This window comes from Lepeophtheirus salmonis, chromosome 5 (genome assembly GCF_016086655.4).
Source record: "Lepeophtheirus salmonis chromosome 5, UVic_Lsal_1.4, whole genome shotgun sequence".
NCBI classification, from domain to species: Eukaryota; Metazoa; Arthropoda; class Copepoda; order Siphonostomatoida; family Caligidae; genus Lepeophtheirus; species Lepeophtheirus salmonis.
Window position 1 is genome coordinate 4,266,165 of NC_052135.2, and position 72,089 is coordinate 4,338,253.

At 28.9% G+C, this 72,089-nt stretch overlaps 1 protein-coding gene across 2 annotated transcripts; it reads right to left on the reverse strand.

Annotated features, from left to right (window-relative positions):
- Nucleotides 1-5,846: 5,846 nt before the first annotated feature.
- Nucleotides 5,847-46,503, reverse strand: sano (CABIT domain-containing protein serrano). 2 transcript variants are annotated; one of them, XM_040712179.2, is made up of 2 exons: nucleotides 45,762-46,503; nucleotides 5,847-8,635 (listed from the first exon to the last, which is right to left on the reverse strand). In XM_040712179.2, exon 2 carries the CDS (start codon nucleotides 8,620-8,622, stop codon nucleotides 6,520-6,522), a length of 2,103 nt encoding a protein of 700 aa, XP_040568113.1. In that variant the 5' UTR covers nucleotides 8,623-8,635; nucleotides 45,762-46,503; the 3' UTR covers nucleotides 5,847-6,519. The 2 variants fall into 2 exon arrangements, with proteins under 2 accessions (XP_040568113.1, XP_071744226.1); XM_071888125.1 differs by lacking the exon at nucleotides 45,762-46,503 and adding an exon at nucleotides 42,883-42,948.
- Between the last annotated feature and the right edge of the window lie 25,586 nt (nucleotides 46,504-72,089).

Genomic DNA, 72,089 nt, shown 5'->3' on the forward strand with positions numbered 1-72,089 from the left:
GCAATTATTACACTTATTGTTTCAAGAATAATTGTAATCTAATTTTTATTAAACACTTCCTTTTAGTTACAGATGTTTTTAGTTAGCAGCACATATACTCGTGTATTGTGAGTCAATACAAAATTAAATAATTTATAAATCTTTATTTTTTGGAAATTTGAAAATTGACACAATTTTTATTTTTTTCATCGAATTGGAATACATTTTGATACGCCAAAAAATTTCAGATCTGTAACCAAATCCAGCTTTTACTTTTGACTCCTTTTAATGATAAATTTGATCAAAATTGTCTTGAAGAACGTTAATTTTGGATTGTAGTTCGTAAATAACTTATCTAATGTATTTATATAATACATCATTTGATAACTGTTGAGTTATGTAACAAAAAAATATCAGTTTTTTATTCTTTAATAAATGTATATATATATAACAGAACAAGATAAAGTCAATATATCACTTTGAAAAAAAGAAAAAGATCAAATTCATAAGTTTATGGGATTAACAGATATCAAAGATTTAATTAGTTGAAATAATTTAAAAAAATTATAAAAATGTCACATTTTAAAGGTGATATGCTGATAAAATTACTTAAAGCCTGTGATTGGAAAAAAAATCACGTGGAATATTAATGTCCCTGAATGATTATTTAAAAAAAAAACTTTCTTACCCCAAACCGTTGTATTAATTCCAAAAAAAAACACTTTTAACTAAGTAACATTTTAATAACTAATCAATTTATACAAAATGATTTGTAGATTAAAGGTGCTATATAACCAATATGATAAATAAATTAAATCTATTTTTTTGGCAAATAATGGTTTTCTAGAAAAGTAATGCTTACATAATATCTTCAATTTTCAAATTATACGAACTTAATTTTTTAATTGTTAAAATTGTATTTAACTATTTATGGAGTTTAAGCCATTTTAGCAACCAATGGGCTAACTAAACAATTGGTTTTGGACGATAAAAAAATAGTAAAAATACCATTTATGAGATTGAATTTATTTCAAATCACAAAGTTTGCTAACCTTTATTTGCATTATTCCACTAAATTCCATTATATTAAAATCTTATACAGGTTGTACCCTTAATATTGTAAAAAATAATTACAAATAAAACTTATATTACTCATAGAAATTTAAAATTCTCATTGTAAAAAAAAAATTGGGATATATTTATTATTGATTAATTGTCAATAAAGTTTGCATAAAATATTTATTGCCCATTTTTCAAATACGATGGGAAATAAAATAAAGAGATGTAAGAAATTTCTCAGTTTGTTTAAGTCCTCTCCTAACATGTCTTAGTGCAAAAGTTATTTTATACCTTTTAAGAAGTTCTGGCTTAGTGATACTAAAATTTTTCTTTAGTATCACTAAGCAAGAACTTTTTAAAATGTTTTTTTATCAACACCCGATCATTTTGAATCGGGTGTTGGTAAAAAAAACAAGTTATAATTTACCTTCTATCATATATTGGATGAAAAACCAGATTCAAGGATGGTATGGTTATGTGGCCATCAGCCGTTACAGTAAAGTTTATCTTATCTGTGTAGTGTAGGGGTACAAAATTAACTGCCTAGAGTATATGAGTACAATCTTGTAGAAAAGTCTCCAGCCATGCGCAAATTCCCACTTCAGGTAAAATAACTTTCAACAGGATAATACTCACTCTTACACGTCAAAGATATATTAAACAATTTTTCAAGGCTTTTAGAGCAACAACTTTAAGACTTTATCCACTCCGAATTTGATTCTAATGGATTTAAGATTCTGGTTCATTCTGGAGGAAAGTGTCTGTTATAAGAATGATCCTAATTTGGATGCACTGAAAGCCACCCTAATTAAAGAATCGGCAACATTTTCGTGGAGATGTTCCGTGCCTACTGTGATGCCTTCCCTAAAACACTCAAGGCCCTTTAGTTTCTGCTAAAGCAACCATTTTGAATATTATTTTTGTCAATTATTTTTATGATATTCAGTAATATTCATTCAAAATTTAGATTATTAATTATAGAAATATTAAAAGTTATATGCATTTATTCATTTGACAGTATTTAGGGTCACCCTGTATACTGTGTGGTTTATTGTAATGTGAATAATTACTCATTCTATAATTAATGAAGCTTGAGTGATTAAAATTAATTCATATATCCATATATGAGAGCATAAACAATTAGTTACAAAAAAAAAAAAACATACCTGAGCTCTCTAACTTACAGTCAAGTCGAGAAAAGGACACTTCAATGTGATCGATAAATTGCCATTTGCGCACTTTCAGCATCTCCAAGACCACCGTCTACGCCGTCAGCCAGTCCGAAACGTTAAAGAGTATAAAAGGCTTTATCAAAAAGACCAAACTGGAACAAAATCCGCAATGGGTGCAAAGCATTCTGCTGCCTGGAAGCCATTCATGCCGTTAAGGACTGCTACATTAATTATTAAGAGAGCTCAGATTCTACTATCTATTTATTGTATGAATTTTGTTAAAATTCTGTTGAAATTCTGTTGTTGAATAATAAAATATTTGTTAAAGTTTAAAATTCAATGTGTTCAGATTTGATCAGTATATTAGCAAATTAAGCATCTCACATCTCCCAATCCCAGGGACTTACCACTTTAATCTTTTTTTCTAAAGTGAGATTTCCTTGTTTTAAAAAAAGTATTATTAAATCAAAATATATTATAATTGAGATATTTAGAATGAAATAATTGGTGAAGGTCAATCATACGTTTTCTATAACATAATAAACAACATTGTTTTGAAGATTTTGTCATATAACTCGATTGGTATCAAATGATGCACTATATGCATCCTTCAAATGAGTGGTTAATGAACTAAGATCCAACACAGAATGGTCTTCAAAAGGATTTTTGATCAATTTCATATTTTTAAATGGAACTCAGAACTTAAAGGTGGATTGAGTTGCATATCTTAAATTTTATTATTTAGTTTTATAACAATAAGTTTTTCGACATAACGAAACTTTATTAAAATTGGATTAACAAATAAAATAGAGCAAATTTTTTGATGGAATTAAACAAGTAATATATATAATCCAATAATTTCTTGGCATATTTTTGTTAAATTATAGCCTTTGTTTGTTTATATTTCTGGGTGGAGTTGATTTTGGGGGGAAAAAATTGAGTTTGCCTCTGTATTGACGGCCAACATAATAGATTAACATAATGTTGAATTAATTTTTAACTATAACAATATATTATATATTGACAAGAAATATCGTTGTGCATTCTTTGTGAAAAATGTGAATATATTGATGAAACTACAAATTAATTAATTAGTATCAGAGTTACCTTATTTTTCGCCGCTCCTTAGTCTTAGTTATGATTAACTTCTAAGAATTAATATATGTACATACGCATTAGTGATGATTAATCCATTGGTCATGTTATAAGACATAAAAAAATACTCTACTGTTATTTACAAATAGGATTGGCTCGTTGATTTCAAACCTAATAAGTGACTACATTGTAAATACTTTTCTCTAAGCTTTATAGAAATAGATGGAGTCCTAAAAATATTACTTCTTAGTATGTCAAGAAGAAAAATAACACGGACCGTTTGTAGAATCTTTGGGAAGAGAACTGCTTAGGTGCCATGAAGTTTAATTAAATTAGCTATTATTATCAAAATAAGGAAATAAATATACACAAATCCCACTCTTTATCTAGCAAAAATATAAGCTAGAATGACTCCGATGTCGATGTTCAATTCTACTGTGACTCTACAAAGGACTTATATCCATAATACTCCCAGAAATATACATTTATACACTCTGGCATTCATGATCATACATACCAATAATTACATATTACTCAGATGGTCTCTCGTGGGAAAATAATAATTAACGTATAAATTGTCATATTTTATACAACTCTACTTATTACAGTCATTGAATTATTATGTATTTTATGAAAGTTTTTTGTAATTTCAGCCTAAAAAAACTTACTCTTGTACATCCCTAACATATCCTTTGTTATGGAACTCTTAATACCTGGAATAAAGACGGCGTTTTTAATTTTCCCAAATGAATATGTTTTTTTTTATTATATACAATAATATATAAGAGTAAAATAGGGCCTGAATATATTATGTTTTATATTTTTTTAAATGTCAAAGCAAAAATTTCCGCAAGGACTGGTCTTTCTTATGTGTTTTTATTATAGATTTTAAAATTAACAGTTATTTTTGACAAAAGTTTCAATTTTTTTATATCATAAAGTAATTACTTACCGCGGATGTTCCTTAATATGTTTATTTCTATAGAATTACACACGGAAAATTAATCAAAATACAAATTACACACTAATAACTGTAAGTATATACCTAGAAAAAATAGGAAATATGACTGAAGTGGGTAAAAAATGGAAAACAAAATGACGTTGATAAACTTCCTAGTATCTCGAATTCTATGCCTCAGTATTACTTTATTGATGTTCCTTTCATTGGTCAAATAGAATTGCACTCTCTATTTGACCAATGAGTAATATTTGGAAAATAAATATCATATTCAGATTGTAATTGCAAAAAGTCTCACGCACGTAGAAAATCATATTTTGTCCAATTATAGTAATAAATTACCAATCATTATGCATAAAAAATAAGTATATTATTTTTTAAAAAAAAAACCCTGAATATATTATGTAGGTACAACCAAGTTTCTATAACTAATTTTGAGTAATGAAAGTTTACGTAATCCTATGAACATCTGGAATCCCATATATTTAATGCATATCCTCCTCACAGGTTTGCAAATCCTTTCCGAAAGGATTTGTTAATAAATTAGAACCTTTTTATTATATAGATATATTGACCAAAAACTATTCAATTCGATATTTCTTAGAGATATTAGTATTAGTTTATTCTGGTACTCATATATAAAGATTTTAGAAACGTTAAAAATATCAAAAAAGGCATAAAATTTTATTTTTCAGATAAATCAACCACAAACAATAATCTGATTTAAAAAAAGTCCCAACCCCTAGACCAATAAAATTTCTAAAATATTTATAATTAAAATAGATGTAACAATTTTTTCTTTCTTTTCCTTGATTGCATACAAGTCATACTTTAGATTTAAAAACACTCCATGCTAGTATAGCTTACTTTTTGATGTGAGGAAAAATAAATCCTCCCTTACCAATGACCTTCCAAAAATTATCCTAATTCTTTTGCCCGTGTATCATATAAGCATCGCAGTATTTTATATTCATATAACAGGTGTGATGTTCCTTATTCTTCTTTGCAAAAGTTGCAAAGTGTATCATTAAGAGAGATGGTTTTTGTAAGAGAGCGAGGAAGAGGCGATAGTGAGGCATATAGCACAATTAATTTAAGGGCTATCTTAATATTAGCTGTTTGTTTCATGATTGTGTAAGGAGGAAATAAATTATTCGTATAAAGAGAATAACTTTCTACATTTAAAATAGCATTGATGCAGGGAAAATGTTATAATTATATTTCAGTTCAAATATATTTGTTATGCATTTTAAATTTACTTATACCAAAGATAAGGGAGAAATCTTCTTTAAGAGGGATACGTCAACTCACACTCGATTATTAAATAATGAACAAAAAAGAAGAAAGAGCACACACGTGAACCGTTTTTCCTTTTCTAATAGCTATATTGAGTTTTTTTATTTAAACATCCCCCATTTAATTATTTATAATAAAGGCTGACACTTTCAGGGTACCAGTAATCACATGTTAAGAAAACCATTTTTCAAGTCTAGTTACTAATAGATTCTGAAAACTATTGCCCTTCTGTTGATTGTATGTTTCTCCTCTTTAAAACATATAATGACATTAACTTCATATACAAATAGTTTTTCTAATAACTTTATTTCGTTTTATATCATGAGACAAAATACAACAAAAATATTTTTTTTGTTTTGATATTGAAAAAATATATATGTATAATGCAATATATTTTGTATGGTATAATCATAATAACCTATCGTATCCAATGGTTTCAAAACTCTTGATTGAATACAATTAATAATTATCTGGGCATTATAGGAAAAGAAGCATCTATTAAAAACAAAGAATAAAATATAATGTTTTTTTACATAAAGCCAGTTTATGTAAACCATTATGAACTTGCGTAATTTTCTTTTTGTGTGTTTGTAAAGTAAAAAAAAACAAAAAACAAGAACTATAATTTGATTAAAACTGTGAAATATTTTAATAAAAGACGAGAAAAAATAACATTAATTACTACATAACCAAAATCAACAATAACTTTTTGTAATGCTATTATAACAAAATATAATTAACATAACTTTATAAATCTACTCCTATGATACTTAATTTTAACGAATTATCTACTTTTTTTGTGAAGAAAAAAATTTTAAAGTATGTAGTTGCTGTCACACTTACTCGATATATTATTTCTACATATTTTTTATATATTTTTTTGATTTATAATCAAAGAAGTACGATATTACAAGTATGTGCGTTCATCAAATATTTGTAATTAAAATTATGAATATTTTATTATAGATATAATGTTCCAATCCTTTTTCCAATATTTCCAGAAGATCCTAATTTCCGTCCATGAATTGCTGAGGAAGTAGAGAGTTCTTTTGAGAGTCTTCGATGAGCGTAGAGACCTGGAGGAGGATGTTTGTTGGATTTATCGCTCACTATTTTGACACCGTTGTTTAGAGATGGAGTAGGAATTGAGGGGGCATTGCCCCAAACGAGGTTTGTGAGAGATTTTGGACGGCAAAGCTTTCGACTTCTCTTCTCTGGAAGATTTCTTGAGCCTCCAGAATCTCCTCCTCCAGAATTTTTACCACCAGAGTTGCTGGAATTGAGAGTATCATAATCTGGACTATAAGCTACGACTCCTGGATGATTTCCAGCTAAATTTGTTAAACTCTTGTACCTTAGATTGAAAAGAGGAGAGGGCCTGGTTACGGCGGGATGATTATGATATAGTGGAGGGGAGGACTCTTTCTTATTGCTGCGAAAAAATTTATGCTTTTGACCCACTTGTCTGTGATTGGCGGATTTAATGTAGCGAGACCTTTGAGATGGGTCATTTTGAGGATTTTTATTTTCATTAGACTTTGAAGAAGGTTTCAGCTCCTTTGTACTGGGGCGTTTCTTCACTTCGGGCTTAATAATATTACAATTACCAATAAGTTTCATGTTATCGGGTAGTCTTTTGACGTCATTTAAATACTGACTAGAGCCCATCCACGCATAATTACTTCCAATATAATCCATCGAGCTATGATGGTTATTGCCATTTTTATTGAGCCGAGTAGGAAGGGTTTCAAGAGGAGGAGGTTCTGGCACTTCATCCAATGCCCAAGGCTTTGCTCCCTTTGGTAAAGGAGCAAATCCTCGTACATAGTCGTATATTTGTTCAATTTCATCATAATCTTCTATGCTTTTATGTGTAGGGCTCCCAAGGTTAACATTACTGTTGTTCATGTTGGATGTGTTATTGGTATTCGACGTAGTGAGAGGAGGAGATGAGTTAACTCGTGAGCTCTGCTTGTTTCCCTGTTTATCTAATCCATGAAGCCTTAAGTCTCTTCCTATGCTGATATCATGAACAAGCAATTTATTCATGATGTGTCCACCAAGCTCCTTGGCTTTTGAGATAAGTCTTGAGAACTCAGTAGTTTGTTTAAGAACATCGTGATTTGAAGCCCCTTGTACTTTCAATAGCACAGTTGGAGGTAAAGGAATTAGTTGACATGACTCCTTGCCATTAAGGGTAAATGCCATGATTACATCCTCCTGCACAGATGAAAATAGTCTCATTTCTGGTACAAAAGGTTGAGAATTACGTAACCCAACAGGTGAAGGCCCTCCAGATGCAAGTCGCGCCATGAGTGGAAGTCGTTTATTCAATATATTAGAAACTGAATGCACTCCAGAAATTCCGTCTTCTTTAGCAATCACACTAAATTTTCCACGAGCCTCATAAGGCAAAAAAACATTTTCACCTCGTTCATCAAAGCAACGAAGAAAGCGATTTGAATGTGATGAAGAGTGATGGTTCGAGGGTGGTGCAGAGGACGATGAAGAGCCTGATGAGGAGGAAATTAAAGAATTTGATCCATTGGTTGAGGAGTTGGAATTGACTTCACCAATCAATAAAAGTGTTTCCCCCGCAGCGATTATACGTGTTTTATCTTTAATTCTATCTGTTTCATCATTGGTTTTGGATACGAAAGCTCGTACATTTTCTCTCACTAAGACAGAGTCTGGAAATCTCCGACAAAGTTCTTCCACACTTTCCATACTCCGAACACATCGTCCATCCTCACTTAGTATTTCAAAATACCCCTCATATGTAGATGGGATGGCAAGTTTTGGTCCTAGAGCTGATACCTTCCGACTATCTTTAAACTTCACACATTGTGCATGAATCCTTTTTTGTGTTCCAAAGTTAAGTAGGAGAACCACGGAGTTGGAATGTGTAGAGAGAGAGCTGGACGTTCCCAGGCCCTGATAATGCCCTTTAACAATGCGCACAATTTGTGGTAAAGAGTTCTTTGAAATGAACTCTTTGATGTAGGAGCAGTCCTCTTTCCAACAGGCTAGAGAATGCAGTGTACTCGCTTCTGATAAAGTCATTTCCGGCGAACATCTGAAAAGCAAAAAGAATTAAGTTAGTACATTTGAATAGGTATTATAGCATAAATTAAAAAATAGTACAAAACTAAATATTTTAAGTTAATTATATCCAAATTATACATGGCATATAAGAGAAAAAAAGAATACAAAAACATTTTTATACTGAGACGTGAATGAATGTCTGTTGTTGTACAAATTATATGGATATATATTGTTGGAGTATGCTGTTTTGTACATATCTAACATAATTTTACTTTTTATTATTTTTTTTTTTACATAAAAAAACCAACAACCTTACAGACAAACGTTCCCTACATATAAGCATGTATATTTAAGCAAACCCCCTAGTAAGAGCGGATAAAGTACAATATAATGATCTTCTATATTTATAAACACACACTTATGGCTCAAGAAATAACACCAAAGCCTATTTTATCTCTTTAGCCAGGCATCAACATGTATATTATATTCTACAGATGTTGTGTTAAAGCGTGTATCAAAATAGAGGGAAGTTTTTAAGTATATATATATATTTCTATATGAATATAATCATAACTGTATATACAGGGTGGGAATTATAAATCCAGAAAATTTAAGGAATTTGTATATTACAACTTATGTCCCAAATATTAATACAGAAATTCACAAATAATTTTTTTTTTGTAATTAAGTAAATTCTGCTTAAATCACAGGCTCCAACTTGGCACAGGCCTTGATAAGGAACTACTTGTTCATGTTGGCAACTGCCTAGGAATGGAAACCCTAAATGCACACAAATATGTTATGTGCACTTTTATTCAACTTTATCTTCAAGACACTCCCCACATAATAGCCCGAGGACTCAGATCCAATTTTTCTGAAATCCAGAAATTTGCAACTTTGGACTTTATAAAGGCTTGGTTCTTCTTTACTTCTGTACAAAAGAGCTTCTCGTCATGGTTTGACACCTTTGAATAAAGTAATGAGTGTGACTCAGTGCCAAATTCTCTTGAACAAGCTGAAGAAAAACCTCTTGGCCTCCCTACATACGCGACTGCTCCGCCCTGGACTTTTTTAATTTTCGTCACCTCTGAGGAAAGCTTTTGGAAGTCTGAACCATTAAAGGAGCTCAAATTAAGGCTTTTGTGGGTCCGATACACAGCAAGGCACCAACTAAAGGCCAATATTATCATTACATAAGCTAACCTAATGAAGAACTATATGAAGAACTGAGGTGCAGAATCCTGAACCAGGGTGGAACTAGTCATTAAAGCCAAATGAAGCTATATTGATGGAGAATGCAAATAAGATGTATCTTGATTGTATTTATGATTTAAATTTTCAAAATTTTATAATATATTTTTGAATTTAGCAATTTACAAATATTTTGCTCTTACATGACGGGGTTAATAGTGAAGTCAATTACTCAAACCAACCAATTTCAGCTTAAACCACAGCCTCCAACATGTCAAACACCATGAAAAGGAACTAATTGTCCATGTTGGCCACTGCCTTAAGAATAGAAGCCCGTAAGAAGTCGACTGTGTTATATGAACGTTTATTGAATTTTCTTTTCAAGACGCCCCAAACATAATAGATCAAGGGGCTCATATTTGACGAGCTAGGATGACATATTTCCTTTGTCAAAAACATACAGGTCTTAAAAGTGCTGCTTCTTCCGGAATAAATCCTGTTCAAATAACTTGATTTGGACAAACGGCAACATTTTAAAATTATAGCATGAAAGTGAATCAGTTAACATCAGTGTTAGCTCTTTAGTCTTATTATCTGTGGATTTATCTTCGTTTTTGGACTTACACTTGGCACGGGGATATACAATAAAGGGCACACGGTGTTTGTATTCGGAGGAACTCACAAGGATTTTGTATTTGTTCAAAAACAATTTAGTATGTTGAATCTGAGAGTCAAACTTTCATAAACATAGATCTTAGAAATGCCATAATATTGAGGTCTAAACTTTTTCTGGATTTGAAACCCTCACCCTGTATAAATATATTTAGACACCAATGATATCTTTCATCTCTGTAAGATAATCCGTTAAATTATCTCCTACGTATTTAAATATAAAACTACATCTCACATTCAGATACATATGAATAGCAATGAGAACCGTGTAAATGTGTCTAAATCAAATGCCAAAAAGAAGTACCTATGTATATACTATGTTAATGGGGATCATATCATTTAAGAACAAAGCTTCGCTTCCTAGTTTTTGACGTCAATGATCAATTCTAAACAACTAAAGTCATTTGTAAGCTGATTGGTTAGGTTTGATTACATCCATAAGTGTCTATGTAAATTATTTAACACGTTAGAGTTTTATAATTATCTGAAATAAGAATCTTTTGGTATTTTTGAGGTCAAAAATGTTTTTGTCTTTTGTATATCGGACAAAAATGAAGATTTTTGATTTTTTTTCTAGCGAAATTGTTGAGTTTATATATATAATTTTTTTTCTAAATCAAAGAAACTAACTGACTGTCTTTGCTGATGTTATAAAAGAATGAATTATTTTCTCCCTATAGAGTGTGGCTGAAAATAAATATAATAATATTCAAGAATGGTGTCATATACTTATTTTATTATCTCTTATACTTTTAAATTGAAAATTGGTATATTAAGAGTTTAATAATTACTATTTGAGGTATTAAATACATTTTCCCTTAGCTGCAATGATAGCCTCGACACGTTGCCAAAATGAGGACCAAGCTGAAACAACCTGTCCGTGGAAGGGACCTCCCATGCTTCATTAATTATTGACTTGAGTGAGTCAAGACTGTTGTGGTGGGTGCTGTTTGAGTTACTCTCCTTTGTGCTTCAGCAATAATAGTACAGAGGGCCGAAGTCGGGAGATGATGTGGATAGTAGTCCAAGGCCAAAAAATTTGCAAATTTGGTCTAGCAAAAGTTAAAGTTTTGTACATAGTCCTGTGTAAAGTTCCGCACCAGGCTGGAACTGGTCATTAAGGCATACGATAGATGGTTTTATTGATTGAGAATGCAAATAAAGTGTTCCTTAGTAGTATTTATGAATTACCCTTTCCAAAATTTGCTGATATTTTTTCAATAAATCATTTTTTTAAATTTTCAAATGGATTTTAGACTGTACGTAAGGCCATTATATCTCTTTGTGAAAAGATTCTTCATATTTGAGAGATAATATTTGAATATTTACCCAGATAGTATGCATTTAACTATTTATTTTTATGTTTAACCCCTACAAAAGAGAAACTTTTTAATCATCTTTAAAAACTCATATTTATATGTGGAGTAAAAAATATTACAGAGGTGTTATTTACTCTCTTTTAGTTCTTTTCTCTCTATTTTTTTTTTTTTTTTAATTTTTAGTTCTTGGTATTGTTACACATAACTTTCCATGGCATATTTTTCAATATATATATATATATACACTTTCTTGTGTTTTTTTTTGTTCAAGAGTATTAAGTAAAGAAAAAAAACTATAAAGATAAATATTTGATTATATTGTTCACGCACAAATAATTCATTATTTTTTCTCAGTTTGCAACTCTGGAAAAAATACCTTATATATAAAGTATAATATATTTAATTACTGGGGAGAAAATGATATCATTTGTTATTGATCTTCTTTTTATTTTAGTCAAATCAAAATATTTTTTCTTATTTAAATATAATTTCAAGAAACTTCAATATTACTGGTCAATTTTGTTTTTTAGAAAAACTTTCAATTATAAATTTTTTTTTAACATTACTCTAGAAATTTAAACAGATATATTCTTTAATTTATTTGAGAGTGATTATAAGTCTTAATTTTTGCTTACATTTTTTCGAAGAAAAACATTCGAATTTGTTGAATATCATTTGATAATTCGAGTTTTTGAGATCTTCTCAATTTTATTTGAATTATAAATAATCAACTGTAATTATGAATTTTTTTTTTACATGAGCTTTCAATAATTTGATTTATCAATTGTATGAATATAAATTTAAACACAAAAATCTTACTATTTTATTATTTATTTTCAATTTCTATCGAAGCCAACAGAGGAATATATAAAATTATTGTAAAATAAACAAACTTTTGTAAAACACATATACTTAATTATCTAGTGACTAAATTATTTTAATGGTCATAGCAAAAATTGAATATCTTAGCTTCAACATTGGCGAAAATATAGTAAACCAAATATTGAAAGTTATTTTTTTTTTTAGGTGTTATTCGGATAGCTTTTTTGCGTTAGGTCAACATTATGCGTAGAACTTTAAGCATTTTTGCTAATATATGTAATTTATATTTGTTTATTTGCAACAGAGTATACATAGACGCAAAAAAATTCGTGTACGTGTTGAAAACATGATGGAAAAAAATGAAAACGAAAAATAGAAAAGGGAAACACATAATGGTTAAAAACAACGGTAATTTGAAAACTAAAAACAACAACAAAAAAACCAGCATCATTGCATTTACTAGGGCACAAATTTCACTTTTTAATACATACATACATTATTAATCTGTACATTACTTGGAAGACGAAACATAAATAATGAAAAAGAATCAGTTGATGTATGCACAATAAAGCGGTTTGATTTTCAATATTTTTCGAATTTTGATGACGGCTACTGCAGAAACATTGTCATTTAAGATAAAAATTAGCCATATAACAAAAAAACATTGTCCTAGATGATCTTTCTTAGGTCGCACATATCGATCAAATAATGAAAAAAGTTAGAAACTCTTGACTTAGTGACTATAGATACTTAAAGGACATTTTAAGTGATTTTGAAAAAAATAATTTTATTAGATTTTTTTTTTTTGCCTATAAATTGTTTTCAAGGTTTATTTTTGAAACTATACATTGGAATAAAAGAAGTTAAAAAAATATGATGATCTTCGTATAGTGCACATCCTTTTTTACTTTTGTGATAGGAAAAATCAAAATTTTCTAAAGTTATTTGCTATTTTTACTTATAGGGTAGCTTTAGAAAATAAAAGTTCAAAAATTTGTTATATGTTAGAATAATGTCCATCATAATCAATTAATGCACAATAATGATGAAGGGTGTAATTTTATCCGTATGTATGAAATAAACTTTTGTATCCTTTCAAACTTTAAATTAGATGTGCTATTTATAGATAACGTCGTAGGAAAATGAAATTTTGCATGGATTATTTTATTACCAATTGACATTTTTCTAAACTACTTGTAATCGAAATTCGAAAAAAGTTAAAAATAAAACCATCCTAATGTACAAGTAAGATGAAATGTATTGTTTGTAGTCTGTGAAAAGATTTGATTATAAATGATTATATATATATATATTTATAAGTACTTAAATTGAGTTTGTTGTTGTAGTAACGTATCGTAAAATCATAGTCGTGGAGTTAATATTGTTTAAGAAAAAGGTCATTGATCTATGAGGGTACAGTTACTCATCTTTTTTAAGAATATTTTGATTATTTATCTTACTTCTCCCCATAGATGACTGCGTTTGCCATCACAAGTGTATTTAAGGTGTAATCATATTCTATATTTTATATTTAAATAAATATTAAATAGTTATAGGAAGTTAAAAATAAAATTACCAGTAATTTAATATCTACCTTTGGCTATTTATAATGATATATATTCAATAATACAGTTTGGTAGATAAAAGGTATTTGATAAGAATAGTTTGTTAAAATTGAACTATTGATATCATACACTTTTGATATATATATGCAATGGCTCCTAACTGGCGTTCTGAGAAGCCCTTATACTCCTCGCTGTATTGCTAAGACATCTGCACGAGATTTCCTATATATAACATTTGATAGAACATATTTTGTAAAAAAATGGCCTAAATAGAGATAAGAATAGTAAAAAGTGAACATATGCTTCTTTTTTAAGTATTAAAATCAAAGAAATTTATTATACATTGTTTGAAAACTTTTCATTTATTTAATGAAGTGAGCTAAATCAAAGAAAAGTTAAAACAAAAATAAAGAAACGTAGAATGGTCCACTTTATTTTTGGACACATCATAAATACATAAAACCCAATCTTTCATTTCCATATTTCTCTAAATGATAGACTTTATAATCAAATGTTTAGGATAAGTTGAGGAGCCGAAGATTATTAGCTAAGACATAGATTCTTCATTTGACATATGATAATCTTTATTTAGTTCCAATATGACCGTTGCAATAAAAAAATCAATTTATAATTATTCTATTGCGTTTGAATTGACAGACAACCTATCATAATAAATGGCACTTTTTTCTATGATGATTTTCTTAAGTAATAATACTTTAGTTATATAATACAAAACATAAATATGACCTTTTAAATTTGAATTGATTCAAATTATGAATATTTATTTATGAACTCAAAATATTTTCAGATATATATATGTTTAGTGCCGTATTTACAGGAATTTTATTTGGGGGAGGCTGATTGGAATGACTATATAGTGTGGACCCAAAACTTGCAGTAGCAAAAATAAATTACGAAAAACGGGATTTTTATGGAATCCAGAAAGGAAAACGCAAAATAAAATTGTAAATTGCTTAAATATGATATATTTTTTATTCATTATGTTCTCCTCCGCAAGCTATAATAGTCCCAAAACGCCACCAAACGGATTGCCAGCTCTTGACAATGAAGGCCGTGCACATGGCGTGCCACACTCTAACAATGACACCAAAGAATGAATCCAAATTTTGTTGAAACGGGAGGGAGACCATCTTCGCCCCAAACTACAAAGTACAGAGGGTTGAGGTCAAGGCTGCAGAAGGGTCAAATGGTGTCAGGCCATAAGTCATCCATAGTATTGATGTATAAGTTTTAGTTCTTCTTGGTTGTATGAGGTTGAAATGGACGTTTTAATATTGTAGGCACTCCGGAAGGAGATGCCAACAGTCTCTGACGCCTTTTTGGCATTAACATAGTCACGGAGGAGATCACAAAGGCGTTCCTTTTTTTGTTGTTACTCCCACATTTTTACTTATAGAGACATCTGATAAGCACATAACTTGTTTATTTTTGTTTCAACTGTCGTTTCATTGCATAATACAATTTCATACTAAAAATAACGGGGATAAAATTGTTATTATATCATACTGAAATTTTATTTCCCAAATCTGTATATATAATTTAATATAAATGTGGCTGATAAATTCTGCTAGTATTATGTAGACCTTGCACCCCGGCCTTTTTGATTACGGTCTCGTGGTTTTTTTTTACAGAAAAACCTTGAATTTTTAAATACAAGTCAATCCATATCCATGAATGATACAAATTTACACAATTAAAGAATAAGTTTGACCCCCAAACTGTGTATGTAAATACAATGATTTGAATAAAATGAAAATTACAATGCATGTACAATATTAGAAAAAAATTCACTCCACCTATTTTTTCACTTAATGTATACCTCTGACTGCGTTGATAGCCACAATGACAAGGATAAAGTTTTACTTATTTATATAAATTATGTATAATGTAAACTCATCATGAATGTAAAAAAATATTTTGTTAATTGAGGTATTTTTTGATAATTATAATGAATAGACATAAAAAGATGTCGTTAGAAGAATGGTATGTACATATTTACACGTCTATCCATCTATAACCAGCATTCAAATATGAATATTTACTACATTTTTTTCGTATAATATATTTTAACAAAAAAAAAAAAAAAAAAATGTTTTTGGAATTTTGTGATGATAAAATCTCTTTTTCCATACGATTTCAATACAAAAAAAAACAACAAAGTTATGGTTTGCTTGATCCTATATTTTGTAAAATATCCGTGTCTAGCAATATTTTTACTTCTTCTAATTTCATTTATTTTTTGGCTAATTTTTTACTATGAGTCAACAAAGAATGTATTGATTTACAAACTCACAATATTTATCTAATAAAAGAACAAAGGTGGTTATATTGGAAATTATGTTAAAAGAACTGCACAATTGACTGAAAAAAACTTTATATCTCTAAATTTGTTTAGATGCATTTGAAAAAAATAGAAATATTAATAATTTTACTTTCTTAAATTATATGCATGAAAAATATTAAAGTTTTATGTGACGTCTTCAATTTGGTAATTGATCATATTAAATATATTAAATTACACACAAAAAAAATGAATGAAATTGTTAAAATCATTTTTCCAAAAAATACATCAGTTTCGTTGGTTTTTTCTTCATTTATAGTAAAGTTTATATATAAGATGTGGTAAAAATAAATCCATCAAAAATCCATATTTTTCTATTAATATATATCTCCTTAGCAATCAAAACAGTACTTTCATCACGGTCAAACTCCACAATTTGCATTATTTTATTAACATTTTTGACAATTGGCCTTCCAGAGCGTTGTGCATATTTGACTTCAAAATTACCAGAACGAAATAGACAAAACCAAAGTTGATCATGATTGGTTTTTACAGTTCCAGGGTCATAAACACTATTAACATTTTCATCTACCTTGCTTGCATCCATCTTTGACGTGCCCAAAACAAATTGGAGACAAAAAAATCTCAAAACTGTTTAATCAGCTGTTTAGTAGAAAATGTAATCTTTCTAACACCATCTAGTGTAAATTGATCGTACTTATTTAATGCTAGACAAACATTACACCAGGCATCTATATGAAAAATACTGGATTTATTTTTACTACAATTATTATATAAGAAAATAGAAAAATAACTCAGTAATTTATATTCATAACACTATATAGTGGCGTCACAGGGATAGGAAGTGTGGAAAAGTTAGTTTAAGAAATTGAGCTGAATATTAAAGAGGAGTTACTTTAACAAAGGATTATTTGTGGAAGAAATTAATTAAATTAATCTTTATCTTAATAATAATTCCGTACTTCATACCCAAGTCTCGTAATTACCTAATGTTAACAGAGCTTGCAATTACTGTTTCATTTTCTACAGCCTAGACCTCGATTTTAATAGTCATTGGACGAATGTCTCTTCATATTTTTATAATTAATTTGTCGATTTTGGTTGATAAAAACAGGGTGTTACATTGGGATTCTAATGCTGCAAACTGTCACGTCAATAATAACACACTCTATTTATACATGAGACCTTCTCAGGTATGACCATTTTTAAATAAATTATAAAATCAATTCCTTTTAAGAAACCAATTAAAACGAGAGTAACACAAAATATGTATAACGTTCATGTGTAAGATAATTATAATATTTAGATTATATTTCGTAAGGTCATCTCATGTCCTCTCTCTCCCTTTCTATCCTTTTAGTTAACCTATCTGAGGTCATCATTTATTACACATATGTATGTATATATATATTTTAAAACAAGAGATAAAAAAAGTATAACTAAGTATTTAAATTATGTACAGGATTGAGCAACAAAACGTGGACTGTTAAATAATGGTAATTTTATTTTTAATATAAATATTAATTTTTATTTCATACAAAAACTACAACTCAAAGACTATGTTAATAATACACATTAGATTTGTTGTAACGTATTGTAAAAAAAACAATATTGTTATTGAATAAGTAGAAGTAATAACAGAAAAAATTATTTTTTTCCGCAGAGTAGTTTACATATTTATGCCCGGAAATTAAAATATACATACTTATATGGTCCTAATGCATTTGCCTAGTTGTTATACTTCTAATTATATACAACTACTACCTATCATAGTACGTATGTGTACACACCAAAGAGTTAATTAATGAATCTCACATAATTGTGTTATAATTTGATTTTACGAAACTCACTAATTTAATTACTACTTGCAGTACTCAAAAAAATCTCGGGCAAAAAACTTTGTGGCCCAACAACAACAACAAAAAAAAGCTAGAATGATTTTTCTTAAAATTAATTGCAGATTGCATTTGCACCCTCTCACCAATTGTCGTCAATTTTTATAAACAAATTACACTTATTAACCTTTTGGAGGTATCCAAATTGCATTTAATGTAACCAAAAATGATCGTCAAAATAAAAGAACCATAAATTGAGATATTTTATTTGAAAGTGGCCATATTGGGGCCAATATCAGTTGTTTAAATGAAAAAAAAAAGTTTTTAAACATTGCATTAATATGATTGGTTATCTGAAATAATCTCTGAAATTTAAATACAGAGTCTATAATTGACTTAAATATGTTTATGAAATATTGGGTTGTATGTTTATATTAAGTTAAAGGAATACTTGGATTTTCTCCTTTCCTTCATTTTTGTTAAATATTAACTTTACGCTAACAGACCATTATTGTAAATAAATAAAGATATGACTTTGGAAAATGACGAACCCCTCTTTTATAATAAAACATAATTTAGAGAGAACATATACTTATTGGTAAGAATATATTGTACACTTGTATATAAAAACTTTCACTCCTAACAGGAGAAATATTGAAGGGAAATCTTTTTAAGTGTCCTGAGGCAAAATATTTTTTATTTTTTTGTATTTCATGTATACATCTCAATTTTTTTGGTATACATAATGTTTACGAAGGCAGAAAATTATGATTTAATAATTGATTTTTGTAAAACGGGAATTTAAAAAAAAATCAATATCCGGAAAGCATGATATAGAACTGGAATCTGTGGCACTACAGAATACAAAATCATGATTTAGATCTCAAATACCTACAGTCTAACTGTATTTAGGTATTTATTATAGAAGAAATTTGATATAAATAGTATAAAAAAAACTTTAAGGTCCAATATCTAATTCTACGCACTTATTAATACTCTGCGTGCTGATCACGAATCTCTCAAAATTTATTTTACTTCTTGTCAAATCATGTATCCTAGCATTTTGAATATTATTTTATTATTTTGAATGTTGACATTTTTGTGTCAATTTTTGAAAGTGAGAAACAAAATCAGAAATTAACATGAGATTATGAAAAAGTGCATTTAATTTCTAACATGAATTTTAGAAATGTACCTGATCAAACCCAAAGAAGAGCAATGCTAATATTAAAAAATCCTTAATATGAACTTATATCTGTAACATAACATAAACAATTTCACAAGTTTAAAAATAAATAGTATTTAACATAGAGCTACTTTTTAATTTCAAATAATAAAAACAAATCAATATTGTTATTTTATAAAGCTATTGAGAAGCTCACAATCTTTATAAGGTAATAAAAAAATGAACTTTTTATATTTTAGATAAATTTTTTGCACTTTTGATTAAAACCCTAGGATATAAGATTTTTGACATTGGAATTTTTTTTTATTGGATAATCTTCTATAAAATATAATTTAAACTTTTTTAGAATAATTAAGAATTATTAAGAAATGTAAACAATTGGTATGTTGATTTTATACTAAAAATTAATTATAAGTTATAATAAGTCGGGAAGCACTATTTATATTCAAAAGTTCTTATAATAAAAAAAACTTTTTTGAAGTATGAACAAATAAATACCATTGAAGAAACATAAAAAAATTGCCCATACTTATTTGAAGATTCAAATGATTGTAATTACAGTTCATATCATTTTTAAAAGACTAGGGATGTTTAAATGATTTAAAAAGTTCAAATAGTATTTTGCCTACATATTAAAACAACATAAATACAATTGATATTTTATCCTGTGCAAAAAATTATTTGAAGTCCATGACATTTCCTTTTCACGCTTTGCCAATAAAAGTGCAAAAAATAATACTTTGTAGGTACTCCTAAATTAAGATATCACAACTGACGTGAAATTGATTTTTCATAGGAGTTGAGAAGTCACGGATATGTTAAATTACTTTGGGAGAATAGTTTGCAAGATAATAATTTTGCCTCTTGACATTGTATTTCCTTGTCCAGAGTAAGTTCTTAATTACATCAGATTGCATGATAAATACAATGATCATGCTAGTTTCAGACGTAAATATTACAAACAGGGTGGGAATTTGAAATCCAGAAATAGTTTAGAACTCAATATCATGGCAATCCTGAGATCTTTGTTTATGAAGGTGTGCTCAGTTACTGACCAAACTCTAACAGACAAAATACAAAACCCCTGAGATGTCCTCTGAATACTGCCATTATTTTGTTCCTCCAGACAGGTTCTCGCCCATAATGCAAATAAATCCATCGATAATGATGCAATAGACCTTAAATTGATGTTAAAAGATTCGGTGTTATGCTAGAATTTAAAATTTGTGCCGTTTGTCCAAATTTGGAATTGTAACTCTTAGCCCCACCGGATCTGAACCCCTTGGACAACTACCTATTAGATATCTCGGAGATAAGGTCTGATAAATGTGTACATAACACTGTTGACGCCTTGGGGGCTTCTATTTTCGAGGTCGTGGTCAGCATGTACTAGGAGTTTCTCATCTAGGGCTGTGACAGGTTGGAGCCTGAGGTTGAAGCTGGAGGTTCTTAGTTTGAATGATTTGCTTCACTATTACCCCCCTCCCAACTACAAAAATAGGATAATATTTGTGAATTGCAGAATTAATTTTTGGGAATAAATTGAATATACGTTATCCTTAAATTTTCCGGATTAAAATACCACCCTGGATGTACCTATATACATATATTATCGTTGCTAAACTTATGCATAATCTTCATTCTTTTTTTTTTTCAAAATGTATATATTAATTATGTAGATTTGAATGTTTGAATATTATTTGATTAACTCATGATGACATTTAGAACTTGTATTTAAAGTATAATTCACTTTCGAGATATATGATAATATAGTCTTGATATATGTATACATATGTACATGATTGTGTAACGGTATTTATAGTCATGACTGAGGACATGTGTACGTTTATTTATTTCATGGCTTGATTAATATCGATTCTTATTATTATCACTGGTAATCAAACGTTGCAGCCATAAAAAAGTTTTTCCTAAAGTCCTCCATCAGCTTTTAATGTTATTTATGAAATATTAGAGATTTTTTTCTTAAGTAAGGAAGAGTGAAAACATCGAGATAAATTGTTTTCTTCCTTTATTGACCACCATACATAAATCTTTTTGAGTAGTACATGAGCTAAAAGTCCCAGGCTTTATTAAGAAAATAAATTTTTATTGTTTGGAAAATTAATATTTTCAAATTTTCATTTTTTATTAGCTTTATGGAAGAGAGTCCCCATAACCCTTTAATGCCATTGTTTATCTTGAATGGTATTTTTTCCCATAAAAAACAGTGAAAAATTAAAACACCAAATTGTTTTTTATTCATTGTTTTGAAAATATTTAGTAAGTCAAAAAATGAACCATCATAACAATTACGTTATTTAAATTATCACCCATTAGTTCTTCATGAGGTTGTAATTTTTTAGATACCATTATATGCCTTAGTGCTCATATTGACAAAAAGAAGAATCCAATGAATCAAAAATAGTTAATTAAATACATTGAATCTTGAATATAAATTGTTCCATATACAAATAAATCCTAAGCAAGGCTTTATCAAGATAAATAAAGAATTGCATATAGTCAGATTTAATGTTTCAGTAGCATTCTCAAAAGAATAGGGAGTAAATTATAATTCATAGAAATAAGAAGCATTTTTACATACCTTAGGGTGAAACATATCCCGCTTCACTAACAGAGGGTTAAAAACTACAATTGACAAAACGAATTAAGCACTAATGACAGTAATAGTATATATTAGAATAAGGATGTATGAACCAAATGGGGAAAAGAGGTAGGGGTGACGTTCATAGACTTAATCTACTCGTTTCATGTGCTTGAATATATAACTAACTGTTAACGTTTTCCAACAAAATGATAATTAGTTAACACATTCATCAGCAAATGTTTTATCTCTACACACTTTGTAGGTCAGTCACCTTCATATATAAAAAAAAAAGTTAATGTGTTTAAATACTACTACATTCTTTTATATATACAGCTGATGATGAGGACGGAGACAGGAAATAAAGACCATGAATGTATAATATGTAAAACTCATATACATAACAGTCTCTACTGCTGATTGTGATCAACATTGTGATTTATATTCCAGGTTTAAAAATCATTTATGGAGATGGCGGAAACAATTATTAATATAAAATTTAAACAGCGTTACTGCTAAAAAAAATTTATTAATATTAAAATATAATTCTTTTCCGGGTTTAAAAAAAAAATCAATTAGTTTTTTTACATTATTAAGTAAGTACATTTAGTACACATCAGTAGAGTTGCATAAAATATTACTTGCAGGTATGTAAAAATATAAGGAAGCGAAAATGAACGTGGGGACCCAGACAATTTAATTTTTTTTTTTTTTTCCGAAAAGTACCAAAGTACTGAGTTTCATTTGATCAGCTGAAAGTAGCCTTGAGATAAAAGAAATAAACACAAATTTCACTGTACATCTGGTTTGAAATACACACATGACAATCCTATATTTTAATTGAGTCCAACAAAAACTTATATTCATACCTCCCCAATATTTTATAAATTTTACTATTTGTTTTTCCTTAGAACACACATTAGTGATTAGTATATATTTTGATCTCTTTGAAGAATATTGATGATAGCTTCGGCGAGTAAATAATACCCTTTAGGTTTCAACTGCAGAAAGTATATCCCCCTTTCTAGTTCATATTTCATACAAGACAGCATATCATAGGTATTATCCAACTTGGTAAGTATTATCCTAGGTAAAATTTCAGTATAATAGAAAAAGTATAGTTAACTAAAAATGCTGATCCCCACGTCATTGATGGCACCTCAGAAGCGACATCTTGAAACAGAAAACTTTTTTTAATTGCCAAGAACAACTCTTCAAGCTAACAGGTGCACTTTGCTACATTGTTTTATAGCTTTGGGGATTATCAGCTAATCATATATCGTTTTATGTGTCATGACGGATAAATAATGAAACCCCTTTTTATAATTTACAACAAATTGAACTGGGTAAGATCAACAATTGAAGAATGTTTGGGAGATGAACCTTTTAGCAGTCATGACATTTCATACAATCAGCTGAAAGTAGCTGCGAAAAGAATTAAAAAACAAAAATCCTACTACCCATATAGCATACCTCCGATGTTGACCCTCTATTCTACCGGAGTTCAAAAGGACTTACACTTATCACTTCCAAGCAAATACTTATTGTTACTATTCAACTCTCATGAGCACAGCCATTAGTGATTATTTTAGACTGAAATGTTCTATCAACAAGATTAAACTAATAAAGATAACAGCATTGGAAAATAAACAAAATCTCGATCAGGTTGTAACTACAATTATTCTCTCACTCGTTCTAGGTCATATTTTATACAACTCTCAGATCAGTATCATATATGATACATAAATTACTTGTATTGTTCAAAACAATTGAATATTTAACCTTGAATTTTGAAGAGAAATCTATTTATTTTCCTTCCAAAAAAATATAATTGTTACATCATCATTATAGAACGTCAGTGTATATATTTCATTTTTTTTAAATATATACAAAAAAGTTATAAGTCTACAATTACTTATTAGATCATAAAACTGATTTCTGTGAACGTATCCGGTTTAATTTTTAATCTTTAATGCATGCTAAAATGATGATATTTTTATAATGTTCAAAAAACTTTCACTCTTTGGAATAATATGTTTCCCTTCCATTTAATTTTCTATAAATTACTCAAAATATATACACATTTAATGACACGATATATTTTTTCATATATAGCTATCTATATAAAATATTTATATATTACATGAATTTTAAAAGGTTAAGAATTTAAACATGTTTGTGACTTCACAAAGGTCGTTTGGATAGGAACTTCCGTTATTGCCTTTTCTGATTTGGTAGATACGTATAAATAGTGTTGTGAATCAGCATGGATATTCTACTATGCTCTCAAACACTTATAATTTTTGTACGACAAAACTATTTCAGCACAGTTCGATCTCGAAGTAAAATTCATTCCTGATCTGTCTAGAAAAAAATAATTATGGTTAGCAAATATCCTATTTTTACGTAAAAAGTGAACTGGGGTTAAACGTTACCACAAGTATTAAAAGAATTATAAACAATGAAAAACAGTCAACATTGACTCGAAACTTTGTTAAATAAACTTTAATTTTTATTTTAATAAATATTTCATCCATTCAATTCTAAGACCATTGTTGCCATTGTTGAAGAAAATGAAACACAGTAACTTATAAATTAAAAAAATTAATTTGCTATTTTTATAGTTAAAACAATTAATTCTTTTTTTAAATAAATTTTTTTATAAAATATTAATTACTCTTAAAGGACCTTAGTTGCACTAAATGTACAAACTAATTTTGATGAATTTGAGTGTGATATTTCTATAGAATAACAGCTGATAATACATAAGTAGCAACGTGTAAACCTTTAATTGAAAAAAAAACGGAAATAAAAAGACCAAAAGAACAAATTAAAAGCCAATAAATTAATTAACTTCAACAAACCTTGATTAAAAATTGTAAAATGTACGAACTATACTAATAAATTGCATTTTTACAACAGCAAAAAAGTTATTTTAAACAGATTTTAAACAATTTTATGTATGGAATAACAGCTAATATTATATAAGTAGAGACGGGTATAACATCAATTTAAAAAAAGGAAGTAGAAAAAGCAAAAAAAAAAAAATGATTTAGAAGCCAAGAAACAAAATCAAATTCACCAAATTTTCTCTAAAAATTACTAACTTAATATATTATTCTAAGAAATTGGATTTTTATAACAAGAAAAAGTTCTAGAGATAAAAGTTATTTTAAACAGATTTGACTAAATTATATAAAATTTGGGTTACAAAAATAACACTAAAGATGTTTTAAAATCAAGTTCGTGTAAAAATCGGTCTCGTACTGAGGTCTCAAGACTACTAAATAAAGTCTGTTGGCTATTTCAGGATGATGATTATATTTTTGATATAGCTATTTATAGATTTAAAAAAAAATTAATGATATATTTAATAATTTTTTTTCTATCAGGAAATAATTTACTTGAATAATAAAGCACACAAAAATGTCTTTTTTATTTATACTCGTGTACATATTATACGTAATAACATTTTTGATCAATCTTTACAACGATAAACATTTATATGTTATATTTAACAAAACAATTCGGGAAGCAAATTGATATGGTTTGAAATACGGAAATAAAAGCAAAAAGATCTATGTTATCTGTTGTTTGTAGGTTTATAAAACATATTAATATCATTACTTCTTCAATATAATGAATATGTAATTTTGGTCAGGAGACGAAATGCATTATGTATGTTAGTTTGAGGTTTTTGTAATGTGTCTACAGCATTTATGTATATTAGGGTGGTTTGTTTTTCAACTTTTTTCAAATCTCAATTACGGCTACTTATGGAATTTTTTAATTTTTTTGATATAATTATAAAAACTGCATATGCAAATTTCATTGTCCTAGGAGATCATCTATAGGTAGCACATTTCGATCAAAGTTTGAAAAACTGAAAAAAAACTCTTAACTTATTCAATAAAGATAAGTGGTTCCCTATCTATGGGCCTCAACACTCAATGGGGTTGTAGCCCCAATACCAAGGAGTTATTAATTGATTTTGAGCCGAATGTGTATATTTGGTCAAACCCGGGGAAAAACATTAAGGAAGTTTAATACATTCAAATTATGAAACTTAGTATAACACTTCCCTAAGTCAGTCAACAGAATGTCGTAGCCAGGTTTGAACATGTTTGGTTGCTGTTTTGCATTGGTCGCGCCATCGTTGTTGTTTCTCTGATCAATATTTTCAAAGTAGCTAAATTTAAACTAGATTGACCAAATTTGGCAGTATCTGGCCGATTTTTGTTTTCACTTAGTATCTATAATTGTCTGAGAAAAGTTAGAATACCATGACTCAAAAGCATCAACAATTCCGTATGAAGCCTTGCAGGAGTCTTATTAATAACCTTAAATGTCATGGCGACTGAATGATTTTCTTCTCGGATAAAAAATTTATGAAATTTGAAGTTATTTCAAGAATAAATAATTTATAATTAATAATCAGAATAAATGGTGGTTTCTTGAATTAAAAAATTGACTGTATATTTATAAGATATTTTAAGAATTGGGGTCATTTCCTGATTGCTTGGTTTAAAATGATTCACTACATTTGAAGGGTTGGGAAAGACTGAAATAGGTACAAAAAGACAATTTGAGTTATTTAACTGTAAAATATTTTTGATAGCCATTTTTCTAGCGTATAAAAAATATTTTAAAAAATGTTTCTAAAATTACGCATCACTTTTTTTTAGATTCAGAAAGGACAAACTTACGTCATTCTCTCATTTTGCTGCATAGATAAGCTTTAGGAAACAATTTAAAAAATATTTTTTATAGGTTGGAACAATGTTCATCATAAACAATAAAATCAAAATAATGATTAATCCGTTGTTTAAGTATTAGTTTACTAAAAAAAGAACTTCTCTCTTCTTTCAAACTTTTAACGCGATGTGACACATAGAGATAAGATAAAAATGAAATAAAATTAAATTTGTATAGCTTATTTTTTTAGAATATCACAGTTTTTCTAAACTTGTCGTACTCTAAATTAAAAAAAAACTGTCCTAATATTAAATGGAGGCATGAAAGGCGAGTAAATGTAAAGGAAATAACAAATATACATGTGGCTTTAATAAATGAATGTCTCCTATCAATAAAAAGCCTCAATCAATGCATTGAAATGGTATGTACCTATACATAAAAGATACAATTGCTTTGTTCCATCATCCCTTTGATGAACACTATGCATAAACAACTACAAACAAACTGGTTTAATCCACCAATTTGTATTTTTATATCTTCTTTTGAGTATACAGGCTAGAGAATTCGTTGGGGGAAAATATATTTTCGTTTAAAAATCAATATGAACTGATTAATTAGCATACACTTTTGTAAAAATGATCAAATTATAATATAAATCTCTACAAAGACATGTTGGTGGACAAAATCCTTTCCTGGCTTCATGACACATATAGTGACACCCTTTACATCTTCAACCTAGATGGTGAACCCTCTCGCGCTACAAAAGCTGTGCATGATTTGCCAAAAACAAATTTTAAGGACTTCTGAGAAAATAAAATGTGGCCTCCGAGCAGACCTGACCTGAATCCCAAAAACTTATCTACGTGATCCATCCATCACATGATTGTACCAAGCAAAACCCCACCAAACACACTTTTAAGCGTGCTCTTATCCAAGAATGGGCCAATATCTATTAAGAAATTGTACGTGCTGCCTCTTCACATATTTCTATTCGTCTCTGTTATTTCGATCAAAAGTTTTTTTAAATTAATTTATATTATAACTTGATACTTTTCATTAAAGTGTATGCTATTTAATAAATTTAAATAGAATTTATAAACTAAAACAGATCTTCACAAATTTACGAATCACCCTGTATACATATAAAAAATATATTTAATATCTTTAATCAACAAAATATATGATATATGATTTCATTATGAAGTGTATATGGATATTCATTGGGTATGAAGTACTTTAGATGCTTATACAATCCTTATGGCATGAAATGTATGATTATAACACCATAAAAAACTGTTTAATTACATTTAATTACTTTTCTACATACGTACATTGAATTGATTTAAAATGTATATTAGCCACATGGATTTGTACCATAGAAATTTACAAATATATTTCTGTATTGGCAATAAAATTCGCAGCGTTTTTTTTGCATCCTTTCATTTTACCTAAATAGACCTATAAGAAAGTAGTTTTCTTACGAATTGAATGTCAAGTGAAATACGTAGTTAATGTATGTCAAGCTTATGAAAGTTTGTATATTGATGTTTATATGCTGGTGTAAAAACGTATATCAAAAAACTACAAATTACAGTCAAATACGGATAGAAGAAATTTTGACATAATAAATAAATAATCATTCGTCTCACAACGTCTTATTTGATTACAAAATCAGTCATTTTAATTATTGATAACAAATTGATTTCATTTTAATTATTGATAACCAATTGATTTAATTTTTATCAATTAAAACAAATATTGGGATATTTTGTAGGTTTTTACGAGTGTTATATAAAAAGGGTATTTGAAATTTTTAATGTGCCATATTAATAAGCAAATTTTGATATAAAATCATAAATTAATTAATAGTTAGTAAACATATATACCACCCAAAGAATTTTAAACTATTTTATTTTCCTCATCACTAGGAAATCATTCATCTCATTTTTTGATTTGTAAATTAAAAAAATATATCTATTATCCAAAAGGTGGTTGGACTTTCTGTATCCTGACCATATAAGTATAGATGTCTCTTCTACGTGATAATGATAATTGGGTATGATTAAACAAAAAAAAAATATTTACAAGGTGTCGTGACAGTATTCAGTTTAGTAATAACAAATCACTAAACCCTTTGACATTCTATTAAATAAAAAATAAATTAGTTGCACTCATAAGCTGGGAACACAAATCTCAAGATTTTTATTCCTCATCCGTACTACCAACTCCACTTTGAGATGGAATAAACCATGGATAAGATATTGAAGGAATCCTTGGAATTGGTATACTATCATGAGACCAGATTCAATCCGTTCCTTCCCATGGAAAAGTTGGTAGTTGGAAGAGATAATAGTCTCGAGATTGATGTTCCCACCATATGGGGAAGGCTTATCTTTCTAATTAATGTTTCTATTATGATGACGTAACGACGGGAATTTTGAAGAGGTGGTTGTCAAGCCACAACTATGTATGTAAACAAAGCTCACATCACAGCGCCATTCTCTGGAGTCTTGATTACAAATTAATATAATTAAAAAAATGTTTGTGTCCTATTGTTTTATTGACAAGTTACTGCTTGTACACCATAATCTTAAGAAAATAAATCTTGTACTTAATGATAATACATACAAAAAGAAATCAGTTAATGAGTTTATAGATGTGAAAATGTTTTTAATTTGATAACAAACTTTTGTTTGTTATGGAATCTCTCCCCCCACATAAATGTTAAGCCATATACATATAAGAACGAGATATATAAATGCATTTATGTGTGTACTGTAGTAAAGTCAGGTAGAAGAAGAAAGGATCCCATCGTTATAAGAAAAAAAAATCAGTGTACTCTATCCGTCTCCTTATACTGAACAAAGAGTCTTATCAAGACAAAGAAGAGGGGAGAAAATCACTTTCTCCTGCTGTTAACGATTTAAGAACATTTTGAGAATTTTTAAAGGAGTTTGCAAAGAGCATTATACCTATATATATATATCTTTTTTTGTAGCTTGGAATGCCAAAGTAGTATTTACTATTAGATCTATAAATGTATATATCTAATAGGTGCCTAGATATATACGTATACCTCCATATTGGCATTGCCATCCAAAAAATAATCATTAATACATATTGAATGTCCATTCCAATAAATTACAATTATAGTGTATCTGTATACCTTTTTCACTCCCTTATTACAAACACTACTTGTCTACAATGAATCTACAAGAACGCCATAAAAGACCATCATCTCGTATATCTTTTGTTAATGAAGACTAATGCTGAGTTAAGAATAGGATTTGAGTGGCGTTTTTTCTTATTTGGTATATATCTCAAACTTGAAAATACTCATGTTAAATATATATAGTTACATATGTGAGTGCAAAGTAAGTTAATCTTAATTCTCAATGTGTCATTGTTCGTCTGATACAAACATTTATTGAATTTGTTGTGAATGAATATATTATCAGCTTGTTCATTTGTCATGTCGTTCCCTTTAGTGGACATTACAACCTTTCCTTGCAAAATAAACAGAATTAATATATCATAAATAGTCCATAATTAGCCAATAGCTCTTCCAACTGTATAATTATTATTCAATAAGAACTGTTAGGAATTTAATAGAGCTGAACAAGAGATAATTTGAATTCGACAAATTAACGTTGATTATACTGAAAGAATGAAAGAAGCAGAAAAATCCACAGCTTACAAGAAAATAGATCGTAAATTTTTGTGTTAGGGAAAAAAGGCTGTGGTGTAAGTAATTGTAGTAATCCTTGAATTTGAAAGTAACTATTTTTTTTTTTTGCAAGATTATAACTATTTCCATTAAGTTAATCCTATCGTGCAGAAATATATATTTGAAATGCAGTACGGGAAACCAAAACTTCCAGGATCATGACTCGATTACAAAAAACGTTATTTTTAAGAAATCAAGAAGAGGCAACTAAAAAATTCAATTTAATTTTAAGTTTAAATACTATATTGTTAATTCAATATGCCCTCCTTCACAAATAATAGCAGCCTCGACACGGCGTTGAACAGATTGACAGTTCTTGACGATGAAGGTCGTGTCCAATGCATTTAAAAATTTGATTATATCAGCTTGGAGCAAATCCAAGTTTAGATAGGAGGTGCAGCAGACATTATTCTCTAAGACGCCCAAACTGCAAACTCCAGGGAATTGATGTCAGGGCTAAGATAAAATGTAATGTAATGTAATTCTTGGGTCTTTAATTTGATTTTTAAAGAGGTAGATTGATTTGATCCTTGACTAGATTAGCGTATAACTATAGGTATAGTTACTTGTGTAGATTTGATTTGTAATAACCTTGACATTACTTCAAAATTAATTATGCAAACCTAATTTGGAGATGGATGGACATTACTATATTTAAAAGAATTTGTATTCTTTTTCTTTTTTTGCCAAACAAATAAAAAAAATCTGCAACTGTAGAAATTGTTGAAAAATATGTACTTCATATTTTTTGAGTATCATTATTTATTTATACACATCTCAAATCATGTTGCAGGCATACCTATACTAAGATAGTCCACATATAATGCTCCTGCGTGGGTATTCCACTGCTATTTAAATGACTTAGCCCAACAGAAAAATTGATTAAAGTGCATCGAACAACAAAAATACCTGTAGAGGCATTATGTTATGTATCTCTGCCGTTCCTTTTGCTTATTCTGTTGATGATGAAGTGTTGTTCTATAAGCCTATTTTTAAATGAGTATGTCTAGAATATAAAACATATATGCCTATTTGCCAAAAAAAGATCGGCCTAAAAGGTGGGACTCTTATGCTTCTTATTTAGGACTAAACCTCCCATAAGTTATATCCATGTATACACATAACAAAAAATAGTAACTGATTTCAAGGAATATATAGATTACGTCATTTCAGTAATGTATGCTCAATTTTACTTCTTCATATTTGCCGTTAATTTACAATGTAAGTACGTTAATTAATTAACAATCATGTGAGATGCGGAAGGTATTGAAACCTAGTAATTAGTGCCCGTAGTCTACATAGGTGTGTAGCTTATATAAGTATAATAATTGTATATGTTAGGATGGAGTGAGTCATTAATTACTTTTATGGTTATTGATGAACTTGGACAATACATATTATGTATTTCTTGAGTGAAAAAATGTAAAGTTTTATTTATGACCTAGAGCATTAAAATGGGAGATTCTACAAAATTTAAAAATATAATACTACATGTTTAAATATGAAAAAATATTTAAAAGGGTTTTAAAGTCAAGTATTTCTTTTAAAAAATATCCTGGATATGATATTTTATATGTAGTGTTAAAGTATTTCAGAATATCTATAACGACAGATAAATATTTTTTAAATAACAGACTTTAAGTATAGGGAAGTATGAAATTGACTTCAGATAAAACAGAGGAAATATTTAAATTAAAAGTATGAAATATGATAATTTATTTTGTCAAAAAAAGTATTGAAATATTAATTTTGGTAACGGAATTCCTATGAAATTATTGTATCGTGACAACAAGACGGATTAAAATATGAACAAAGACACAATATTTCAATTTCTCAATTTTTTCAACACAAAGAAAACAAAGTTGTTTTAGGCATTAAGGCAAAAAAATATTCGCTGAGGAAAACGGGGAAAACTATTCCAATGATGTCCATCAACCTACGCATTCATGAGTATCTTCATCCAAATATATATAAAGACTGACGTCCTTGACATTGATAGGAATGATTTCTAAGGTATTTTTCTTTGTGTTAAGAATTCCTAACAATGGTTCTGCACGACAATAAAAATATATTTTTTTACATGCATAACCCAAATAATATGTCAGTTGTGTCGATCTACATCTCATTAGAAGATATAAAGGTATGTAGGTGAATGACTTACAACATAAAAGGTTAAAGATGTCTATGCAGAGATAGAGAAAACTAATTTATATTATTTATTCAAAAATACCATATTTAAGATAAATTTTATATATGTAGTGAGGTTTGTATTTATTTATATGTATATTACCATCTAACGGGATCTATTACGATTTTTTTTTGGTTGCAATAGTAATAAAAAGAAATGTTCTAAACCTGTTTCCATATAAATATTTTGCAAGTTACATGTATTATATACAAAAAAAAAGAAAAAAAAGAATTTGCATTTTCTTGTTTTCTTTTCTATAAAAATAGATGTGCATTTGAAATGGGTTTAATACTAATAATAATTAAATTGGTCAAAAAATGTTTAAATTTTACCAAAACCTATTAAAATAACATGGTATAAATAATGACTATTCTCCATTAAAATGCATTATCATTAAATTTTGTTGTAGGATTAGAAAATGCCATTTACTTTTTTTTTTACTTTTCCCCCAACTTTTTATGTACATATATGTTCTGTATAAATTGCACCCAAAAAATAATGAAGGATTTAACGTACTTGGCATATGAATAATGCAATAATTGAATATTTTATGGATAATCAATACATTGAAAATGTAATTTTTGGTTATTTTAATACAAATTACTAAATATAAGTAGTCCGTGGGACATTTTCAAGTTCAAATGCTCACAGTTATATTATTCATAAATACAGAATAACCACTATGTTTTAAGCGATCAAAATGAAATAATAGTATCAATTAATAGTTGGTAATAAGTGTCATCAATGTGGTGATTAAATAATATATTTCAATGCGAAAAAATTGCAACTTGTACAACATCACAACTTGAATACATATCTAGAGTTGTAAAAACATTACCTTAGTTTTCGTAATTGCAATTTGAACAGTGTTATTTATTTTCCAAGGCTGTTATCATTACTCTTTTATTCTTGAGGAAAGAAAATCTAAGTTCATTTAGTGTCTTTGAGCACACTACATATATTTCGAATTTGAATATTAAGCATAGTAAAATGACTAAACTTTTTAACTAATTTATAATATAATCAAAAAATATATACTTACACATTGGATATGGATATTGGCTCGATAGAGGTAATTATAAAAATTCTGCTTTAGAGAATGCTATATAAAATATGGTAACATTATGAAACGACATATCTGCGATAGAGGTCATTATAACTTTGGGACTCATAGCTAAATGATACTTTATAATAATAAAAATAGAAAAAAACAATAAAATAAAAAAAAGGATTCATGTTCCACTCTTACCTATATATGTATTTTTTTAAAGAAAAATCTTTCATCTCATTTTAATCAATATTCACACCCTTATTTATACACAAAGCTCCAGAACATATTTAAATTATAAGCTTCTTGTGATCATAAATGACAGAGAGTACACAAATGATTTGTTGGGGTGAAGTAGTTATACACTATACAGGCCTCAACTGTATGTAAAAACAATAGGAACAAAAAATTAACATATCACTCTAACAAATTGATGAATGTTTGGAAGGAGTGTAGCTTAGCTCCCAAGACGTTCCATTAGATCAGATGCAATCAGCTGAGAAGGAAAATAAAATAAACACAAATCCCACTCCGTATATCTCCATAATTAGTTCTATATACATCTTCAATTCTACTCCGGGTCCAACAAGAACATTCACTTATACGTCCCAAGCCAAACCTCTTTATTACTCTTTGTTTTCATGAGCACACACACACAGTTATTACTTATTATAAATGTTCTGTCGTTTAAGTAAACTGATTATATATTTTTTTAAATGACTAATTTTCAAATAAAAATGACAAATCAATACTTATACATGGCCGATATTAGCTAAATTGTGGTGAGTGTAAAAATAGGGTCTGAGAGAATATCATTACTAATATCGTAACATTGTGGGACGACATATCTGCTAACTGATATCTCTATAAGCTACAGAGATCTTTGCTGGCTGATATGTTTGAGTTTTCAAATCAAAAAGGGGGGCGGGGAGGGAGGGGACAATTAATAAAAGCATTCATACTGCTCTTAGCTACAATATATAGAATACAAATACACTCTAATCCTATTCCATAAATAGCAAGGATATATGTATATGCGAGAATTACTCTGATATGAATCTACAACTCTAGTCCAAGCTTAGAAGCACTTTGATTCTTACTCTTTGTTTTTTATGAACTATGCCACTAAATATTAATTAATACATGGATTTTCTGTTTTCCATAATGATATAATAATTAGAGTAGTAGTGAAAAATAAAAAATCCTATTCAGATTACCAACTAAATAAACAGCTCCCACTTTCTAGGACATGCTTCATACCTACAGCTCTAGTTAGAAGTGTAATTCTTTATCAGACATCGGAGTAATTCCTATCAATATCTTTAAATTTATTTCTTCTAATCTTGAAGCAAGTCTAATAATAAGTCATAACAGCTAAATTGCTCTTCTTCCAAACATTCATCAAAATACCAAAGTGCAAGGACAATTGTCTCTCTCTTTTTTTATTAGCCTACCAACATGTCCTATTATCTACAACTCTTTCCATATCATTATTAGTATGACTATGTACAACTCATTACAAAAGACAAAAATAGTTTTTTCTTAAAACTAAACCCATATCAACAGATTAATAAAACTCATTTCCATCTGTAAATGGAAACTTTTTACAGAGTCGGTCATGGATTTTTTTTTCCAAAGTCCGTATTAAGAGAAAGTTTAAGAAGTATGGGTAAAAGTGGAAGAAGATAATATACATACATCTCTACCTGGGACAATATATATATACTTCGATATGTACATACGTATATAAAAGTGGCTCTTGAATAGAATAAAACTACACAAATATATATAAATGTCAATATGTTATATGTATATGTTTGTAGTTGTAGAAGAAGAAATATGACAGAGAGGAACGTCCAAATTATTTACAACATATTGATATATATTTCTTGACTGGTCAAATATGTTTTTTTGTTGAATTTGTTATGAAGGGCACAATAAGTTCCCCCCTCTCTCTACTTTATCAATAACTATACTTTTCATACACTCAATTATATAACATAAAGTAAAGTAAACTTTATTTGACAGTATTATTATACATGATTTATATTTGTAAGAAAAAATACAACATTAAATATCAGTTGTACGAATTTTTTATATATACTCACTTTGGGACTGCTTTATTGTTACTATAGTGCTACTACTCAAGTATTGACGCTTTTAGAACGACACAATACTAAATTGATATTAGAGTCAATTCTTGCAGGTTAATTACATTACAAATTGTCTTGTCATATAACGTAACTCCCCAAATGAAGCTACATAGCTCAGTATACAACACGCTTGGAAAAATTTAGTTCTCTTGTACTCAATTTGAGTAAGTTCCATCCTCGATTGCTCCCAGGGAAACAAATACACATTATGTATATGAACTTCAAATCAAATATGAGATTTTTGCAAGTGTGCAAGGAGAATGAAGATGGTGTTACTGAATTAAGACCCTTGTTTCTATCACCTGCCTATTATATGATTTTTGGCGGGATAAAGGAATTACCAGTATAAAGAAGATAATCTTTTACATTGGAAATAGTATGGGTGCAGGGAAATTAACCAAAAAAGAAAACGCACACGCAGAACTATTTTTCTTTTCCTAATCGTTAAATCATGTTTTTTCTTTACGTAGATCCCCTCTTTAAGAATAATATTAGTACTATTGTTTTATTATAACAATCATTATCTGTACCAGCTGAGGATATTGCAATACTTCTAACTGACCAAAACTTAAATACGACTTATATTTTTACACTAGAAAAGGGGTTACCGATTTTATACCAACAATTAAATTGATCTTTTGCCCAGCAGCAAGTTATTTATTTTAAGTATACACAGGCTTGGTTAATTTATTCCTAGGTCAGATAGACTCATTTAAATACTATAATATTTACTTTTACTTAATCAATCCAACCCCATCAGACCAATTCGATGAACACTAAAAAAAAGTGATTATCTCGAAAATTTTACTTTTTAAAACAAAGTAAGAAAGACAATTATATTTTATAATTTTTTCAAGTTTCTGTGATACTCCATCCCTATTAGAAAATAAAATCTAATCCAATTTTTAAGAATTAATTTTTAAGTAATTTTGTAAACATATTTTGTAAAGTTCAAAAAACAATATTCATTTTTTTCAGTGAAACTTTTTTACGCATATGAACCATCAATACAACAGCAAGCAAGGAATATTTGTTACCAAAAATTGACCTTCGATTCTTCAGTTAATAACAATCATTTACTATTCATCAACTATTCCAATCAATCCTTTATAGGCCCTGCAAATTACACTGAAAGGTCGCAAAGATTCCACTATCAGAGCTAAAGGGGGAAAAAAATGATGTATTATGTTTAAAAGGCCACATCGGAAACCAAATAAAATCTCAAATATCAAATGGCAATAACCAACATTTCTAGGGAATCTCAGTTTATTCAAGCTATTTTAATTATTTATTAACTTGACTATATAAAAAATATATAATAAAAAGCTTATATTTATGATGTTAAAAGATAAGAATTACACTGACTTAAAATTTGACCTCTTAATAAATAACCTTGATATTGCAAAGACTGTGGGTAGCTTTTTAATAGTGATTGGTATTGTATCGTTTGTTAGATTTCCTTTGTTAATATACTACGTTAAAGAGGATTGTCCGGCAGTATTAAACGTGTTATGAAGACATATTAACGTCATAAATAGAATATTTTTACAAAAGTGTTAACTTATTTTATCGTTGCTGTGCTTTGATTAGTTAATTATTTTATCTAATCGAAACACAGCAAAGATAAAATATGAGTATAAAACTCTTCTATTTATGACATAAATATCTCTTCAAAAAATATTTAATAATGTCACTTTTATTGTTGTTAGGTCTTGATTAGAGGGTGTAATTTTAAAGTAGAATTTATATCTATGTTTTTTATAATGCAATACTTTTAACAACTTTATATTTCTTTTAATCTATGTGTGTATATATCATAAACAATTTGAAGAATTACCTTAAAATAAAGCTTTAATAGACTTTTGTATAAATATATATTCTAAAAGGCTGATAATATAGTTTTTTTTTTGTCCTTTAATAATAACATAAAAATTCTTCTAATTACTTTTTCAAGAAATAACATAAAGTATGTATCCACTTAGAGAAAGTCACTTCCAAATAAATGTTATTATTCTTATATATCTAATTTCTATAAATAAAGGTATAGAATATCGAAGCAAGGCTGTCCCTGTACCTATATTGTACATGCACATTTATTATAGCTCAACAATTTTGTATACATATATAAATCATTATGATAAACACATATGTTTATAAGCTTTGTACAACAAGAAAAACCGAGTTAAAATGTAGGATGGCTTTAATTTTCAATGAATAAATATATGTATTTATTTAGTTTTTATAAATAAGCAAAGGCAAACAATTAATCAAAAACATGTTATGAAGGATGGTTAGTTATTTCTGTTCATATATGCACAAAGGCATACATTCATATATGTTGATGGTATAATAGAAACACCTTCTGTTCATAAAACATGCATACGTTATAGTAATCTCCGAGTTATTACAATTCTGTTCAATTTAAGGGAGTAAACAACATAATTTTACTTACATTATTGACTGTCTGTTTGTCATTTCCATGCAAAACCCTGTGCCGTGTTTGCCAGTATAATTGTGTCATCTGTACGTCCCATACGTCATATTTAAATTTACATCAGAAGAAGTGCTCACCGCTAAAGTTTTGATAAGTATTTTTACAAAACTGAGGTTGTATAATGTTCATTGGCGTAAATTTTTATTGGCTGTATCTCCAAAAAAGACACAATGGAAGCCAAAAAAATGATGTTGTGATGGAAATGCTTGCCCGCCAGAAGACCCCAACAAAAATTACAATGACCTCAAGATCAGCCAAATGGACAAGTATGGCAAATAAAAAGTGATTGAAACCCAATTTAATAAGTACCAGAAAGTTTGAGCAAGGTTGAAAACGAACAGCAAAGACAAAAATAAGTTATTATTTGTGACAAAAAACACCTGTCTAGAGATCCAGTGATGATGAATCGCAGCATGGCCAAAAAAATGAGTGTGAGCAAGGTTATGCTCCGAAAGATAATTAGAGATAACATGAGAGCAATATCAAGACCAACGAGGAAGAAGCATCTCATTGCGACGCCCACAACGAAGAATAGGTTGAATGTGTCCAAGAGCATGGTGTCTCCCAGTTTTTCGATCTTAATTCTTTGGATTATTTTTTCGAAGCAAAGGTCAAGGGAACTGCCTGCTACTAGCCTCACACATATGTGAGATCTTTGTAGTCTCCTATCAAGACTGTATGGGCTCACTATCGGAAGACTACATCCTTAAGGTTTGTGTAGCCTTCAGGAAGAGGTAGGATATCGTTATTGAGCCTAAAGCAAGCCATATTGAATAAAAAATGCAATTTCAGTTATAATTCACTGTAAGTAAACTTATATTTGTTCTCAGTATCTTCACAAACTAGTTTTTCATAAAGTTTGGAAAAAAAATCTTCAGTATAAACTTAAATATGACTCAATGCGATAATTAATTATTTATTGTAGATAATACTGATTAAAATCAGAACTAGGATTCCACGAACTAGCAGATTCATCAAGTCATCCAAAAATGACGTAATATCACCTTAGAGAAGAATCCTAAGTAAAACAGTCCAAAAGATCAACTATAATAAATTATTGAAATATCAACAACACGATTGCGGAAATAAATAGATTTTATATAAGTACAGTTTTCCGAATAGTGAAGGCTGATGATGAACTAGTAAGACTGAACGAACCAAAATCTAACCCCCGATACTCCTATCTAGACTTAAGCGAACTGTAAAGGCTAATCCCGTGATTCCAATGCTAGCAATGACCATGAAGTGGTCAGTGTCCAAAGGAGCTAGTAAAAAAGCTATGTAAGATCTAGGTATTTACTAGAGGAATGAATCACTTTCTGAGAATATCTTTAATGAAGATGGTAATTTCAACGTTCAAAACGATCACATATTTTGCTTGTTCCAAAGCTGAAGTCATGGTTCTACAAATATTAAAAATTTCACCCTCATTCAGGATGCTCCATGTGATTTCCAGTAATTGTTTACTTATTTAAAAAAAAGTAAAGATAATACTCAGGTTAAGTGCCATTTTTGGAATTCAAACTATTCCCATTCGTCTTCTATCATGATTCAGCCTTTTTTCATACACCCAAGATGACTACCTATATTTTTGGAAAGATCTGTTCATTATTGGTACACCAATATTTAGCTATACGATAGATTGGATCTTAATCCTCTGGATTATTACTGGAGGGAACGTGTTGAAGCCATTGCATGTAAGAGGCCAGAAGTTTGTATATCATACCTCAAAAAACCCAATAACACAGTCAGGAACGATATATGCCCATCAGAAGTCGCTAAAGCCACAAACGTCTTATGTGAACGTGTAATTTCCGTCCAAGGTGGTCATTTTGAATCAATATAAGGCGGATATAAAGTTGTTAATAAAATGTTGTATTTTCCAAACTCTTATGATTCATGACACAATTTACACGTGAAACCTGGTACATAGATACATTTAATTTAAAAAAGTCCTATGATATAGATAACTTTATTTATTCGAACAAATTTACTTAAGTACTGATTATCATAGTTAAATGTAATATTTGTTTGATGATTTACATTTTTATCATTTTTTTAAACAAAAACAAAACGAATAATTTTAATTATTGATTCTAATTTTTTGGATAAGTAAGACCTAGACAGATTTAAATATGTACATTTATACATAAAATATGAAAAAAAAAGAAGCAAAAAGGCCCTCTTTAAATATTATGAAAAGGAAAAAAAATATGTCAACAATTTTATTATATACAAACATTAAACGGTTATTTGCAATATTTTTACTTTGTTTTTTCTCCTTTCTATAAAGTTATTTAGTAATCATTTCACGATCCTTTAATATATGTATTTCTATTATATTTTTAATGAGATGAAAATATATAACCTATAAAATATTTGTCCGATAAAGTACCACATAGTGTAAGATGTAACCACTCATAATATAATCATTTTAATGGTAAAATGCAAGCCTTTATGTATATGTCTTTTTTTTTTTTTTGGTATGTTAGGGTAGGTAGAAAAAAATGTCATTGCAAAACATCTGATGATTTAAAGGAATCAAGTGCTTCCACATAGGAATGAAAAAATCATTTGACTACTCAAGTATATTTTTAGCATTGTCAACCATAAATGATTTATTTTAAAATTACTGTCGTTTTGTTAATAAACTAAATAGTAGATATAATATACGACTACATATTTGTAAAACTGTAGTAAAGATTGATTTACGTTCGATTTTATAATATGCGGCTAGTAAACACAAAAGCAAGGAAAGTGAATTTTCTCAAAATTGATTGTGGATTCATAATAAAGAATGGAAAAGGCACCATAACCTACAGATTATAATAATTACACTAGTTTTAACTTTTTCTGAGCCCGCCACACTCTTACAATTTATAAATGATAGTTTTTTTTAACTCCACGGGCCAAGTGCCACTGAATATTTTTCAGTTATAAATGTTATGTTTTATGTAAGAGCATAAATAAATTTGTATATTGTGGCTCTTGGACCTCGAAGTTATTTCTAGATAGCAGACCCGAGCCTGATTTAAATATTTGAAGTAAAATATATTATCATGCCCTTACTCGAACATGACTCAACGTCAATCATAAAATCTGGAACTCAAAATTTTTTACTCTAATCCAACTCTATTATTAACCCAACGGGTCTGATCCAAATTGCACGTAAATTAACCAAATTGATGTTCACAATAAAAGAATGAGAAATTGATACATTTTTCATTTCACAAGAGCCAAATCAGGGCCAATATAAAAATTTGAATAAAAGTTTATAATTGAGGAAAATATGCCTGTGAAATATTGGTTTGTATGTATCCAGGGTTTTGCTGATATATTGGGGCTGAATTTAACTGCTTATACATCGATAAAGGTTGCAAGTAGAAATCCAAGTGTTTTCATATCAGGGAAATTTGGGGACAGGTTTGGTGGCGTGTTCAACAATTCTTGACCTTATTTGCTGCTCCATCGTTATCTATTGGTTGATCACATTCAAAACGGATTCAATCAAAAGATAATAACATAACCTCTCCAATGGTACATTAAAATGATATATATATGGTCTCTCTATTGATGTGTATGCAGTTAAAGTCAGTCCCAATTTATCTGTAAGACCCTGTAAAATGAAGTAAAAAAATATATATTTGGATTTTTCCATTTGTTTATTTTTGTTCTAGATTGTTTATATGCTGATACACAAACTATAAAATCTGTATTTGAAGTGTGTTTGTGTTTCATATCATATTTTAAAAAGCTTAAAAAATTATTTAACAAACAAATATATAAATAAAATGTCTTCCTGAATATGCTCAACTATTCCTTCAAATATCCCTAATGTATTTACTTTTTAACAACATATCTCTTAATTCATTTTCAAATGGGGAAAAACCAAGAATTTAAGGACGAAAAAAATATGAATAAATAGATATTATTTGTATACACTATCAATGTTAGGAAAGCTTTTTCACCTAAATGTCTCTTGAATTGATATACAAACTTACATAAATATACATTTTAATACCTCCACATTATACACCACACATATATCGCATTACATAGTTGTTTAACAGAAGATAAAGGGGGAAAAGCAAAGGACACTTTGTGTAGAATATTAATGTACTTGGAAGAGGAGAGCATTTCATTTTGTTAAAGTACAGATACTTATAACCACATCAACCCATTCAATGACCTCATTTCGAGGTATGTTTGTATGTAAAACATTAGAAATAATTACAACTAGTATAGAGTGGGCGGGCTGTTGGATGAACAAGGAATGACTATAATTAAAAGAATAGTCATTATTTTCTTTCAATTCCAACAACCCCCCTTTCTAAAAATATTCAACTTAAAACAGCTATAGAAGAAGTACAACAACATATGCCCTGAGGAAGGAGAAACATGGATATCCTCACTCTAGAAAAATAATACAAAAATCTTAAATAAACACATGACACTTACTTTTCTATCTCCCTCTCATGATAAACTTCTTTTTCTTTCACTTGGTTCAGTAGGGTCTACAAAGTTTTTTTCTTAAGGAAAAGTACAAGAAAGAATATACATAAACAATTTTCAAAAAGTGCATTAACGAGGGGGTAAACAAATATCCATACTTAGAAAAAGGAAAGACGAGGAACCCTAATGAAGAATGTAAACATTGCCTCTAAAGGTTCTTCTATATATATTTTTCTTTTTTGCTTTCAATATTATTTTTTTAATCAAAATGTTGAATAAAATAGTATTGATTTTTTTTGTTTAGATGAGGGCATGCAGAGTCTGTATTTGTTGTCTGTTTCATGGTGTACCATTGAATCAAAAATTTACAAAAGTTAAACTGTTTTTTTGGTAATGAAAGTTTTTTATTACTTAAAATAATGAAATATTACATTTAAGATTTGTAGTCACTTTTTGTGAAAAAATGATATTTCTGTTCTATATTCTTATGCTAAAATGTTTTATAAATACTAAAAGAAATACTCACTTCCCTACAACGAAATCTACTTGTCATATACATAGTTATGAAATTTGTAAACTAAGATCGTGGATATCTTAAAATGATTATACTAATACGAGACTAGGGCATATTAATTCCATATTAAAATATATGACGTTTTGATATAAACCCCTTTATTTATATACAGTGTTAAGCGACGACAAAATCCGGGACTTTGGATTTCAAAACTTATATGGCATATTTTTTGGGTGAAATAAACTTTTGACTTAATAACCAAAATACACCCAAGGAGTCAATTACAGAAAATGTCAAACCTATTACATTTTTAAAGGTACAACGAAGGTGCGCTGCTTTGAAGATTTTGGGGATCAACGATCTAGATATTAGCAATGCTGACTCTCAATGATTGTGACAGGTCTGGCAACAGGGCTGTGCCTCCAGCCACAACTCCAAAAGGACTCAGGAGTGACTCCAAGAGTACTGCTACGACTGGGGTTTCAATGATATTTGGTCTCCAAGCTCTTTGAAACTAACATTGATGGACTATTTTTGTATAGAACAATTTTTAGTCAAAGGTCACTCGATGTCCTCTCACCAATAATAAGTCCCTAATTGACTCCCTGGTACTGAAATATAAGATTTAGATTTGGTTCTAGTTTATAGGGGCTACATGCGGTTCAGGAGGTGAATCGAGGCCGGTATAGAGACCAACCGAGGCTACATTGAGTGTTATACATATATATTATCAATTGCTGTATCTGCTTCTTAATGTTTGTTGTTTGAATAAATCTAAAAGAATGAACATTTTATGTAAATTAAAGCAAATATGTAGATAAAAAGCTGTGGATATTGTTTTTATACCCTGGATATATATAGCCAACCAGTTTTTGTTTCATCTCCCTAAGCAATAATTGTTTTTTAATGTATGTTATGTTTTGTGTACCTTCTGAGAGTGAAGTACAGAAAAAGTAGAAAAATACATTCTACAAAAGAAACCTGTATAAATATTGATTTTTTACCTTGAATTTTCAACCCTTTCAAAATATGAAAAATACACTCTCTTTCTTACAAACATAAAATAAATAAAAAGTTTTATAAGTGTAGAAAAATTTCAATGAGGGTAAGAAAAAATAACTCTTTGTTAAAATATTTTTAAGACATATATAATATGTTTGTATATAAGTGTACAAAAAGTTTGAACTTTGAAAGGGAAAAAATGTCGAATCGAATAATGTGAAATATAAATAGTGATCATAAATCAATGTTTGTGATTGGGATTATATTTTTTCATTTAAGTAAGTATTAAAAATCATTGCATTTATTGAATATCATATATATATTATGTATATTGTATATATAACTTTACAATATACAAGTCCTACAATGTACATTTTTCAAAGCCTCAAGGAATAGAAGGGGAAAAAAATGTTTTTCTCACATCCTATATAAAAGTACACATAATTTTTAAATACCTTAAAAAAATTTCTCTTCTTGTAATTCAAACGAGTTTTTTTTTTTCACGTCATTCTACTCCGTTAGAACATGAAATTTACATGAAAGGCAAAATCTTGTTGATAATTGTTATAGTGGTCTAAATATTTATTTCATTTTATGATTATATTGAGAATATATTATTCTTATTTTATGTAGATATAGTCAAGTACCAAATATACCTTACATTATACATTAGGGTGGCTTGTTTTTCAACTTTTTTTCAATTTGGGTAATAGCTACTTTGGAAAAGTTGTCATGTGGTAAGAAAAAAAAAACCATTTCAAAATTTTATTTACCTACGATGTCATCTTAAAGCAGCAAATCTAGTTCAAAGTTTTAAAGGAGACAACAGTTATTTAATTCGTCCATAGGAATCTAAATACATTATTAATTATTATTCTGGACTAATCAATTATGATATATATTATTCTAGCCTATAAAAAACATTTAAGAATTGTTTTTCTAAAGCTTCTTTGTGGAGCAAAAACAGAGAATACAATATTAAAAATTGATCTTTCCTTTCTGAAAATGTAAAAAAAAAAGAAAAAGATGCGTGCTATACGCGGGTCATCAAATTTTCCTAACTTTTTTTTGTTCCCTATGACAATTTTAGAAAAACACTTTTTGTCTATTTGAAATTATTTTTTGTGAAATAACTATATTTGACTTTTTAGAATCTACATTGATTAAGTAAAGAGTTTTTTCTATTTTTTTGTAATTTAATTGAGATGTGCGGGCTAAAGATAACTTTCTGGGACAATGCAATTTTACATGGGGTATTTTCATAGCGTATGACAACTTTTCATCACTAGTCGTAATAGAAATTCGAAAAAAGTTGATAAACAAGCCACTCTAACCTACATATGTATATAAAACATGTAAAACAACTTACCGAATAATTTAAAGAGTAAAATGATTTCTTGAAAAAAAACCAGAATGAAAACGATTCGAAATCTTAATGTACCACTACATATATTGTTCTACAAAATGTTTGTATACTCAATAGGCCACACTTTCACTCACTTTACTTTTTGAAACTAATGTATCTATAATTATTTGTAGAAATCAATGAATCATACTGAATTATATTATATGAACAGTATCACTAAACGATAATCACTTTCAAATAATTAATGTTATCATTTTTTATAATATTTATTTTATTTAAAATACTCGCAGCATTCAAATCTACTTCACATTCGTCTTGTTATTTTCAAACTAAAATAGTGGATTTTAATCATTCACGAATAAAGAATACACGCACGCTTATAAGAAGTCGAATTCCAATACTTATACGTACAAAAGCATAGATATTAATGAAATTACATGCTGGTATTTACAAGGCTTACGCTGGCGCGTTGTTATAGTTGAAGTCTATGGATTTTCCGGGTACTCCGGATCCATACTGTCTCGTCAGTTTATTATTATTTGTTATTAGAATATGTCACAGATTAACTATGTTTGAATTTTATCACTGGATTTATATATATACCTATTAGGATGCATTTTTAAGAGTTGTACGTTTAATACATTATTTTTTGTTAGAAAAATGTAAGGAACTATATTGTTCAGGCAAAATAGCCATGATATTTTGAAGTATGTAGCCTGATCTAATAGTTGTACTACATACACACAAAAATAATCATTTCCTAAACATAAAAGTACCATACACAGGTATATGTTCATAATTATAAGAGCGTTGAGGTAGACTACACACTCTCCTTGATTCAATACATACATACATAGACCTACTCTTTTGAAGCTATACTGTTTTGCAAAATACACACTGTACATACATACATACACACTGCTATGTTAGAGGTATACAAAATTAAGGATCAGGAACTACCATTCAAGCATGAGCATAACGATTCAATGGTTATTATTATTTTCAAGTTTTTGTCTGAAGATAAACTTACATTTCTTGCTAAGCTGGATTTGCGTAAAAGAAGAGTCTTATATGATATGTCCTACATGTCATGCCATTTTAAAATATACAAACAATTGAAGACTCTCAATTATGCAGTCTATACATATAACACATGGGCTGAAACGTATCGGGCTTAATAGAGAACCCCCATTGTTTTTGTTAATAGTTTTTTTAAATAATTACTTTTATTAAATTTTCCCATAACACATACTAAGCACAATAACTCAAAAACTAGAGAACAGATTTTCATCAAACTTTGATAGTTGTGTTTTGAAAGTTTGTATAAACTGAAAATGACGTGAATAAAAAAAAACCAATTGCGCCATTTATCTGTGAACCCTGAGATTTTGCAACCCATGTGTTATATTGAAATATGATTATTTTATATATATGTACTACTTATTGGTCCTATGTAAATTGCCAAGGACTGATTTCCAGTCATAAAAATTATGCTAATAGTCATGTCCTAATTTTTATCGGTCCATTCTTTTTTACTATTCAACGGTACTAAAGGCCAATAAGTTGGTTTTACAGTTCTAGGTATATGTTTAATTTCTTCACTCTAGCTAGGATTGAAAAGTGTAAAATCGAATAAAATAATAATTAATAGTTAGAACGTGTGCTATGTAAGTATTTTACGTTCTAGCCACATATATTTTACTCTAAACTTAAGGAGTATCTCGTTTCTTTGAAATAAATTATAAAGAAACTTCAATAGCTGAATTTGGACTGAACCAACACTCATCCTACATACTTAATAAACTATAATTTGGATAAATAAATAAAAAATCGATAGCTACCATACAAATACATAGTATACAGAGTGACAATGTGTTATTTGAGGGAATTAATAATATCCTATGATTTGATGTCGGTTATTGCAGAGGAAACTTTTTCGCATGTATACATGCACATGCACAGATAGTATGTTGTTTTGGCGGCAAGCCAGAAATGTTTAGCATCAATTTATAAAATTGGCATCGATCAACAAAGTATTTATTCCAAAGTCGGGTAAAATACAAAGCTTCCTTGTTGGGATCTGCACGGGACGAGACAATATTGAGGTTGCAAACTTCATATACATGGACAAGTGCTTAGCCTGGAGAGCCAGGAAGGAACTGTAAGAGTTTAGAGTTGACTATGAATCGACAAAAAATCGTGCTGATCCGGATTTTATTGACTATGAGCCATTCAAATCGACGAGGGCCATCAATTTAAGCCCTGGATTGAGGAAGTTGCAACTGGCAGAACATATGTTTGGCCACAAGGCTCTGCTTTATTTAACACAGGTTGTTGGACCTATTTTTGGCGGTTATTGACGCCAAATGCGATTCTATTTAATAACTATAATTTTCTTTTGATTCAGCTCATTTGGCATTGTTTTTTATAAAAATCAGACGATTAGCTTAGGAAAAATTTATGTAAATAAATCGTGTTGAATAGAGGTTATACCATATACTAGTATACTATTTATTCTATATATTTTTATGTCAGCTGTTGATTTAGTCAAGTATTTATTCTTAGGAGTGATCTGAGGGGCGATTCGTTGAATTCAAATCCTATTTTGTGGAGAAGTGAGTATTCAAACTATTTTTCAAATATAGTATAGTTTAATAATTGGATTGAATGACGTAACATGCAAATTATAGAAGGATTGAAGGGGGTTTTTCTTCCTCTTCTGCATAGAAGAAAAGTTTTTGGATGCAATCAAGATCCATATATTTAGTTATTTGTGCATATTCTATGCACATACATACTCTGTTTACAATAAATTAATTGCTATTTTCATGATATGGAAGCAGTCATTGAAAATTCAGGGATTAATTTTCTTTTCAAAAAGCAAATAGATAAAGTATGCTATGTCTATGTATATCACGTGGTTATCTTTCATGCGTTTTAAAACTTTATCTGTAAAATATATCAGAGAAAGGGCAAAAACCAGTTGGTAGATAGCCAATTTTTCCCAACTATAGAATTATTATACAATTAATGAAGGAAAAATTGCTGTGAGATACATAGAGTTGTATAAAATATGATCTAGGAAACCTCTACAGATACTACAATGATCTATATCTACTTATTTGTTCATTTGTACAAATTAACATATGGAAGTAGTCATTATTATTTAATATACTGATTAATCCGACTCCATATTATCTTAAACAACAAGTAGACTGCAAATACTCGATACCTATGAATGTATATTTATAGAAATGTTAGTTGTTGGCTCTGTAGTTTGTAAGATATTAATTTTATATACCTACATATGTATAAAAATGATATCAAGTAACGAATGTTCAGTTCATATAACTCCTTTTCAAGGGCATTTTATATGCAATGATCAAAATGTATCAGTATAACAGTTAATAATTGAAGCAGTATTAATTTAGTGTTGTTGTTTTTTTGTTCGTATTTGTTCGTAGCATTTTTATATATTCATATATATATATAGACTAGAGAAATATGTAATTTCAATATGGTCCTCTTAGGCTTTACAGACCATGAAATCCATTATGCTTTATTGAATTACTATTCATGAGTAAAATAGAGTACTACTATACCTTTGTCATATTCAAGTGACATATTTCAAAAATATGGTTAAGATCATGTTAAAAATTAGATTTATCGTACATTTTGAAAGAAATCATTTTTTTTGTAATGGTGTAAATGGAAAAGTTTATTATAAGCAATATAAACTATAAACTGTTATTCCCAATAGTTATGTGATTCCCGTTTGCACATTTACTTTTGTTATTCTTACAAGTAAGTTATTGCTTTTTAAGTACATACATATATCTGTCTGAGATATTGATCAGGCTTTTTATTTCAATTATTAATCAAATCATCATTTACTTGGTAGAGAGAATACATCGTATATTAAGTGAGATATATAAGAAAGAACATTTATAGTTCTGAGAAACAAAACCTGATCTACATATTATTATGTATATAGGTTAAAAGCAATTAAGGATAAAAAATGTGTTTTATGTAGGCTATTAGACATTTTACAGGGTCATGCACAACAAACTTTGGAACTTAACACTCTTGTGTCCGGAGGCTCCCACTCCTCCCAGACAGTTCAAGTTTTGGGCTTAAATGATTTCTTTCGCTCGGTCTGAACGGTATGATTCGCTTTTTCACCTGGGAGATTTCCTGGACTATCATGCTGATGTTGCCGGAGGTCACCAGCATCTTAACAACCCTTTCAACTATGTCTTTGGGGGTAGCCAGTGGTTTTTGCAATGATTTGTTAATAACTGAACAAAAATGAAAACAAGAGGGAAATAATTTAATACTCACCTACCCACTTGTATAAACAGGAAATTGTAGGTTACGTCCCTGTATATTGAAAAGATACAACTGTGTTACTTTATAATGTTTTAAGAATAGATCAATTAGTCGGCAAATAATTGGTAAATGCTGCGAAGTAATTTTTTGTGTAGTGTAGCTACTATTGCGTTTGTACGTTTACTTTAATTATAATCTGTTAATAAAATGCTTTAAAATTAAAAAAAAAAAAATGTGATTAATTTATTTCAGTTGAAATGTAAGTTTCAGAGCATTCATCATCAGTTAAAAAACTAATTAAGTTACAGTGTAAGACTAAGTGAGATTTCACAATATTATAAGTAGTATAGTCATTTATTGTGTTTATTTTACTTGTATTTAATATAAATAAATTAATCAATATTGGCCAATTAAGAACTATCGACTAACTATAATTGGCCAAATTGAATATCAGTGTATCCCTACCTGGTATCCTTTATTTTGTTGTCAGCTGTCAATTTTTCTGTGGCTATTCTCTTTATTAGTATTTTGAACATTAATTGGTTTAATTTTAATAAATTATTGTTAAATTGTAAATCATTCTACAGTTATGTAACAATCAGTTGCAAATTAACAATGACTTTAAACCTTTCTTCTTGTTTATTTTTGGAACAAAGTTTGAGAGATAAGATATATCAATAATTAAGAAGAAATAAACAAACGGTTATAAACGTTTTTTTAAGTCTAAAAATATTAAAACATCATTCATTATATATATATATATATGTATTTATCTACAGTATGTAAAAAAATCAAGTAAATGCAGGAAAACGTTAATATCAAATTTATTTTTGAAATTATAAAATTTAAACTTTTTATATGTAATTTCATGTTATTAAATTTTCGGTAACATATAACAATTTCATTCAAAATGACAACTTTCAGCCTTGGCAGTTGCTCACAGAAGTGATGCAAGTCCATGACAGCAACAACCACAACAAATATCGTGGGAACACGCTTGGTTATTTTATACGTCTATTTGCAAAATGGCAGACAGATTTGGTTGACCATTCGGGATTTTATATATGATAACACCAGAAACAAAACTTATATAAGATATGATTTTTTTTTCGGAGGGAGGGGGGTCAGAAACTTTTAGAAAGGTGCAAGCCCCCGGCCCCCCACAAAAAAAAGGACTAGTGTCGCTATTACCATAAGATAAAATCGGGTGGTTTTGAGTTAATTCTTCCTTGAAATTTGTACTTTTAGCTGACCTATTAAAACTTCATGGCAGCTAATATGATCCTCCTAAACATTCTTTAAATTGTCAACGTGACCACATTCATTTTCTGTTTAATTTAATATAACATCTTGAATTATGTGAACAATCACTTTTTGCAGGTTTTCTTCGAGGATCATGTCGGTGAAATAATGTTTTCTAAACTTAAAAAGATCTACCGATTTATTATATATGAATAAGCAGATGATAATCGTTATATCACGAATCCTCAACAAGCTAAAGGCAAATTTATTTAGGATTACCGTAATTTCTGTACAGCCTCTGTAATAAAAGAAAAACGTTATATTTTCTAATGAATAAGCACAACGAATATCTTTTTCGTATCTTACATAATGCAACCTACATATGCTATTAAAACGTTGTCCTTCGACTGTATTTTAATAAATCAAATTTCAATTCAATTATTTTTATTTATTTGTTTGGTTTCGACAAGTGGCTAAAAAAAAGCACAATATTGTTGACCCATTATAAAATATAATAAAAGATTATGATAGAGCATAATAAAACAATATGATAAAATCTAATGAAATAATATGGTAAAATAAAATTATATAATGTGCTGTGGAATTAAAGTAGACATTCATTATTTTTTTTAAATCCCCCGTAAGACTGTAAAGTGAAGACGTTCTTCCTACCTCTTGTGGAAGGCTGTTCCATATCCGTATAGTTCGATTAAAAAAGCTATGTTGGAGGTAATTAGTATTTGCCGATGGCTGAACGAAGTAAGTTTTCAAGCGACAACAGCCTGACGGGATATAAACCAACCTCATTGGATATATCGCCGCATGCCATCTTAATAAAGCGTTTCTGTACTTTTTCAAGAGCTTTGTTTTCCTTTCCCTATATTTGATTCTACAACTGAGGAGCGTAGTTTTAAATAGGCATAACATTTGCCTGATAAATTTCTTCATCAGCTTCTTATTTCTGGTTTTAAAATTCCATTTAATAAACCCAAGCGCTCTGTTTACTTTTCTAACAATATTGTAAATGTGAGTGCTGAATTTCATATTAGAAGATGTCAGCACTCCAAGATCCTTTAAGACACCCACATTCTTTATCCCTCCAAGATCAACAGCGCCGCCACGAAATATTATAAGAGAGCTCTTCTCAAGATTGACGGGAATTCTCCAACGGTCACTCCACCTCAGAAATTTTTCACACCAAATTTTTATGTTTGTCCATTTTTATTGTCGTTCCGTCGGTAAAAATCATTCTTCTTTCCTCATTTCTAGTGATATTCCATTTACCATTATTATATAAGTTTCTTTTCCTTTTTGAGGTATATTTTTTTCAAATCATATTAATAATAAATTAAGAAAATCCATAGACTGTAAATATTTTACTAATGCGATTTCTTTGCAATTTTCACGCTCTTAAAGGACAAAAAGGTATTTCGTAATACTTTTTTATATTCGAAATGTACAAATATATTTTTCTAAATCATTCAAGTATATGAAAGTAGATAATTTAAAAAAATCATGTGTTATCAATGCCATAAATATTTGCAGTTGTCCAAATGAAAGTATTGATATATTTTATTGTATATTTTCTATAATACGGACAAATGTGTAGTTGTTCCGGAATATTAAAGGATTTAAATTAATGAGGATATTAAGGAAAACGATTTTGAACTTAATTATACTTATTACACGCATTTATATAAATATATATTATTTATATTTTTACTACTTAAATTACGTTTTTTTGATACAAAAAGGATAATATATTATTAATAAAAATACTCTTAGAGTTCATTTATACAAAGTACGACAATCATTTTCCGCAGGTTCTCTGTCAGGGTCATACTAATACTTGTATTATTATACCAATTAATTATTTTAGATTACTAAAATTCTATTGCCTAGATGAATAAACTGCTTCCTATGGAGGAAGTATCTTCATAAAGTTTATATACAGTCATTCTAGCAAATTGCGTATGGAAGGTTTTATTGACCTACTAAATAATTTGCCCGATACTTTTCTATAATATTGATTGGTATAGCAATAAAAAAATATCTAAAACAAATTCATTCGTCAAATCGAATCAAACAGAGATGGAGGCAAAAATACATCGTCAGTCAGCCCTGTTGGACACTATAATGATTTATGACAAGGTCTCCTTCATCGTCTCCTGCTCCATGGGGCTCATAACCAAGATTAAATATGCTAAAAATGACCACAAGGACTTGAGAGGAATCCTGTAAAAAACAAGTCCAAAAACTCTAAAGTGATCTCAAGACAACATGGCAATTTTCTAGCCCAATCAATGTGGCCTCCGTTCTCACCAGACTACAACCTCTTAACTAATGATATTTGGGGCATCATCGACAGATCAGTGCCACCTTCCATCTGTATATCTTAAAGGGTGCCGTGGAGAAAGAGTGGTCTCACATATCATCACTTATAAGAGGAGTGCGTAAGGAAGACATGTAAGGCCTTCATACCTAGGATTGATGTTATTACTGAGTCCACGGGTGACCGCGTTGAGATTTAATTACATATACATATATAGTAAAATAAATTCATAAAACCTTTTAGTTCTTGTACTTTTTGAGAGACTTGATAGAGTTGACCATGGCAAAATTAATTCACGATTCCCAGGGATGTACTGTAGATGAACTTAAACCCCTTTATACGAGCAATCTTTTTTTAAATTATATCAAAGTGCATTGATACATTTAAGGAGGTTTAAAATTTGAAACTTAAGCATAAATTGTGTAAATTAAAAGGGATATTATATATTTTTTTAAATTATGTTTTTCCAGTTAAAACTTATGTATAAATATCAAAAATATAATTCAAAAATGTTTTGTAATAACAGTTGTCTCATCAAGTATCAGTATTCTGTCGTGGATTTATTATTTTGGTCAAGGTCAAAGATAAAGTCTTATCTAAAAAGAAGAAAGTTGAAATGACGATAGAGAATGATTTATAAGCTTTAATTTAATATTATACTAACTGAAACACCGTAATTGGACAAATTTCTATTTACTTGTATATATATTGTATATTTAGGAATTCACCTAAATTAATTTGGTTTGACTTGTTTGCATATACAATACAAATTAGCCTGATTTTGAAGGAAAACATTACCTTTTGCTTAAAAACATATATATATATATATATGAGAGATATTTTTGCATGTAGTAATTTCATTATTTCAATTTTGTAACTATTGATTTTATTTATAAAAATACATTTATTTTGAAATTGAATATAATTATTTAATACTTAAATGGTCAGTATCTTAAAATATTATGTATAGACTTATATTCAAGAAAAAAGTATGACTAAAAATAAATTTATCGTTAAAACGTTCAATCGGTAATTTGATTAGTTGTAAAGCAATCTATTCTAATCCACCTCAACATATATTGAAAGAAGGTCATTTATGTCAACTTTATTTGCAAGTATGTATAGCCTATAAAGAGCATTTGAAAATATATATCATTCTTGTGAATGACATTTAAAATATTATAGATTCTGGGGCATTTAATATGTATCACTTGCATAAAATATAATATCAAGACGATTTTAGAAATTGGAGGCATTGATGACAAATAGATAAGTGAATAATTGAGGTTGGTTGTTGCTTAGGAAATGTCTGGAAAGTTAAAGCTAAAATTTACGAAAACCTTCACGGATAGATGGGAAAAAATGTCAAAAAGATCGGTGCTTTCAAGACTTTGATGAATTTAATCGTCAATAAGGACCTAGAAATGGTTTACCTTAGCTGATTAAAGGTCAAAATCTCACAAATGATGCACAAACCAGGTGCTCATAAACTGAACTGGCCAAAAATAAAACCTTTGCTGATTCCACAGTGGCAAGAGCCGTAAAAATTTCTGATGTTCATTCCCTAATGCTTCAGAAACTACCTTTACTTTGTCAGATTAAAAAAAAAATTATTTGTCTTTAGCAGTATAAACACATCCTGAACTATCTTAAATATCATGGAAACTAGGCCATTTTATTCAATGATGAAAAACATTCATTGTTGATCCCGTTATTAACCGGCAAAACGATATATATGAAACCTTTGTTAAATCCTGGAAAAATGTGATCCTAAGAGATAAATCCGTTTCCTGACCCTCTAAACCGTCGGGTTTCTGATTGAAAGTATGTTCATTATAAGACCAGTGCAAACTAGAACGGCAAACTCCTTTCTTTTGCCTTCTATTGCCCAATTAAGATGATATATAACCTGGCTTCAACAGAGAACTTTACTTCCAAAACTATTGCATTATAAAATTTGAACCGGATGTTTAAAAAAAATGTACAAAAAATTATCTTAAATTTTCATTTTGATAACATTCAAGACTTTTCAAACACACAGTATAATTCTAATGAGCTTCAAAAATCCGGGATTTCCCGGAGAAAACATAAAATTTTGTAAATTTACTCTGTTAAGAAACAAAAAAATCCCAATAATTCCAAATTTGGTTATACTGGAAAACAATACCAAGTATGAACCGGCCCATAGGTACATTAATAGAAATAGCTACATCTAATTTTGGTGCTATTATGTCTAATCTTTTCGACCCAAGTTCCTTCCTCAATGCCCTCCCACTTTCTCTTTTCATATAAACTCGTTCTATAAACATATTTTCAATATGTTTATAATATATATGAACGTCTGCTTTGAGGATGATACCTTTATGTGAGCAAAGCAGACATGTCTTTGAGCCTCTTCATATAATTGTTTTAATTTCTGTAAAATATAAAATATTTTTTTGAATGATCAAAATCATTGAGATACAAAATATAAATATTAAGGTTCGTTGTTTTATAATTACATACCTTTCATTTATTTTGTACGAAAATAAGAATACTAGACATGTAAGAGTTCTGCAAATACAAAGTACCTTAGCAATGAATTATAAACTTTTCCTTTTCGTAATTCAAATATCTTTTTAGATCATCCAATATTTAATCATCAAAGTTTATCATTTTTTTTTTTTTCATTTGTCATTAAGTAATTTTTTTATATTCCTTGTTCAATCCGTCGTGATATCTAATGCCTGTACAATTTTAGATATTATTTCATGTATTATGTTCAAGGCTCGACAGAGACACCATTCTGCTAGCTGGTTGGCTTTCAAAAAATAGACAAGCTAGTGCATGATACTTGTATCTATTCCATTTGGCTACCTAATGCCGTACCTTAAATATCCCATATACACAGGCAGTTTTGAATTCAAAAAATGACTGTTACCTGGTGTCAACATCTCATACTTCGAATAGATATTGAAACAAATATTACGGGTGATTTTGAAGTTAAATATACGATACAAATTTTACAATATTTCACTTCCTTTCTAGTTTGGAAATATATATTAACAAAACGGACACTTCTATGTCCGGAACACAGTTTCAATTCCAGAACTAACCGAGCTATTTAACATATTTTGTAAATTGCTTTGTTTCCCTTTTTGGATTGGACAAAACGGCATTGTAAAGGGATTTCTCTTCAAATATCTCTGTAAAAATAAATGCTTCATAGGTAGTTTGTATTTTGTGCTAATGAATTGTCAAATTGTTCCAATCAAGGATTACTAAACTCATTTATAAAATACGATACGTATATCGTTATTGGATTAATAAACCACCCAATGTGCTAAGCTTTTACAAAATATGTAAAATACAAATGTACAATAAAAAAAGTATGTATAAAATTTACTGTAAAATTTTGGTTTTACCTCCTAAGTATAATTTAATAATTCTTTATTTATTTTTAGATTCATTTAACTTTTATTTTAACCTACAATACATGAAATCAGATCTATATATCCCCATATATGCTTACTTTATCATAACAAAGAGATTTCTCAGAAAATACCAAACAGCAACCATAAGTTAAATAGAACAAGAGAATAGAAATCACTATGATTATCATTTATTTTATTTAAGTTTTTATAGATACGCCCTAAAAATTCATCTTTGTCTTCGTTCCATTATTTGAAGAACTAGAAAACAAGAACATTTTACATGAGGTGATTCCTTTGTTCGTTAACTTTGATTTATCATTATAAAAAAGAATATGTACAGCAAAATAAATTACATAAATTAAAAAAATGAATTCAAAAATTGAATCTTTAAAAAGATATTAACGACCAAATTTAAAAAAATACAAACCCTATCATATTTTTGATAAAGAATTTTTTTTATATTAATAGGATTGACAAACATAAAAATATCCATAATTACTTTTTATCAAAGATCTATCTTCGGTAAAATAATAAGTTCTACAAAACAGTGTTTTCAACTCTTCAGGGGGTGTTTCAGTTTATCTACATATGATACATTTGACCATACAAATCAGGATGAAAGGTACACAAGAATGACGTTAAATGAATCTTAATAAGTTAATTACTTAAAATAATCAAATTTTTTTGTATAATGTTGGTCAGATATTCACAAAGTATGAATTTTTATTTGATTTTTGAAATAAACAAAGATTAACCGTCTATTGTTTGTGTAAAATTCTTTAAAAACTCTTAGAAGATTATTTAATCTTCAAAATTTAGCATTTTGTAAATTAGAGGAATAAAGAATCAAGTATTTCAATAAGACGAGCACAAAATTATACAAAACAAACACATACTATATGTTTTAAAACATAAGAATCAAATTATTGTTCTCTCTTGATGAAAGTGCTCATAACAAACAATTCTCTTAATATTAGTCATGTATCTATCTGAATCTATCAGTTGGTATTTGACAATGTCAATTGCATGATCCCAGTAATAACCACTCATTCCAGGTATTTATAAAGAAAAGACAGCATGTCTAGCTACAAAGGACAAAACTCAAGTTTTCTCTATAAATTGGCTCTCCACATTTCAATTTATTTACAATAAGAGGATTAGTGCTCAAAAGATTGAAATGTATTGCTCGATTTTCTAAACTTTTTCGCCTTTGCTTTGTCGGCAAATCGAAAAAAAGGGTTGGCTTGAAGTTATTAACATTTTTACATAATTCCTTTTTCTGTTACCCCAAGATTCCGGCAGTTACAATTTTCTTTCAAACTATTAATATTTCTGGTTCGATACATTGAGTACATGAAGGCAAAATTGTCATCTATAAATCTCAAGTTTTTAAAGATTGTCCTCTAAATTGAATTTTTTCTTTCAATTTTTTTCTAATAGAAGAGAAACGCAGAGTACCCCAAAATATGTCTACTTTTTTTTTTATGTCAAAATCAAAACAACATTGAAAAAAAAAAAAATAATAATAACGGTTTCTTTTTTATCTGAGTAGTATTTAGTCAAGATAGTAATATTGACTAAATACTTGGAGCCATAGAGTAATTATAAAATATTTATAATGAGGTAAGAGGCAGTTTCAGAAAATGTAACGAAACCCTGTTTCGAAAAGACACCATTTAATAGTGATCTTAGCCACATATTAATTAGAATTTATTAAAACACCTTAGCTTTTCTTTGGCATTAGTTTGCTCCCTATACAACAATTTGGGCTTTTAATTTTTTAAGAAAATATATGAACTAAATTGCCTCAAGATTTCTTGGAAATTTTTCATTTTGTTTAACAGTTATGCCTCCATAATGGCCATGTTCTCTGTTAATGATTCATTTTGCAATATCATTCAAATTAACAAATTCACAGGTTTTATGTTTTTTATTATAGATGACCTACAAATTTTGTTGTTGATTTTTCCTTTATGTATCTACGTATACATTTTCATAGAATATGAGGTGAACACTTGAAACATTTTATTTAATCTCATTATATGTTGGTTTTTAAAATTTAAAAATAAATAAAGGTTAACAAAATTGTAAAACGAATATTTAATTTTAAAAATATATATTATTTTATCAAATATTTACTATTTATATTAAATATACTTTTTTGCCTTAATTAATTTTGTACTAATAATCGTTTACTCAAGCCCTCATAAAAAAATATATTTTCAATAAAAGCACTACTGCGACGTAGAAGAGGAATAAAGGGCGGAATAGCCTCAGAAAGGCATGCTTTAGAAAATAAGACAATTTTCAACAATATTCTGAACGATCATCAACTTCTGATCGGAATAAAAGACGAGGATCCACAAACTACATTTCATACCAAGTAGCTAAAGTGCTCTTAATAAGCTGAAAATCCCCATTAACGGATGAATTCAAACATATTTTAAACTAAGCCTACAGGCAGCAATACAAGAAGCTGCATTTTACATCAACTTTAGAAGAAGCTTTAACAAGTTTAGAACTAAATTAGAGGGAGAAAGAGCGAGAGGAAATAATTTTAAACATTTTTAAGTCATCGTGGAAAAAATTTTATTGTAAAATCCCAAGAAAAAAGTTATTTTCCTTTAAATGTGGAATATTGGATCCGCTAATACATATTTTTGCGGATTATGCATAAAAAAGAAGAAGATTTCAAAAAGCTTAGTACACAGATTTTAGGGAGTTTGGATTTGTGGGAAAAATCGAGGACTTTTTTTTTTTTTCAAACAATCAAAGGAGGCAGAAGAGCGGCAAACGAAAAAAATATTTTGAGCCTAATTAAAAGATTTATTATAGTTTGTAAAATGGATGGACGAATAAAGGCTAGAGATTTACTAACGAGTTGTCTTGTGTTTTATCTCCTGTCAATCAATTTTTTACGGCTGGTGTAAAATGTTAAAAAAGAAGAAAATCATCCCAACGAGGAAGTGCGTACGCTTCTGTTAATGTTGCCGCTCTTTTACTTATTTTCTTGTTTAAAGTGCAGTTACATTAGGATGGAATACATAAAAAATATTTTCAATGAAAGCTGAAACATTAGATCCAGGTATTATTAATGTGCTAAATATGTTGAGTCATGCATCTATCCAATGCGGAATTAGAACTATAATAACTGTTTTATTTACAACACATAGATATGAATCCTGATATAATTTAACAAGGATAAAAATTGAAGTATTAAATAAGGTATAAATAAAAGTTGGATTTACTTGATACCATAAAATTTAAGCCTCTTAATTTTTTATTATTATCAGATTAAAAACAAAATTATTATAGTATATATTTTTTTTTGCAAAAAGATTGATAAAATATGAAAAAGTTTAATATATATATTTGTTGTACTGAATAAATAAACAAATAAAGTATATTTATAAATGATTATTATTTTTTTAATATTTTGAAATGTTCCAAAATAATTATTGAAACAAAAAAATGAGATAATAAATAGCATATGTATAAAATAGGTAATTTAAAGGCGGTATTAAAGGAGTGATTATGGGATTTAAGCCCTCTCATAGTGTTTAAAAACCTCTATCTTTTTTGGAGATTATTACATATTATAAGGAAAACTTTATAGTTTTTTTATCATCAACCACCCAGGATTTATAAACACTAATACATTCATTTAGACCAATGGTATTATAGCTATATAGCCTTTATGAAACCAATAGATTCCAAAAAACTATCTGTCTTTTCTGAAAATAATAACGTTTAAGTGTTGTGTCAGTTCTTATCTAGGAATAAAGACTGGAATCTCGTCCAATTCACTCTCGGTCCGGTTTAGTTCATTCCTATATATAATTTATAAAGTTTCATATCCTATATATCTATATATAATTTATAAAGTTTCGTACGTAGATGACATCGCTCAACTTTTTCTTTTATATCAGTTTTGTACCGACAGTCCGAAGGACAAACGGTCTTAAAGACTGGTTCGTAGACTTGACTGGACTGGACCAAATAAATAATCACTGACACAACAGTACATTTGAATATTTAAGTTATGATTAATATATAATTGTTGATGATAAATTGCTACAAGTTTGAAAATCTCAGCTTTAGCCTGATATCTTTGTATGCAATTGGTATTTACACACAAAATAATTTTGTACTTTATAAAGTGCGATTTTTGCTTTTATCTTACTAAAAAGGAAATGACTGTATTATAAAAATAGGAATTAAAGTTACATATATTATCCCAAAAAATATATAGCGATATTGGACCGAAGTGTTATATTTATTTTAAGTTCCAATAGTTCTATATAAAATTAATTAGAAATATTATATAGTTTGAATATTATGAACAGAATGTATTTTTATGTTCTAGATAACGGCAAGGTACACTGACTGTTGAAAGACTAAGAAAAAAATAGCCAAACAAACGGATGTCTACGCTACTCTTTTGGTTAATTAAATACAAATTAACACAATCTCTAAACCCAACTGATCCCAAAAAGATAAATTTTGACCCATATATTCTTCTCATTACTAGATATATGCATAGCTGCTTCGTTTGCCTATTACTATACACGGTGGGGATTTTAAATCCGGAGCATGTTTTACCTCAGTATCTTAACAACCCTGAGATTCATTTTTATTAAAGTATGTTTATCAGATTTACCTAAAAAACTCTATAAGGAAAAAAAAAAATCATGTGATGTCCTAAGAATACGTACGCCGTACGCCCTTAAGTGTGTCTTTCCGCGCTAGTAGATTACTGAGTTTACGGAGCTGCCCGAATCAACTGTAGACGATGTTGCCAAGGCTTTAAAGAAGTTCGATGGGTCGGAAAACTTGCATAGAAGACGTATGCTAATTCTGAGGAACAAAAACGCCCTCCTGACTTCCGAAAACAAAAAAACCTCATAGCTTGTCGGATCTACACCCCTTGGACTTTTATACGTGGAGTGTATTAGAGGAGAGCCCAATAAACACTGCATAAGCCTGTTGACTCATTGTGGGCTTCATTTTTCGAGGGAGTGGCAAACATGGGTAGGGGTTCCTCATCAAGACCTGTGCTTGCTTGGAGGGTTTGGTTGAAGTTTGAGGTAGTTGGATCGAGTGATAGACTTCACTATGGACCCTTAAATATAAAAACAAAAATAATCTTAATTACTGAATTAATTTTGGGTAATAAATTACCATATACATTGATTTTAAAGCACTATAAACGCAACATTAATCTACAAAACTAATTGTATCAGTAACCTTCTTGATTGGAATATTTATAATCTTGCAAAGTAAGTCTATATTGCATTGTTTGATACTTTAATACAAATTATAAGATAATAAGTTAATGTGAATACTAACTATTTTAATTTTTATGACATTATAAAGTAACTTAGTCAAAAAATCACAACACTAAAAGTTTAAAATATTTTTTTTTTAACATAATTTGACAATGTGACCTTTTCATTTTCATTGCATTATCATTGTCAGAATTTCACTAATGTTAAAAAAAAACAAATTTAAAATGTTGTATCAATCTACTGCATTACATTTTTTGTAAATTTAAATCAAGAACAAAATGTAATAAGAAAATATCAATTTAAAATTTTTTAATCCCTCAATAAGGTAGATAAAATTAAGTAACTAAATATATATTTTATGAGTTAAAATTTGATTGTTAATTGTAGTTTTGAGATTAAATTGTAGTTTATTCAAAGATAAAAAATAAAATTGATGCATAGAACTAATTTGTCATTATAATTAATATATTTTTTTAATATGCAATTATTTCTTGGAACAAACTTGTTAAGTATATTATTAAATATTTAAATGTATAGTTAACAATATATTCTTATAAGCAATTTTGACATTTTTATGGAATTAATAAAATGTGTTAATCTTTATTATAAAGTTTTCATAGAATTTGTAAGTAATTAATATTTATATTGCATTATTTTTATTTTTTATAAACCTCTACTATTAAACTGGGATAATATACACTCCAAGTTTAGAAAAAATGTTTTTTATTCATTTGAATCTACATTTGATCACCAATACTTTTCAGTATTCTCCTGAAACATTAAATTAGATTATATGCAATAGTTTGATACTTTGATAATGCCGTGTTTATAAACAATTTGCATATATAGATATTTTTAATCAATATTAAGTCATCTTAAATGTTGTGTCCTTGTTATTCCTTTTGATTTCATTGATTTTTTGTATACCTAATGTTCCTTTAACTGGTTAGATGGAGTTGTACAGATAAAATATAAGTAAAAATTATAATTTGATAATTACTCCATTTGACCTACGAATTGTTTTTAAAGTCTATATACATTAAGTATATTAATTAAGGAACGTCTGAGACACAAACATTCGCAAATTGAGTTCACATGTAAAATAAAAACTTTGTAAAAACTTTTACAAAATCAAAAGTACAACTACCTTAATAGAGAAAAAAAGTAATTATCAGAGCCGTGATAAGGACCTCTATCAACACAAATATTATTTTCTTTTCTGCATATTTTATTGTTGAAATGCTTATGTTTATAAATGGGATATATTATTATATATATTTGTAATCCTTAATCTTTGAAGAAATTTTAAACTATAATGTCTAATTATATTTCTTCAAATGCATCTTCATTAGGAATTTTTAGATAATTCATATATTTTATTTGTTATCTAAATAAAGGTAATTTATAATACGAAGAAGACAAGGAACAAGGAGCTAACAAATTTAAGATAACTATATTGCTACAACATTTTGATAGTGTTTACTTATACTTAATCAGTGCAACTCTATCTGAAGAAGTACCCCCTTAACGGTATGATCTATTTTTTGAATTCATGTTTATAACTTGGGGCAAATAATAAAACAAAAATAAAAAATGGAACGATGTTGCTCAATGGACAACGTGCTCTGGAGAAATTATTCTCTTAAACTTACTATGCGTAAGGTTCACGTTTTGTTTGTTTCTACAGAAGAAAATTTACTTAATGTACTCGTAAATGGACTTTAAAAACAATTCCTATGTCAAATGGAGTAAATGTAATAGTATACTATTTACTTATACTTGAGAAATTTCTACATTTAATTAGCATTAGTGCAGGTAAATATTATTTTTCAATTTAAATTCATATGTTGTTATGCAATTATAAAACAATTTACACCAAAGATTGGGGTGAATTCCTCTGTCTTGTGAATATAACATCTCCACGACAACCTAATAAAAAATGAACATAAAAGAAAAAAGAGCACATACACAACAGTTTTTCCGTTTCTACTTTTTAAATGTAGTTTTTTTATTACAAGCTAACGATTGGAATAAAAAAACTACCTTTACAAAGTCTCATCTCTACTGATACTGAATCAGTGCAAATCCATTCGACCAATTTAAAGAACACAAAAATAATCTTGCTTGTAAAATAACCACTCATAAGACAATATTAAAGAAAGTGGTAGCCCTGATCCCTAAAAGACAGCTGTTAATATTTGAATCTATGGAGGAGGGCCAATAAGTCCTTGCGATTAAAACAGTGGGTTTTGTGTTTATTTCCTTCCTATTGCAGCATCTCGAAGCTGATCTAATTCAACATCATGACAGCTAAGCTGGTCTCCTACAAAACCGAGGGAGGTCTGGTGGCTCCCATCAAAGGACACTTCGAATCTACCCCTGTATAGTAAACTTCAGTGGTAGTTCATATAATAAGGAATTAAAATATTATTTATCTTCTTTTACGACATTCAATACAAGCAGTCGTAACGAAATAATTTTACAAATGACAACAACTACAGCTTTGTCAAAAGGATTAAAGATCATAAGCTACAAAAATTTATATTTTCTGATATTTGTCTTGTTATCAAAAATTGATCAATTATTTATAACTATATATATATATACTGCTATGACCAGGGTGTTGAGAGGAACAACATACCATATATGCAAGACATTATTTTAAATGTCATTCACAACAACATACAAACACAACAGAAGTAAGTGTGAGAAATATATTAAATCCTTTGAACATGAAGGCTTCTACCTGAATATGTAGGTAGGGGGTTTAAGACATTGATTGCAGTATTGTGTGCTTGAAAATAGTTGAAATACTTTTATGAATATGAATCATGAATATTAAATATATTCTATTAGTACTATTGTTTCGAAGGACATTTGAATTTATCTATATTAATTAGATAAGGTCTTCTTTTATTCGCTATAGAAGTGCTATACATTTGTTAATACACTGACAATTTCCTATAATGCAAAAAGGTGTGACAAGGTAACCTCCTGTTTTATAATGCCAGTCAATCAAGCTGTGGAAGTAGTAGCGGTTTGACCATTGTTACATACTATGGGCAATTCCTTAAAGTTATCATTTGATTTTAATTAATTATTTAAATACATTCTATTAATTGTCTACTAATTATATTATTCATGTTAAATTTTAATAATAAACCTTTTAGTGTTTTAAATATGTATATGAAATATTGAGAGATATATGTATAAAAAGTAAAGATTATTTTTTATATTGACACAAAATAAATTTGAAACATACAATCCGACCTGAGGATTAAATGTATACATTATAATAAATAAATGAAGATTGTTTTAAGAAATAATAATTAAATGTGGGATTTCCCAGGAATTTTCCTTAGGTGTAACAACCAGATAACTCCTGGGATAAAAATCCATACTACTATGTGTGTATGCGATATATATAATTTTACTAATAAAAATAAAGTAATAAGGGAAAAGTCATTCATTTCACCTTGGTTCAATGCCATAAATCTTGTGATTATTTTGATAGGTCACAAAGTTTGTGTTTCATACTAACTTTTTCGTCAAAACTTTTTACTTCTTCTTTCCTAGAAATGTAATGCACAAGGACTATAATTATATAAAAATATAGATACATATATATACAGGGTGGCGATTACATTTCAATATCCTGGGAACCTAGAGATTTGTATTTATGAAAGTATGTTCATCAGATTTAACTGATAAAACTTTGTAAAAAATACAAAATACATGAGATTTCCTACAAATACGAACATCCTGTCAGTATGATAGCAGGTCTCCAATCAACTCCATACTTAATTAAGCAAAATCTGGAACAAGTTTAAACCTCAAAATATTGTCAACCCGGAGGTCTATGTTTATGAAAGTATGCTCAGCAGATTTAGTTGGTAAACTGTATAAGTAAAAATAAAAAGTCTCTGACATGTACTCCGGATATAACACCATGCCAACATTATTATATGCCTCCGTATCGGGTGCACACCCAAGGACGTAATAACTCCATAGATCTTAAATATGAAACAAGTTTAAACCTCAATATATTGACAACCCTGAGGTTGACTACTTTTAGACTAATATTTGTGGGCGTCTTGGAAAAAGAGCCCAATAAACGTACAAGTAACACTATTCAATCCTTGATGGCTTCCATTCTCTAACCAGTGGCCAAAATGGACAAGGAATCTAGGCCTGTTTCGGGGCCAGGTTAGGGGCTGCAGTTAAAGCTAAAGGCTGTTGGTTTGTGTAATTGACTTTACTATTAAGTAAGTGCAAAATATTTGATAATTGCTGAATTTATTTTGGAAATAAGTTGTAATTTACATTATCTTCAAATTTCCCGGATATATAACCTCTACCCTGTATATTTATGTTTGTATGTCTTAGTCAAGCAATTGTACTATGCCTTTAAGAAACCTGACGGAGAGAGAGAGAAATAAAAAGTTTTCTCGTAATTGTATATTATTTTTTTTTGCAACGATGTTTAATGCAAATTAAAAAAAAAAAGAATTATCCACAAAATATATTTTTTTTTGTATTTGCATTCTATACAGTCTCAAAAAACAAATAAAAAGTTAAGTACTTTTCAAATGCATTTAAGAGCAAATACTAAAAAGAATTATTATTTTTTAATTCAAGACTATTACTTTTTCAAATTGTACAGGGTGACCAGAAATAAACTTACTTGATTTTGATCTTAATTTACCCCATTTAGTAGCCTTGTTTCCAGTTTCGGCTAAAGTCAAAAAAATTGGGTACTGATATTTTTCTTTCAGATTGCCAAATATGGTTCCGATAGCTAGAAAATCAATTGACTAGAAATAAATCGCAAAATCATTGTCACTTTTCTTCTAACTCTAAAGGATCTATAAGAGATTTTAGCCAATTTAGGGTGGTTCTGATCACTTTCTATGCGTAAAAAAGGAGGATGAAATATAACCACATAACCCATCCTCCCTCTATCATGGTCTTTTGGGCATCTGCATTGACGGAAAGAGTGTGCCCCTACATTTTCGAACAAAGTCTCCGGAAAGACTACTACAAGGTGCTTATGTACAATATTTTCAAATCGGTGAAGATCAATTAATCCAAGCGTTGTTATTTGCGACACGAGGATGGAGCTTCCTGCTAACCACCTTCCAGCCAACATCATCTACGGATCTCAATCCTCTGGACTATTATAAGTGGTTGAGAATAGGTCCAACAGCAACGACTCCCTCAAGTCAGCCGTGAGGGAGGTATTATTGGTCCTATAAATAAGTAAATCAGGTTATGACATGGTTTATTATGAATATATTTTTTAGACCTATTTAAAACGATACTTCGGCTAAAAGTCTTGTATAACACTCTGGGCCGTGATTTAATCGTTTTCATGTTGTGGTTCGATTTTCCTGGTCTTATTCTATGGACCAACTTTTTTGGGGTCTCACTTTTTGGAGCAATTTTTGTACCGGGGGTCATATCATTACATTTATGGAATCATGTAAAATTTTCATACCAAAATATACTGAAAAACAGGGCCAAATTCAGTTAGTATTTAGCAAAGTATTTATGATTCAATAATTTTTTGGAAATATTCACAGTTATTCTAATCTACGAAGCCAAAGCATTGACAACTTTTGACCTTAAGTTTTTTTATTTATTCCCAACCTAGCTTTCTTTATTATTTGTATTGCCAAATGTTATCTAGTATTTAGAGAAATTCCATTAATTTTTTATCTTTAACATACATTGAATGGATAATTTTATCAATATAAGAATCTATGACTGATTATGATATGGCTCAATTCTAAACTTAGGTACTTTATGGATATCAATTAATAATGTAAATCAAGACTCTTTGTATTACCTTATTTAGTTATTATACGTAGAGTCAGCTGCTTTAAATCATACAAGTTTGGAACGAAATTTAAATGATACTGATCAAGACTGATTTCTTTGTGAGACCAAAATCCAAGGTTTTATTATAATATTTATGTTGAATAAATATAGCAAGAATAGAAATCCTACAAAAAAATTTCATCAGTTTCAAGAAAAATGGGATTGGCTGTGAATAAAAATAATACTTCTATTTTACCTTAGGGTCCTGGAAGTCTTCAGAGGATCTTAAAATAGGAAGCTGTAAAGTTACAGGAGTTGTAGAAATCTGTGGTATAAAATGGAATAGCAGTGGTATTCATGAAGAGAATTGGAAAAAAATTCTAACCTCTGTCAAGAAAATAGTTTATTTTTGGAAAAGATTCAACCTTCAAATACAGTTGACTTTTATAAAATTTTGGAAATACCTTTAATTGTATATAAAGCTAGAGCAAGTCTGCAACTAGCTGAAAACGATATTTTAGAAGAAAGGATATTGTTTAATGGTTTGTTTAATAAGAGTCATATCGAAGCCATGAAAAGTCCTAAATTACATATGTGTGGTGGAGTAGCACAACAATTGTCTTATTGTCCTAAAAATTTCCTCCAAAAATTTTGTGGATCCTTCAAGAAATGGATGAAGAACTATAATGAACTAAGAACTATACATTTGGCCTATGATTGGATACAATCTGACCAATAAAATTATTTTTTTATATCTCCCGTTTGGGGCTGAGTTCAGTGAATAACTTGGATGATCACCCCTGCTTTTAAAAATGAAAAGTTTATATTCATTCACCGAAGTGGTCATTTGAACAAGTGTCCCTTTGGCAATAAGGTTGCTACTTTTGTTATATCATCCTTTATTTTATATATCACAATCAACTTCATCAAAATTAATGGTTACATTTTTGGTAGAGTAAATTAAAAATAATTAATATTTCATTGAAGTTTTTATCAAAAATAAAATTATAATGCATTAACCATAAAATTACAAATTATATCTTGTGTTAAAGTTATGGGAAAAAAATAATGTTCTACAGCATTTTAATGGATATTTGCTACTTCAAAATGGATGAAATGGTTAGAAAAATATTAAAAATTAAAATAGCGTTATTTTGAGTCCATATTGAGGATGTAATATGTAAACAAATGTATTTGGGTTAGTGTTTTTCGCCAGTTCACTATATACGTATAAGTAGGATTTTCACTAACGGCAGTGATTAATAATAAAATACTATTAATCATACGTAAGTATCATTCAAAAAATTTTATATTGATTTCTTTTTCTTGAATCTTCAATGAATATATGTGTCTGAATACAGGGAGCGGGGATCAAATTGTCGCCTAGTTTAAACTTTGATAACTTGAAGACGATATAATCAAATAAAAAACCGGTTACCAAATAGGAAATCTATTCTCGTCAGCTGACGATACGTAGATCAGGTAGCATCATGCCATCATCATGTGAGGAGATAAAGAGCTATAAGTGGAACGAGGAGCTTTCGATGTCCGCCGTAGTCATGGCATTGGTTAATAATGGAGGTGAAATCTCCAATTCAACGATTGCTTCAACCTTAGGAGTGAATTTACGGACTATTCAGCGTATCTGTAAGAAGTTAGAGGACACCTGGGATGTTGATGCCCCAATAAAGAGGGCACCCAAGGAGGAGGGCGCCAACAGGAAGGTCAGGGCCACCGACTTTGTCGACAAGGTGAAGAGGATGGTTGAGGATGACCCTACCAGGTCCATGAAGACCATGGATCCAAGGGGTGGCAACAGGACTCAGCACCCTGCCATGTGTCCCAAATCTCCATGCAGTGGTTAACCGAGAACTGTTATGACGTCGTAACCAAGGATTTGTAGTCTCCTAACTCTCCTGACCTTAATCCTTTGGACTATTTTTTCTGGGGCTATGTCGAGAGACATACTAACAGACGTTATTGATGCCAACGGTGATTATATCGAATGAATGGCTACTCTATATCTATATGCTCGTCATAGTTTTGATTTTCAATAAAAAAGTTAAAAAATGTATATTTTGTGTTGTTTTTTGTAACAAAATATTTTGCCGACAATTTGATTCCCGCTCCCTGTATATTCATAGGTAAGATAGTACTTATATACTTATGTATAATGGTGTAATATAAATAAATACTTTCTCCAAACTCGTTTTTCTGCTACTTTGAATACCTTGATAAGGAGTATTTTTTAAATTTCTTTGCGCTTTTGTCTACTTCTATAAATACACACACAAATATTCCTAAAATAAAATTCTTATTTCTATGGATGTCTGTATCATCTACACAAATAAAAGGTTGAAATCAAACTTTCACTCATGAACATACTTCTACTAGATGAGAAATACCTCTGTCGATAAGCTTATTCTATGCTGACATTGGCAGTGTTTGGACAGGATACACGTAGGTAATGATATTTCTTCATTCTATCATTTGTTTTATTATTTTAATAATATCATCATTTGAAGAATTGCTTACATATAAATATCATGATCTAAGTTATCCAAACTATTTATTTATACTTTTTCAAAATCAATTAATATTTTATCATATGATAGAAGGTGTGTAGTGAACAGAAATCTATTATTATTCCAATATGTGACTTTATTAATATGTATAACGATAAGATTCCGTACTTCAGCAATTTATTAAATAGTTTAGTCATTGTTTGAGGCTACGTCAAAGATGGACAGTAGTAAAGAGAAAATACGCCATTATTACAGGGTTTTTTTTCAAACAAGGCAAAAAGGTAAGCCAGGTACCTAAAATTTTACAAGTATTGATGGTCTTGATACTGTATCGGATATGTTAAGTCAGTTCTTATATTGGACCGAGGACCGTTGTCCAGTTTGATCCCATCTAGTCTAGTTTTAATAGTCAGAACTTAAAGAAGGTAGAATCAGTCCTTCACGAAGTCATTGAGCAACTTTGTTCTTCATATTTTTAATTATACTGATATTTAATATAATTAATTATATAACTCGGTAAAAATATTATATTGTATTATAATAAATATATCTTAGTTGTATTAATAAACCATGAACATTTTTATGAAAAACTCTAAGGACCTGTTCCAAGGTCATAAGACTGGGCATAACTGAATAAATAAGGACCGGCACAACACTAGTAACAGCCAATCGCGTACAATTTTGGGGTTCTATTAAATTCTAGTAATTTTGATGTTAAAGGTGCAAGACCAATTATTCAAGATGGGGATAAAATAATGGAAACCCTCCGGTCCGACAGTCATATAAGCCTTGTTTTGATTGTCAATGATATACACCTTAATAGCAACAAAATAAACAAAAAATAATTGATTTCTTTTTAATACACCTGATATTTATTTTAATATCTAACCGCAAGCAAAAAATTGAGCTTCAGCGCTTGAGTCTGGATTAGACTCATTAAACATACTTGTAAAAATATTTAACCAAACATCCAAGGATTCAAATATACAAGTGTATACACTCTGGTTATTTTGATCTACATAACATAATTTATACAGTTTTAGTTATGACCAATACAGATTTTTGTATTTTAAGCTAACATCCATTTTGATGGTATATTCAGAATATCCAAAAATCCTATTTTAGATTTTATAACTTTTCACGGCTACTGAGAAATTCAATAAAATAATATATATACCGGGTTGTTCAAAATGAATGTACCACTAATCAACGTGAGCAAACTTTTGCTCCTCTTGAGTCTCAGTTATGTCGGACGGATATATTACTAAAGACATTTTTTGAGCACACAATGACAGATATTATTTATGAATTCGACATCCATTGCTCACAATGACACCCGTCAAGATTCCACAGAAGGTGGATCACACTCAGATAGAGTAATC

What these genes read in the sequence shown, in the direction of transcription:
- sano (XM_040712179.2), bottom strand. Translation starts at nt 8,622, where the DNA reads ATGACTTTATCAGAAGCGAGTACACTGCATTCTCTAGCCTGTTGGAAA.